The sequence below is a fragment of the Nelumbo lutea genome, chromosome 1 (assembly GCF_056320005.1).
Source record: "Nelumbo lutea isolate HS-2025 chromosome 1, American lotus-T2T, whole genome shotgun sequence".
Classification (NCBI taxonomy): Eukaryota; Viridiplantae; Streptophyta; class Magnoliopsida; order Proteales; family Nelumbonaceae; genus Nelumbo; species Nelumbo lutea.
Genome location: NC_142684.1, coordinates 113,286,054 through 113,358,142, shown reverse-complemented (window position 1 = coordinate 113,358,142; position 72,089 = coordinate 113,286,054). Strand labels below are relative to the sequence as shown.

The window sequence follows — 72,089 nt, the reverse complement described above, 5'->3', positions numbered from 1 at the left end:
TGAGAGATACAGAGAAACAATATCTCTCAATGGAGGTGTTCATGCCCAAGGTAGGATCCAAAATCTGCTCCCACTGAAGATGGCGCAGTGCAAGGTGGAGCAGAATCAGTAGTGTTCTTCCAAAAGAACTTGATCCTTCTCAAGAATCACCTGGACGGCTTGTGAATACAACTCCCACCAATCTATTCTCCAAAAGTCTGGAATCAAGATCCAATCTTGATTTCTCCCAAGCAATGGAGATCGAACTGTTGCAGGCGGCGGCTACAGGAAGGAGGCGGCTAGAGAGTATTTGCAGGGTGCAGAATTCTCTCTTCTGTGATCTCAGCTCTGAAGACAAGACTGTTGGTTGTCTGTTATGTCTAAAAGTTGCCGCCTCCTCTTCCTTGTATAGACTTAAAGGGATTAGCCCAAATCATATATAGATTAGAAGTCTCTTTAAGATAAGGGATAAGGGATAACCCTTATCTTATCTGCAGATTAGATCAGCCATCTCCTAAACTAATTAGGAAATTTCCAGATCTAAATCTCCTTTAGATCTTAGACTCTCTGAGTGGATAGGGTGTAGACCCAATCCTATCAGCTGATCTTATCTCAGAATTCGCCCCTTAATGACTAATCAAATTAGCCCAGTTTGAAATGGGCTTGAGGCCCATTTAGGTTTATGTATTCATTTAGCCTTCCAAACTGCTGCCCAGTTGGGCTTCCTTTTTATGGCGTGGGACCCAAACATTGATCTACACATCAGCCACATGGGTTCAGCCCAGCCTTTGTTACAAGGCCTGGCCGAATACACTGTTATGGACAGAGCACCCCCTGAAACCCATCAGATGGGCTCTATGGGCCCAACACTTACCCTAAGTGGTACCTGGGCCAAGCCACCTTGTAACACCCAGGGACTATGGGCAAATGCAAGATTAGCCCATCAGGTATTATCCTCAATGGTCTTACACTTAACCTCTCAACCCATAATGATCATACACTGCCCGAAAAGAGAGGACCTCTCCCTCGGCTGCAAGGAACAGTGTTGCACTCTCTCAAGTATGGATCCCGGGAATTAAAATCTTTTGCAAATCATTTCAAAACCATAATTTATATACTTTTATATCTCATATAAAATATATTTTGCAAAACAAATCTCAACGGTTGAAATCGGCTGCCGGCAGTCTTGGTTTCCATTAGTAAGAGTGCATCCCCGATCATTACCTTTGTCCGACAAAGGGGTTGATCCTGTCACTATGATCACCCACTCAGATGAATTCTCAAACTGTCCCAACATACCCATGTTTTGACCCCCGCGAAGGATCTCACTGATTGGTACATCGAAAACAGCCCAATCCGACACCTAGTGCAGTATCATAATCGAGTCTAGGGGTCGGGTATAACTTTTCAGTTTTGCCCATCAATCTCCAAGGTCCAGGGCAATACTAGAAATCTGGTCCAGTTCAAAGATTCAATTAATCCCACACTATATGTGCCTAGGGTCTCACCCCGGTAGCTGAGAAAGCCACCCCAACCGACTTGGTGGCACCACAGTGTCAGCCTTGTCAGGATAGGTCGCCCCAGACCGACCCACTGGCTGTGAACATTCTAAACTAACACAAGTCTCATTAAATGTCTAGTTTAAAGGTATTACATAGAAACATACCAAGGGAACATGAATCAAATATGCACTTTTATTCATTTACAATAAACTCATAAAGTACATCATTTTGATTGAAGCTAAGGTCATACAAAACTATCTAACACGAGGACGGGCAAGGTTTAAGTGTGGGGAAATTTGATGAGAGTAGAATTTATCACATTTTTATCCCCAAATATTTTGTCTTTCATACCTAACACGAGGACGGGCAAGGTTCAGGGCATGAAATAAGGCATCCAGAGCAAAGAAAGGCAAATCGGATGATTTTTCACAGTTTCAGCAACGTTCAGTAATTTGGGCCTAACTCGCGTATCCAAATTCTGATTGGGCTGATTCAAGACCCACTAGAAAGATAAGAGAATAAGTCATAACTTTAATGTTTTGGCCTTTTGCAGATTCGGCTTGAATCGAAGACAAATCTGGGCCCGAATTCGGGGCAAATTCGTAGGAAGGCCCAATCCGTAGCTGAAGCCCAACTTGCAGAAAAGCCTGGCTGAAGCCCAATTCGCAGAGGAGGTTTAATACGAATCCAAGAACACGAAACTGAGAGGAGATCTTCCAGATCTAAATTCTTGATGTAATCTTAGAAAGATAAAGGGATTGAGTTCATTAGATAAAGAGAGAAGAGTATGATTAGAATAGGACTTTCTATTCTTGTAAGATAAAATTCAAGAGGAAGTAGGAAACCACCCCCTCCCCTTTAAGCTATATAAAGGAGGGGGCAGACTAGCTTTAGGATCATTCAAGCATATAATATTAAATTGAATTTATCAAATCCACTAGTTTAAATGTATATAAAAAATGATTTGTTATTTCAGAAAATTTATAGAAATAAAAATGTTAATAATGGAATCTGATGTTGTTCAATCCAAGGTGGTGCACAAACTGAGGAGAGCAATCAAATAGTCCTTGCGCATGCGGTAACAGTTGCATCGATTGGTCTTCCCGAGCTTTGCCAGGGCGGCGCTTGATCCTCACCTTAGATCTAGCATTGATTCGTGTTCTTGTAGGTTATAAGAAGGGGTGGAGGGGCATTTCCCCTTTGCCATTTGCGAGAAAAGTTTATTTGATCGCTCGGCGGGGTGTTGTCAGCGTTGCTTAGCATTTTGCTTTTATTCTTCGGCTTCAAACTCGGTAAGATGTCTTCCTCATCTTCCCATTCTTCTTCCACTTCTAGCTCTTCTAGTTCTAGTGAGTCCGATTATGAGTCCGAGGTTGGGGCTTTCGAGGATGCTAAGGTTGAGGAGGCTGAGGTTGGTCCCTCTAGGATAAAAGATAGAGGCAAAATCGGGCTAGCACGGCAACGCTGATTCATCCCGAGGTCTTGCGAGAGAGCGCATCGTTAGCAAAAAAGAGCTCGACAGCAGGGGAACGACGACGAGGACGTCATTGTCGTGGAACCTGAGGAAGCTAGCCAGGCCGCCTTCCCTCTATAGGTTGAGGTGGGGAGCAGTAGCTTGAACATCCATATGTCGCGCTGGACAGTCCACAGTTGGGACGGGCTAGAGACCCCCGGAGTTCCCGAGCAACTGCTCTATGGGATGATGATGGCCTACATCACCGAAGAGGTTGGGAGTACTGGGAGCAGCACATTAGAGTGCTCACTTATTCGGGTTGTGGCTCAGGTAAGCTCATACTTGTCTTCATTTTTTATGCACGCTTATTCGTACTAATTATGCTTCTTGTGTCCATAGAGCGTATGCTCGACCATTGCCATGGTTGATTATCTTCGTCAGTTGCGGCGATTGTATGAGAAGGAGCATACTAAGTACATGTAGGTGAAGGCCCAATTGGTTGAGCTTCAGGCAGTCGGGGAGCAGTCCGCCGTGCTGGAGAAAGAGGTGGCTGAGCTGAAGGCTTGGTTGGCAGAGCAAGTGGACTTGGTCCGTGGCCTAAAGCACAAGATTGTCGAGCTGAAGGCAGAGAGGGAATAGCTAAAGCAAGAGGCCACCGAGGAGGCAGTGGTGCAGTACAAGAGCTCGATGGAGCTTCAGCAAGACATGGATCAGTATGTTTTAGCTTCCTATGAAGTTGGTTTCAACGTCTTCTAGTGGAAAGCATTGCGCCACTGTCCCGAGCTAGCCGGTGTTGCACAGAATTGGGAGGCCTACGACGACAAAATACCCCTGGCCTCGGATGAACTTGTTGATGAGGAAGGCGAAGGTGGCAATCATGATGAAGATGGAGGTGATGAGGCCACCAATCTCCCTTCTGTGGATTAAACTACTATGGGTTCCTTTCTCTCTTTTTTTTTTGTTGCTCCTGTAATGGCTCGGTATGCTGAGCTTTCATCTACTGTACTAGCTATTTAACTTAATGAAATTTTTTGGTTCTAAACTTTTGTGGAACCATCTTTTTTTTCTTTTTTTCTTTTTTTCTTTTTTTGTTTTCTTTTGGGTTCCTCGTCCTTGCCTTGGCCGAGGTTTGAGTTAGCTGAGATCTTTAGCCTTCGACTGGCAAAGCATGAGTGCATTCTGAGCTCTCATCTTTGGGATGCTCAGTTTCCGATCTTGAGAGCCTTTGAGGCCCTTTGAGGGCTAGCCATTGCTCGGCCAGCTCTGATCAACATAGTCGTAGGTGAGCGATGTTTGATTGACCATCCTCAGGCCTCGATGGGCGGGGGCATTCTTCTCCGCTTTAGTTTTAGACCATGGGCAGCCGAGTCAAGTTGGTCTGCAATACGCTACCGAGTTATGTGTTGTGGGCTCGGGCCGTTCAGAGGTCAGCCAAGTCAGGTTGGTCGACAATATGCTGTCGAGCTATGCATTGTGGGCTCATATCATTCGGAGGTCAGCCAAGTCAGGTTGGTTGGTAATACGCTACCGAGCTATGCATTGTGGGATCGAGTCGTTCAGAGGTCAATCGAGTCAGTGAGTTGTACTGAGCTACACATGTGTTGCGTGGTCGCGCAACGTAGTTGTGTAGCTCAGTCATGCAGCACAATGCTCGTGTAGTGGTGTGTGTGTGTGCCTAATTGGACTCACTATTTTTATACTTCAATTTAGGGCATGAAAGGAGGCTTTAGGTGAAAAACAAGGCTAATTGGTTAATTTTGCATAATTCCGGCGCTGCATGGTAATTTGGGCATAACTCTCCCATCCAGATTTCTATTGAGATGATTAGAGATGCATTGGAAAGATAAGAAAACTATCTACAACTTTTATGTTTTGAGTTTTGATATATTCGGACTGCATCAAGGTCAAAATCTGGCTTGAAGTCTCTACAAATTTGTAGAAAAGCCCCAATTCGCTGGAGAAAACCAGCCCAATTCAGCATGCAATAGTAGGGCCCACTCACCATTCCTAATAGAATTAGGCTAAGAGTCTTAATAAGATCTAATTTTTATTATAATCTTAAAGAAAGAAAAGAGTTAAAGTCCAACTTAGTTAAGAGTTTCTATTTAAAGATAAGGATAAGATTAGATCTGAATTAGGAAATAGGACTTTCTATTTTTTGAGAAAGAGAACTCCTAAGAGGAGCTGAAAACTGCTCCCTCCTAAGGCTATATAAAGGGGGGCAGACTAGCACCCAAGGATCATCAAATCTGGGAAACAAGAATTCAGCAAGGGAGAAAAGAAGCAGAATACGCCCCCCATCATCTGGAAGTTGTGATTTCCCCATGAAGTGTGTGTAAGCTTTTATTTTCTGGTTGAAGGTTAGGGAAGCTTGATTCTATAAAGAATGTGAGATCTAATTGATTTTTTTCAATTCATTGTTTATGGGTATTCATATGTTTTCTGTGATTTCCTATGATGATTATTTTTATTGATTAAGCAAGAAGAATCCCTTGCACATTCAATGAGAATAATCTATGGCCGATTGAACCTCCAATTTCATATATGATTAGTAGGTTTAATCATGGAGGCAACTAACATAAATTGATTATGGATAAGTTTTTTATTTATGTTAAGAGGATATATGATCTGGTTTAAACGGTCCGAGCTTGTGAGATCGCTGACTAGAATTGAGAAAGAATTCAGGTAGCTTTAATTCAGTCTAGCCAAATTGTTCCTCTTTCTTGGAATTCCTAGAGTGCTTGAGAAAGACTCTAAGATTTCAGATCTGCCAATCAAGAGCCGAATTGAGTGCAAGGTTAGAGATAACTTGCACAATTCAGTTGGTGTTCATTCAGCTAAGTTGATGATCATCCAGCTGAAATGAAGCCCTCGAATTGCTAGGTCTGAATGCATGCATGGTAATTAGATCCTTGATAGAGATATAAGAACCATCACTCATGCATAGATTGAACATGCATTCGAGAGAGGCTGTTCATTGCTTTGGGATTTCACCAAACCAAGGCTGAATCCTATTCTACTCGAATTGCCTACAAAACTAGTTGCTGAATTTATTTTTCTATGCATCTTTAACTTGTCTCCTCACTTGCATACAAGGTGTTTGGTCTAATGTGTTAGAAATAGCTTTGTAGTTAGAATTTTAGATTTTCATTAGTTTTACATTTCGGCTGATCAAATAACAGTAGACTAGTTTATACTAATAATTGCTACATAAGTCCTCATGGGAACGATACTCTACTCACTACTCTATTACTTGAGCGGCTAGTGCACTTGCTAGTGTCACAATGAGCAACACATCACATATGAATTTATCCTTGCATCGATGATCAATGATAAGAATCAAGGCTGAATTTGTCCCTTCAACCAGAAGCTATCTCCCATCGATTTAATCCTTGCTTTATTTTATTTTATTTCCCTTGCTTTTATAACAATCCCTCTATTTTCTTTTCTCTTGGAAATAAGTCCACCCAATCCCTGTGGAGACGATCTTACTCATCGCTATCTACAAAAATATTTAACTTGAGCAGGACATTTATCTTTGGTTGGATTCGACACCCACCATCGGGTCAACACTTTGCTTGAACAAGGTGCCTTTTATTATCATTGAATCATTGATAGTACATCAGAAGGTTTCCTGTGTTCCAACTCCTCGATATTGGTCGGTTATCAAGATCTCCGAGCCTATAGGTGCCCAAACCAAGAACTTTGGTGACTCTGTATGGCCCTTCCTAGTTTGGTCCGAGCTTACCTTCCCTAGGCGCGGGCACTATGACTTTGCGGAGGAAGAGGTCACATGTCTTGAACTTGTGTCTTCTGACCTTGGTGTCATAGTATTTCACCATCGTTTGCTACTGTGCTACCATCTTAACACGTTCTCAGTCCCCAGCTTCCTCGATCAGGTCTAACTCTGCGCGGAGGTCCTCGTCGTTTTGGTCCTCATCGAAGAGCTCAGTTCGGAGGGTTGGAAAGCCAATCTCTACAAGCACCATAGCATCGGCTCCAGAGGTCTGGCTAAAGGGAGTTTCTCTAGTTGTTGTCCGTGGAGTAGTCTTGTATGCCTAGAGTATGCTCGGCAGTTCCTTGGCCCACCTCCCCTTGGCATGGTTTAACCGAGTCTTCAGGCCATGCAATAAGGTTCGGTTGGTTACCTAGGTCTGCCCATTGCTCTAGGGTCAGTGTACAGCAGTGGTCCGATGATCGATCTTCAGGTCGGAGCAGAGGGCCTCGAACTTTTGGTCGGTGAACAGTATCCCATTGTTTGTGATGAGGACGTGTGAAATACCGAATCGGCAAACAATACTTTGCCAAAAAAAGTTTCGGGCATTGTGCATAGTAATGTGTGCAAGAGCTTCAACTTCCACCCATTTGGTGAAGTAATCCACCGCCACCAAGAGGAACTTTTTCTGAGCAACTGTAGTGGGGAAGGAGCTGAGGATGTCCATCCCCCACTATGCGAACGGCCATGGGCTGGTGATCAGTTTCAGGAGGACTACAAGCTGGTGATGGAGATTGGAATGTTGTTGACAACTGTCACATTTCCGAACTAACTGGGCTACGTCTTGCTTCATCGTCGGCCAAAAATAACCTTGCCAGATGTGTCATGTACCAGGGTACGTGCGCCAAGATGATCTCCACATATACCTTTGTGGATCTCCCTGAGGACGTAGTCTACCTCAGATTGGGAGAGGCATTTCAAGTAGGGAAGAGCGTGTGAGCGGTGGTAGAGCTGACCTTGGATAAGGCAGTACTGAGCTAATCTATGCTGGAGTTTCTTCGCTTATGCTCGATCTTTTGGAAGTGTACCTTCTCAGAGGTACTGTATGATGGAGTCCATCCAGGACGAGCCGTGTTGTACCGGGAAGATGAGGAGAGATATTGGTGTGATGCTCGACTGGGCCAGTGTGCTCAACTGTGTAGTCTTGCCAAGGTCGGTTTTCAAAGAGCTAGCTAACTTGGATAGTGCGTCATCATGTATGTTCTCGGCTCGAGGAATCTGCTGGATGTTGAAGTGTTCAAGTTGGTGGATAAGCTCTTGCACCTTCTATAGATAACTTGCCATTGTGGGCGTTCGTGTCTCAAACTGTCCGTGGATCTAGTTGACTACCAGCTGAGAATCACTGAAGGTTTCTATTCTCAGAGCTCCCAGGTCTACGGTGAGGCATAGTCCGGAGATCAAGGCCTCATACTCAGCCTCATTGTTGGATGCTTTAAACTCGAACCTGAGAGCATGCTTTAACACCATGTCATTTGGGCCGAGGAGGATGAGGTTGGCCCCGCTATCTTGCTGATTTGATGAGCCGTCCACGTGCAGGGTCCATACTTGCGGTGGCGGGGCAGGATCCTCGGCGATGAAAGTGCATTCGACAATGAAGTCAGCTAGGATCTGAGCTTTGATCGCTGGTCGGGGTGCGTATTCGATGTCAAACTCACTTAGCTCTATGCTCCATTTGATTAAGCGGCCAGATGCTTCTGGCCTTTAGAGAACTTGTTTGAGTGGTTGGTCATGAGCACTCAAGTATTGTAGGCTTGAAAGTATGGCCTGAGCTTTCTGGCCATGGTTACCAGAGCTAGAGCCATTTTCTCCAACTTGGAGTACTAGGTTTTTGTGCCATTGAGGACTTTGCTGGTGTAGTAGATCGGCCTTTGTACCCGGTCTTCCTCCTTGACCGGTACTGAGTTGACGACCTCATCCCCTGCCGAGAGGTAGAAAAATAGCTCATCCCCTAGGCTCGACTTGGCGAGGAGAGGCAGCGAACTTAGGTACCACTTTAGTTCTTGAAAGGATCATTCGCATTCTTCGATCCATTGGAAGTCATTCGGTCGCTTAAGGGCTTTGAAGAAGGGTAGACACCGGTCTGCAGATTTGGACATGAACCTGCTAAGAGCGGCTACTCTGCTAGTGAGTCATGGCACATCTTTGTGAGTTTGAGGCAATTGCATGTCAAGGATGGCCTGTATTTTCTTTGGATTCGCCTTAATCCCCTTTTGTGTCACCATGAACCCTAGGAATTTACCCAAGCCAACCCTAAAAGTGCATTTGGTTGGGTTTAGCTTCATCTTAGACTTCCTAATGGTACCGAAGACTTCTTTTAGGTCGGCAAGGTGGTGCTCGGCCGTTTTGCTTTTTACTAGCATGTCATTGCATGTCGTTGACGTATGCTTCCATGTTTCGGCCGAGCTGATCCTTGAACACCTCATTCACCAGTAATTGGTAAGTGGCCCCAGCATTCTTGAGGCCGAAGGGCATTACCTTGTAGCAATATAAGACATGGTCAATGATGAAAGTTTTTTTCTCCTAATCATCAGGGTGCATTCAGATCTGATTGTACCTTGAGAAGGCATCCATAAATCTAAGGAGTTCATGGTATGTTGTTGCATCACTGAGTTGGTAGATCCTTGGTAAAGGAAAGCTATCTTTGGGGCAGGATTTGTTTAGGTCAGTAAAGTTGATGCATATCCTCCATTTCTCATTGGTTTTCTTCACCATTACCAGATTGGCCAGCTAGTCAGGGTATTTGACTTCCCGAATGAAGCCGACGTCAAGCAACTTTTGCACTTCGTCTGCGATCACTTGCCACCATTCTGTCGCAAAGCTCCTCTTCTTTTGCTTGATAGATCGATAGCGGGGGTCGACGTTCAAACAATGCGTGATGACTTTGGGGTCAATCCCCAACATATCTGTCGTCGACTAGGTGAATATGTTGGCGTAGTCCCTCAATAGCTATACAATCTCTTCTCAGAGGTGGTCATCTAGGAGTGAACCAACCTGGATTGTCCTCTTGGGGTCTTCTTCGTTGAGCGGCACCTGGATGAGGTCTTCGATAGGTTGGTCATGCTGTGCTTTCACCTCGTCCCTTAGATCATATGCTTTTGCCATTAATGTTTTCGTGGTTGGGCATGGTCCTTAGCAGGAGAGCAAGTAGCACTGTCACGTAGTTCTTTGGTCCCCATGTGCTACCCCTATGCCATATTGGGTGGGGAACTTCATGGTGAGGTGGAATGTGGAGACCATAGCCTGCAGAGCATTAAGGGTTGGCCTACCAAGGATGGCGTTGTACAAAGAGGGGCAACAAACCACAATGAAATCCACCATGGTCGTCGTAGTGGTGTCACCGTCTCCAATCAGCAGGGGAAGGGTTATTCTCCTAGTGGGCAAGAGGGATTCCCTAGAGAAGCCCATCAAGGGAGTGGTGATGGAGGTGAGACACTCTTTGTTGATGTTGAGCTTTTCAAATGCATCCTTAAAGAGTACATCGGCGGAGCTGCCTGTATCCACCAGAATCCGTTGTATCTCGAAGTTGGCAACCTCGGCTGTGATTACCAAGGCATCATCATGTGGGGTCTGAACCCCCCTAGAGGTCATCGTCGGTGAATGTGATAGATTTGTTATGCTTCTTCTTATGCCCCTGGCTGTCGATCTTGCATAGTCGTGCATACTTCTTGCGCCCCGAACTACTCTCCCCTCCTACGGTGACTCCACCTAATATGACGTGGATCACACCAGTAGGGGGCTCATGGCGGTGGTCAAGTATCCTCTGTGCGATGTTCCTCCTGTGTCGGCTTCTCTCTCTTGTCGACGAACTCGTCGAGGTATCCGTGCCTGATTAGGTCTTCAATGTGGTTGCACATGTCGAAGTAGTTCTCCATGTCGTGCCATGATCTCTATGGAACTTGCAATACTTGTTGCGGTTCCTTTTGTTGCTTTGCATTTTCATCTTCTTAGGCCAACAAACGTAGTTGCAGTCACGGATTTGCATCAGGACTTCAGACCGCACATATTAAGTAGTGTGAAGTTCCAATAGGTCGGCGGGGGTGTCCGTGGTCAATGGTCGGGTCGGCGGTCTTGCCTCTTATGGTCCCGGTCTGATCTTTCTAACTTCCTCTCCTCTCTTCCTCATCCCGCAACTATGTTTGTGCATCTCCTACGTTGATATACTTCTGTGCATGGCTCATCAGTGCACCCAGGGTTTGTGGAGGGTTCTTGGAGATGGAGAAGTTGAATGGCGATGGGCGGAGGCTGTGTTGAATAGCGATGACAGCCACAGACTAGTTCAGGTTTCTGACCTGTAGTGCTTCTTTGTTGAATCTTGTTAGGTACCCTCCGAGAGATTCGTTTTTCCTCTGTTGTACCTGCATGAGGTTGGTTGAGGTCTTCCAATGCTTTTGACTTGCTGTGAACTATGCACGGAACTGAGCTTTCAACTGCTCCCACGACGCTATTGAGTGTGTAGGCAGAGAGGAATACCGGGTTAGGGTTGGACCCGTGAGAGTGGCCACTAGGGCTTTGTACATCAGGGCCTTGGAAGATCCGTGCAACATTAACTAAGCCTTCAGTGCCTTGATGTGGTTGGCGGGATTAGTGTTTCCATCGTACTTGTCAAGCTGAGGTGCCCACCATCCTATGGGAGGTACCTCGTCCACAATCTCTTGGGTGAAAGGTGGTTCCTTGGCAGTGGATGCGGCAAGTTGCGTAGGCTGATTCACAACCGACGCCGTGCTTCTCTGGCCTTGGCTGCACTCTAGCTCTTTCAAGCACTGTCAGAATTCCCAAATATTGTTATCCCTGTGGTCTGGAACCACAGTGTGCGTTGCCCTTTTCTTCTTGGGGCATGTGGTGCGGTCTTTCATGGACTCCGCAATGGAGACCACATGGGGTGGCGTTCGTCTACCGAGCCTTTCTTTGGCTGGGATTTGTGTGATCTGGTGCGTCTTGTTGTGAGAGCGGGTGGAGGGGGCCGACCTTCTTGTGGTGTCTTTCTTTTCTTGGTTGGACCGTGCTACACCCTTGTCCGCTCGGTGCGCTTTGGGGTCCTTAAGGTGAGGATCATCCTTCATACGCGTCGGGGCATAAGGAGGAACGGTCTTAATGGGCGGTGCCGCGGATCCTAGGTTCTACATCATTTCGAAGATCTCGTTGACCTTCTCTTGCATTGCTCGGAACTTCATAGGATCGACCGCGGCTGGGGGCTGTGGAATTTTTTGATGTGGAGGGCTGCGATGCCAAGACTCCCGAGATGGGGGTCGCCTATTGGTCATTCAGGCTGATTCTTGTGCGTCTTGATCGCTTTCTTGATTGCGTTGTGAGGAAGGAAGGATTTTAAGGGAAGGCTTTTTGTGCGTTTCCCATAGACGGTGCCAATCTGATGTTGCTCAACCCGAGGTGGTGCACAAACTAAGGAGAGCAACCAAATAGTCCTTGTTGGTAGGGCGGGGCTGAGCTACAAGGATGAGGCTTCACTTGAAGACCTGTGATCAAGAAAAGAGAAGTCAAAGGTCCGGGGAGTTATCCCCAATTAAGTACTCCGACGCTAAAGTCAGTAGACGGTGGTAGATGGTCAGGCCGAGCTATAAGAATCCTGGTCCAAGCTAAGTAGGGTCTTAACCATACCCACTCAGAGAGTCCAGATCTGAATGTGATTCAGATCTAGAAACCTCCTAATGGGATTAGGATAAAGCTAATCTAATCTGTAGATAAGATAAGGGTTTATCCTTATCACTAGAAAAGAAGGTTGATCCAAATATGATTTGGATAAGCACCTCCTAATGGGAGTAGGAGCTGATCTTTCAAGTATACAAAAAAGAAGGAGGGGGCGGCAGCCTTGAGAGAGACCAACAAGAAACACATCAGATCCTCTTTAGTGCTGAAATCAAGAAGAGAGAATTCTGCAGCCTACGAATACTCTCTTGCTGCCTCACTGCTCTTGTCGCCATGTTTGCCAGTTCGATCTCCAGTTGTGGGAGAAGTCAAGATTGGATCTTGACATCAGTTCTTTGAGAAATGATTGAAAAGGAATTGTGCTCACGTACCATTCTACTGATTCTTGCGAAGGACAGAGTTCTTAGGGGGGGGAAGAACACTGTTGATTCTGCTCCATCCTGTACTGCGCCATCTTCAGTGGGAGCAGTCTTTGGATCCTTCCTTGGGCGTGAACACCTTCGTTGGGAGATATTACTTCTTTGTATCAAGTATTATTCTCTCACATTCCTTTTGGTTTAGATGTGGTTCATTTTAAGGTTCAAGATTTATCCTTGAAATATGATTTTCTAAATAGGGAATGTGATTCCTAATTGAAGGGAAAGGAAAAATTTTTGAAATTCGCCCCTTATCCCACAATCTTTGGGCGTCCATGTGATGGATGAGTTCATCCTTTCAGTGGTATCAGAGCCAGAATCAAATCTTGAAACATTCTGTTTTAGATCTGAACCAGCGCAATTAGGGAGAAGGCGTTCTACCCAATTTGCGCAAATTTGGTTTTTGGGAAATTTGTTCCCAAAACAAATGGGCAAATAATCTGAAATTAATTTTAAATAAATCTCATTTCTATTTAGAATTGTTCTTTATAATTTTCTTGATTTATGGGTTGTTCGTACAAGAGGAGATCGAATTATTGGTTTGCGTAGGGAACCTGTGATTTTGCAGTTCTTGATTTATTTTGGGTTTATAAATATTTTTTTTTTATTTTCTAGACTCAATGTATAGGTATTCGATCTGATGTAATTATTAATAGAAATAGGAATTCTATTTATTTTTATTTTGGATCGAAGTTGGTGGCGCAGAAAAGGAGATTTCGTAGAGGAGGAGATTTCGCAGATAAGAGAAATGCTATCTGCGATTTGTAGTTTGTGAAACTGCATTTTGTGATCTAACCTCTGTTTTGCAGGAAGGATTGTGCGAACAGCCCTGTTTGACTAATTCTTGTTTTTCCTTTTATCAGTATTTAATTTCAGATTATTTTCTTGAATTAAGGATTTAATTAAAAATCAAACCCTAAACCCATTTGAACCAAGATTGGTTCAAAACTGTTTGGACCAATTCTAGGGTTTAATCAAGGCTGAAAGTCAGCCCTAATTTCCCACTAATGGGCCTAATGATTGATATTTAATTAAATGGTTAATTCGGCCCAGCCTGTAAAGGCCCAGTTTTAAATAGTTAAAACTACAAAAGCCCATTTTAAAGGATAAAGCTATATGGGCCAAACTGGGTAACCCTAATTCAGCCCATATACCTAGATAATATTAATAGTTAATATTATGGAATTTTAACGGGCTTCCAATGGGCCTTACCGATAATTAATTGATTGGATCAATTTATCCCTGCATGTGATGTATGGATGTGTGATGTGCTGCGTACATGGGCCATAAGTACTTGGTCCATGCTCATTCGACAGTGGCTCTTGCGCACACCATGGCTGAATGCACATCATTGCCATGGTGTCCCTTTTGGTCATTGGATGACTTTCCTCAGTGGTGGGCCCCACACCTCATCAAGAGGTTGCGTGCGGAACCCTAGCCGATTCAAGGCCCACCGAAATCTGGCTTTATGAAAGTCAGTGGGAGCCACTTTGGTTTGACCTAAATCAAACTAGGGCGTAATTAATTGTTCCCTCCCGCTAATATGAGTGCATGTGATAGGGAGATTCATATGATGAACTCTCTAAAGGCCTTCCGTCATTAGCACAATGATGGATCCATCAGTAATGAGGAAACGCACCATCAAATTGGGCTATCCATTTGCTGTTGGATCCATTAGAGTGTTTCATAAAATGATAGGGGCGTCATAGACCGATGTGGGAGGGGCTTCACCAGAAAATGGGAACTCTCTCACGGTACCTTGGCGTTCACGAATATGATGGGTAAGCCCTCATTGGACAGAAAGGTTTACCTGAAAACGACTCTAAACCTTGTCTGACAGAGGCCAAAGGGAAAACTCATATGATGAGTGGATGTGATCCTTCACAGAAAGGTGGTGGGGTTATGCAGCTGAAACAGTTGACTCCATGCAACCTATGTGATTTCACACATTTCCAGAGACAACTCGTAGTCTCCGTCACTGAGAGAGGAGGGAAATCTAAGAGACGAATAAATGGAAATGGATCGTAGATTAAAATCCATATCTATGAAATGAACATGAATCAAATTAGGTTGTTGACTGATGTTTGCTCTTTTATCAGAAAATGGCAAACGGATCTTTTGCAAAACTGCTTGATGACAACAAGTTGAAGGGCCCAAACTATGTTGACTGGTACAGGAACCTTATGCTGGTCCTACCTTCTGAAAAGGTAGACAAAGTGGCAAAGAATCCTGCCCCGGAGCGTCCGGATGATAGGGCTTCTGAGGCCCGAAGGAGAGACTATCAAGAATGGGAGGAGAAAAACTCCCTTGCCCGGTGTTACATCATTGCCTCCTTAGACAACCCGATACAGAGGCAGTTCGATCAGATCGAACTTGCCAAAGACATATTGGATAGTCTTAGGACAATGTATGAAGAGCAGAATCGTTCTACTCGACAAAAGGTCATGAAACAGTTCATGACCACACAAATGTCCAAAGGGTCAACAAGTTCACGACCATTGTCTTCAGATGATGGAATACATCAACGAACTGGAGGCTCTTGGATCCGGGCTGGACCTTGCAACTCAGATAGATGCTATCCTTAACTCTTTGCCTCCTTCCTTTAATCCGTTCATCATGAACTATAACATGAACAAGCTGAATGTCAGCTTACAAGAGCTCAGCAATATGTTGCAAAGAGCTGAAGAACTGATTAGAAAGGATGAGCCTGTAGCCATGCTTGTTGAAGCTGGCAAGTCAGGCAAGAGAAAGAGGAAGGCAAAGAAGCCTCAGAAGAAAGCCGTTAAGAGCAAGAAGCAGAAGAAAGACAAAGCATCGGATGCCTGTCACTTCTGCAAAAAGACCGACCACTGGAAAGGGAACTGTCCTGCCTACCTGGAATCCAAGAAAGGTAATTTCGAAACTTGTGTTATAGAAACCAATTTGTTGGTAGCTTCTGCATCTTGGTGTATTGACTCCGGGGCTTCAACTCTTGCTTGTAACTCACTGCAAGGGTTCAAGGTAAGCAGAAGGCTGAGTGAAGGAGAAGTCACACTCTTCTTGGGGACTACTGCAACTGTTGCAGCCGCGGCCATAGGAACCGTGGAATTAATTTTTAGAGAAGGAACAATTGTACTGAAAGACTGTCTTTATGTGCAAAATTTAAGGAGAAATTTGATTTTTATCTCAAAATCGTGTGCAGATGGTTATTGTGTCTTCTTTAATAACACAATTACTATTAAAAGAAACAACAGATTCATCGCATACGGGGAACTGGAGAACGGTCTCTATGTTCTACATCCTTCTCTAGAAACTAACATAACCGAAACTACGTCGGCTGAAATCCCTAAGAAGAGAGCTTGTGATACAGTTAATCCCACGTGTCTGCGGCATTATCGACTTGACCACATCGGTGTTGACCGAATCACAAGGTTGGTAAAGGATGGTCCTTTGGATTTTCTAACTATAGAAGATCCTCCCACTCGTGAGCTTTGCCTACAAGGCAAGATGATGAAACGGCCATTTAACAGTAAGCCTGAAAGATGTACGGGCACACTTGACCTAATACATACTCATGTATGTGGTCCCCTGAGTGTTAGGACACGAAATCAACACGTGTATTTCATCACCTTCATAGATGATTTTTCACGATACCGTTACGTGTACCTAATGAGACACAAGTCTGAATCCTTTGAAAAGTTCAAAGAGTTTAGACAAGAGGTTGAGAAACAGTTAGGGAGAGAAATTAAGGCCCCTCGATCAGATCGAGGTTGCGAGTATCGCTCTGACGAATTCAGGGACTACTTAAAGGACAATGGGATAGTATCACAATTATCTCCTCCTGTTACACCACAACTTAACGGTGTTTTGGAGAGGAGGAATAGGACCTTATTGGATATGGTCCGGTCGCTTCTCATACACTCAGAGTTACCCACATCCTTTTGGGGTTACGCATTAGAGACTACGATTTATGTGCTGAATCGGGTTCCAACCAAATCGGTTCCGAATACTCCATATGAACTTTGGACCGGAAAAAAACCAAGTGTCAGACACTTGAAGATTTGGGGTTGTGCAGCACACGTTAAAAGAACGAGTGCAGACAAGTTGGAATCCAAGACCAGTCGTTGCCTATTTGTAGGCTACCCAAGAGGCTCTGTAGGTTACCTATTCTATGACCCAAGTGAGCAGAAAGTGTTTTGCAGTTGTAACGCGCAATTCTTGGAAACCGACTATATCCTAGACACCCATCATCAGGAAGTTGTTCTTGATGAGGAGAGCTCAGGAGCAGTGGGAGATGTCCCACAAGTTCTAGGTAGTGACCAACCTAGAAAATCTACTCGGGTATCCAGGCCACCAGTCCGTTACGGTTATGACCAGGATAGTTACCTGGTGGAAACCTTGACTAGTGAAGAGGATCCCGTGACTTACACGGAAGCTATGTTGGACATAGATTCCTAGAAGTGGGTGGAGGCCATGAGAGCAGAGATGGACTCAATGGAGACCAATGGAGTCTGGACTCTAGTAGATCCGCCCTCCGAGGTAAAAGCAATCGGTTGCAAATGGATTTACAAGAGGAAGAGGGCCCCGATGGTAAGGTTGAGACATTCAAGGCTCGTCTGGTGGCAAAAGGGTACACTCAGAAAGAGGGCATCGATTATGAGGAAACTTTTTCGCCTGTGGCCATGCTTAAATCCATTAGGATCCTGTTAGCTGTAGCAGCATACCATGATTAGGAGTTTGGCAAATGGATGTCAAAACTACATTCCTGAATGGAGATCTTACTGAAGATATCTATATGCAGCAGCCGCAAAGCTTCATTTCTGCAGGTCAGGAAAACATGGTATGTAAACTTAATAGATCCATTTATGGACTTAAACAAGCTTCTAGAAGTTGGAACATCCGTTTTGACTCTACCGTCAAATCGTTTGACTTCGAGCAGAATCCGGATGAACCCTGTGTCTACAGGAAGTACAGTGGAGATAAGGTTACCTTCTTGGTTTTGTATGTAGATGACATTCTACTCATTGGGAATGATGTAGGTATGTTAACTACGGTGAAAGTATGGTTATCACGGCAATTCCCCATGAAAGATCTTGGAGAAGCCTCCTATATACTGGGTCTTCGACTCTATAGAGATAGATCAAAGCGGATAATAGGATTATCCCAATCTGCTTATATTGACAAAATAGTCAAAAGATACAGCATGGAAAACTCCAAGAAAGGAAATGTTCCTTTCAGGCACGGAGTCACTCTCTCCAATAAGATGTCTCCCAAGACTTCTGAGGAGATTGATGGCATGAAAGACGTTCCCTATGCCTCTGCCGTGGGGAGTATCATGTATGCCATGTTGTGCACTCGTCCTGACATAGCTCACGCAGTGAGTGTAGTAAGCAGATTTCAGGCCAACCCAGGGCAGGAGCATTGGACTACTGTGGAAAACATACTTAAATACCTTCGAAGGACAAAAGAGTTTTGTCTAGTATTCGACGGTAGCTCACTACAGATCCAAGGGTATACAGATGCCGATTTCCAGTCAGACCCAGATGATAGAAAGTCTACATCTGGATATTTTTTCACGATAGGATCGTGTGCTGTTTGCTGGAAAAGCAGCAAACAGGGGTCCACTGCAGACTCCATGACCGAGGCCGAGTACATTGCCGCAAGTGAGGCTGCCAAAGAAGCCGTATGGATGAAGAAGTTCATTCATGAGTTGGGAATGGTTCCGTCCGACACATCACCCATCCCATTGTTGTGTGACAACAATGGAGCCATTGCTCAGGCTAAGGAGCCACGAGCCCACTCGAAGTCGAAGCACATCGAGAGGAAGTACCACATACTGCGGGAGATTGTTGGTAGAGAGGACGTCCTGATTCAGAAGGTAGCGTTAGCGGAAAATGTAGCAGACCCATTGACAAAGCCATTATCACAGAAAGTGTTTGAGAAACACGTGGAAAGCATGGGACTCCGGCTAGTACCTGATTGGACTTAAGTGCAAGTGGGAGCTGTTAGACAGTTTTGTATGCCCTTAGCTTCAATCAAAATTGATGTACTTTATGAGTTTATTGTAAATGAATAAAAGTGCATATTTGATTCATGTTCCCTTGGTATGTTTCTGTGTAATACCCTTAAACTGGACACTTATTGAGACTCGTGTTAGTTTAGAAAATTCACAGCCAGTGGGTCGGTATGAGGAGACCTATCCTGACAATGCTGACACTGTGGTGCCATCAAGTCGGTTGAGGTGGCTTGTCTCAGCTACCGGGGTGAGACCCTGGGCACATACAGTATGGGATTAATTGAATCTTTGAACTGGACCAGATTTCCAGTATTGCCCTGGACCTTGGAGATTGATGGGCAAAACTGGAAAGTTACACCCGACCCTAGACTCGATTATGATACTGCATTAGGTGTCGGATCAAGGTGTCCTTGATGTACCAATCAGTGAGATCCTTAGCGGGGGTCAAAACCTGGGTATGTTGGGACAATCCGAGAATTCATCTAAGTGGGTGATCATAGTGACAGGATCAGCCCCTTTGTCGGATAAAGGTAATGATCGGGGATGCACTCTCACTGTTGGAAACCAAGACTGCCGGCAGCCGATTTCAACCGTTGAAATTTGTTTTGCAAAGTATATTTTATATGAGATATAAAAATATACATATTATGGTTTCTCAAATGTTTGCAAAAGGTTTTAATTCCCGGGATCCATATAAGTGGAGAGTGCAACACTATTCCTTGCAATCGAGGGAGAGGTCCTCTTTTGTCGGGCAATGTATGATCATTAAGGGCTGAGAGGTTAAGTGTAAGACCATTTAGGATAATACCTGATGGGCTAATCTTGCATCTGCCCACAGCCCCTGGGTGTTACAAGGTGGTTTGGCCCAGGGACCACTTAGGGTAAGTGTTGGGCCCATAGAGCCCATTCGATGGGTTTTAGGGGGTTCACTGTCTTTAACAGTGTATTCGACCAGGCCTTGTAACAAAGGTTGGGCCGAACCCATGTGGCTGATGTGTAGATCAATGCTTGGTTCCCACGCCATACAAGGAAGCCCAACTGGGCAGCAGATAGGAAGGTTAAGTGAGCACATAAGCTTGATGGGCCTAAAGCCCATTTCGAACTGGGCTATTTATTTAGTTAATTAAAGGGGCGAATTCTGAGATGGATTAGCAGATAAGATAGGGTCTTAATCCTATCCACTCAGAGAGTTCAGATCTGAATGTGATTCAGATCTAGAAACCTCCTAATGGGATTAGGATAAAGTTAATCTAATCTGCAGATAAGATAAGGGTTTATCCTTATCATTAGAAGAGAAGGCTGGTCCAAATATGATTTGGATAAGCACCTCCTAATGGGATTAGGAACTGATTTTTTCAAGTTAACAAAAAAGGAGGGGGCGATAGCCTTGAGAGAGATCAACAAGAAATACATCAGATCCTCTTTAGTGCTGAAATCAAGAAAAGAGAATTCTGCAGCCTGCGAATACTCTCTTGCTGCCTCCCTGCTCTTCCCGCCCTGTTTGGCAGTTCGATCTCCAGTTGTGAGAGAAGTAAAAATTGGATTTTGACATCAGTTCTTTGAGAAATGATTGAAAAGGAAGTTGTGCTCACGTTCAATCCTGTTGTTTTTTGCGAAGGACAGAGTTCTTGGGGAAGAACACTGCTGATTCTGTTCCATCCTGCACTGTGCCATCTTCAGTGGGAGTAGTCTTTGGATCCTTCCTTGGGCGTGAACACCTTCGTTGGGAGATATTACTTCTCCGTATCAGGTATTATTCTCTCCCATTCCTTTTGGTTCATATCTGCTTCAGTTTAAGGTTCAAGATTTATCATTGAATATATGATTTTCTAAATAGGGAATGTGATTCCCAGTTGAAGGGAGAGGAAAAATTTTTGAAATTCGCCCCTTATTTCGCAATCTTTGGGCGTCCATGTGATGGATCTCTCATCCTTTCATGGCTGAAATCTTTGAAGCTATTCACATATTACATTGTGGATGACACGTTGAGGAAGTGGGGTGAAATTGCAAATTGCACGCAGACCAAGTCAGTAATGAGTGTGGCTTGGACCCCTCCACCTGGTGGATTCTTGAAATTAAACTTTGATGGGTGTAGTAGGGGAAATCCGGGACAATCGAGGATTGGGGGTATTTTAGGGATGAGAAGGGGTCATTTCTGCCATGTTCTCAGGCCCAAATTCACATATTACATTGTGGATGACACGTTGAGGAAGTGGGGTGAAATTGCAAATTGCACGCAGACCAAGTCAGTAATGAGTGTGGCTTGGACCCCTCCACCTGGTGGATTCTTGAAATTAAACTTTGATGGGTGTAGTAGGGGAAATCCGGGACAATCGAGGATTGGGGGTATTTTAGGGATGAGAAGGGGTCATTTCTGCCATGTTCTCAGGCCCAATTGGAGTGGGTGACTCCCTTAAAGCTAAGATCTTTGCAGTTATGGAAGGAGTCCATAAAACTAAGGAGTTGAACATCAGGAAACTCATAATTGAAGGGGATTCAGAGGTGGTGATAGGGTGGCTGATTAAAGATAACAATGGTTTAATGGAAGTACAACAATGAGACGAGGAAATTCAAGTGGTTGGTGCGAGAGATAAAAGTTAAGATATGTTGGGTTAAAAGATCAACTAATTCCCTAGCTGACGATTTAGCTAAACAAGGGGCAGAAAACGGATTCATTGTTTTGGAGTAAGCTCTAACTTTAATGTTTTTTCCATTTTTTTTTCTTTTCTTGAGGTTCTTTATTGCTCTTGGAAGATAAGTGTGTTTGTCTTTTATTGATAAAAAAAAATGATAAACCGTAAAACCTAAGTAAATCAAAAGAAGTTTGTTTTCCTTTTTTTTTTTTTGTTAAATTTCATATAAATATATCATCATTTATTTCCTTTTAACATTTTAACGAAAAAATCATAAAATATCATTCAAATGTTGTTCAAAGTCTGTTTTTTTTGTTAATTAGCATATACAGGTCTTTGTCCCCAGCCCTCTTGCTCGTTTGGAGAAAAAGGGTAAAACCGTAAATAAACTTTGCCATTTGGGAGAAATTATAGGGGTAATTAAGGTAATTCGAATCTATATGGACTAATAGAAAATCTTTCCCCCTTCCTAAATGGTCTTTCCGCGCTCTCCTGTTCGTCATGGGCTCAGCAGAAGCACCGACGACGGCAGAGAACGGTTCAACAACAAACTGCAACGGCAACCAACAACAGCTCGAAGATGGCAAGGGCCCACCACCGCAGGACGAAGTTCCGTCTGGAAACCCGCCAGAAAATGATGCACCAAGGAAGAGAATGGCCGGAGTGCTCCCTCTAGCGGTCGGTACGCGAGTCATGTGCTGTTGGAGGGACGGAAAATTCCATCCTGTCAAGGTCATCGAACGGCGCAAGATGCCCTGCGGTGACCCCAGCGAGTATGAGTACTACGTCCATTATACCGAATGTGAGTCTCCTTCCAATTTGTCCTTGCCAAGACCTGCAAATTAGGGCAAACTTATTGAAGATTATGAAAATTCGGTTCCTTAATAAATACAGATTTAATACCTATACACGGCATTTTCTTGAAAAAAGAACCAACTCATAAGATTAGATATGAAAGGAGGATCAGCAATTTGCATTAGAATGGTGATTGGCGGGGAAGGTGGAAATGAGGCCATCCGTACAAAAAGAAGGAAACACCAACTAACGGGGTTTAAATCGTTAAGAATACTTAAGTTGACAACTCTGCATTTTTAAACAAAAAGAAGAACGAAGTAAGGGGATACGAGTTTATTATAGGCAAATGCAGCCTCATAAGGCTCTCACGGAGCAGAACATTGGTTATCTTCATATTCGATCACTCTTAAAATTTTCTATATAGCAAGTGATTTTTTTTTATGAGTTTCTATATACCAAATGATTGAATATCATACCAGCTTACTACGATAGCAATTTCTTACATGGGGTTTACCCAAGTTCCCCTACCGGCATTGTAGATTTGTCAGAAGCAGTGTTATGAAGAGCCCTTCTGCAAAAGAAGTAACTTGCGCAAGAGCACTCTGACCATCTGTTCTCTTAACCTCCCAGTTCGGTTTTAAGTGGGTTCAAATGGCAATACATGGGGTGGATATGAGTGGAATTGGGGTTCAAAAACCTTCCCCCCCCTTGTCAAGTTTTAGACAGAAAGAAATTGGCATGACTAGAAGAACGAAAGGCTAATTGACTATATTCAGGTCCAATTGAACAAGGAGACTCGGTAAGGGCAGAACTTTTGGCTGCAGCTTTTGGGGGTACAAAAAGCTAAAGAAGGTCAGCTAATGGCCTGGCAGATGGTTTAGCTAAGGAAGAGGTTCAAAAACATCAAATGTATTGGGCTCAATTGTAATAGAATGGGGTTTGCTATTGTAAAGGGTTTCTGCCTACACAACTTGTTGTACCCTTTTTTTCTTCTATAATCTATTAATAAGATCATTTCTATGTTACTGGTAAAAAAAGAGTGACTAATTGACTATGAGAGATTTTTATTTTACTTTTGTTTTTGTCAAAAAGGTCTTTAATGTCTTAATAGGTATTGGTTGAGCTTTCTTTGATCTGTGTTGGGTAACCAGTTCCAATAAAGCATTTGACAATATCAGTGCTTTAGAAAAGTGATCTGATGAACAACTTTGTTTCTTCCTTGGGACATGAGCATTAAGTGTTATTCTTTCACATGGTACCTTTTTTTGTCTCACATGTCAAAAACAACATGAACTAAAATGCTTGCCATAACCATTCACCAATTTATTCCTTTGTGTTGATTGTTGAAATATCTGCTTGTTATTTTTTTATCCTCTTCTTCTGCAATCCCAAAACTTGGTCTTGGGCATTTATTATCTGTTTGCTTGTTATTTTTTACAGACAACAGGAGGCTTGATGAATGGGTTAAACTTGAACAACTTGATCTTGATTCGGTAGAGACTGATATTGATGAAAAGGTGGAGGACAAGGTATTGTTTTCTGTTTATTGAGAAAGGTAGAAAAGTGATTTTATTAATAATTATAATGTAGTTACAGATATGACTCCTGACAACAAAATACCAGGAACTAAGTCAGCTACTTATTGTTATGAATAATAGTTTAGTAGCAACATATAAGAACTTAAAACTAGAAGCACTCCAAGGCATTCTAGGAATGGCTCCAAGTTCTTGGTCTCTCACTGGACTTGGGGGTTTTACAGCAAGCAAAACTCAAAAGTTTGTTGACTAAAAATTAAAGACTTCAAAATTTCAGATCTGAAATTAGCTATATGGGTTAGGAAGGGCTACTATAATAATTCTATGGTTTTGAGAATCACTCACCATGCAAAGATAAAGAAAACAATTGAAATACTGAAGAATTCATCACTGGTTGAACTTTGAAGCAGAACTACATATGTGTAGACTCTAGAGTTTGCTACAGGTCTAATAAAACTAAGAAATAAGAAAACTATGATTCTATCCCTCTTAAACTTCAGTTTAGAGAAACTAATATAACCCCTAATCTACTTATGTCTAGAAAAATCAAATGACTAGGCCAGGCCCTATACACAATGTAGAAAAGGACAAAAAGGATCCTATTATCCTAAAAACAAATATACATAAATCAGGAAATCTCGCATCTGCCTTCCTGTTGGCTCCTGCATCAAGAACAAATGAATCAAACAGGATGTTGGTAATCCGTTCCCTTAAGATCTTTTTGAAGAACACAATTGAGAATTTGAGATGGATTTCATTAATGGGAAAAAAACTCGGCAGATGTGAGGATGTACAGTGACATTTGAAGTGTGTAGATACAACACCGATCTTTTACAAGGAAACCTTAGTTAAACTTGGAAATGACACCATAAAAGGGAGCCATTTCAACACTGATCTTGATAAACCATCAACTATTGAGTTTAGCTCTCTACTCTTCCATCTAAATTAGATTGATCATGAGCAAGGCCCATAAAAGAAGGAAGAAATACTCCTACTGCCTCATTAATAAAGCCATTTCAGTTAATAATCCCTTAAAACACCTTCTGCTGCTAAAAGGTATAGGGAAAAAAGAAACCTTTACTGAACCATTCCTGTTCTTGAATGATTCCATGTTTTTTGTCTTGCGGCCTTACCTAGTAAGATTCGTGGGAAGTTGCCATAAGGGAAGAAAATTCCAAAAAATAAGGAATCGGATTCATTAGTAAGTGACTTTCATCCAGTGGGAGATTTAGTAAGAAAGTTCCACAAGTTTCTTCTTCTTCTTCTTCTTCTTTTATTATTATTCTTATTCTTATTCTTATTCTTATTCTTATTATTATTATTACTGTTATTATTTTTTAAGACTTAACCTATACCAGATGGGCCTGGATTACCATGGTTATGCCCATCAAAGTTAAGATTTTATTCTTCCCCCTGGAGCAGTCCAGACTGCATTCAGTTGCAACCTTCTAGGGACAAGCTTATATTATTTTCTATTGGTGGGCCTTTTCTTCCTAATTCTTCCTCTTGGATAGATAACCTCCTGTTATGCATTGCTTGCTTTGTACCTCGATATCCTACGCATTTTTTTTATTTGAACGGCTCATAGAAAAGAATTCTATTTTACAGCTTGGACGATGTTTCTTATGCATGGTATTTTCAGGCAACAAGCTTGAAAATGACACGTCACCAAAAACGAAAGATCGATGAGACCCACGTGGAGGTATGTATACATTTTTTATTGGTAAGATATATAGAAATTTTATTGTTATACTTGTTTATTTTTTTTTTCTTTTCAAAGTTCTAATATTGTCAATTTTTTTTTATTACCATGACTTCAAAATAAACCATAGAACTAGGAAAAACATTTCATAATTGTCAAATTCATTGGATGTACAACTTGTTAATTTGACTTTACCTTTCATATCTCATTGGACTTTCCCATGAATTAATTTGAATTCCTTCATATACAGGGCCATGAGGAGCTTGATGCTGCCAGCTTACGTGAACATGAAGAATTCACAAAAGTAAAGAACATAACAACTATAGAACTTGGAAAACATGAGATTGAGACATGGTATTTTTCCCCTTTTCCACCAGAATACAATGACTGTTCGAAGCTGTTTTTTTGTGAGTTTTGCCTCAATTTCATGAAACGCAAAGAACAACTTCAGAGGCATATGGTGAGCTTTACCTTAATCTGCACTACTTGAATTGGGCTACAATGTTCTAATTGTAGTATGCCATATTTATTGAAAATGATAAGTTTTGGTATGGAGTTAGTGAGCCTATATGTCAATGGTTTTCAAGATTTTATTGTATTAAATTCTGTAAATATGCTATCTTGAATGCTAGAATTTTGTCTTGGGTAGTGTTCATAGATTGTTTTATGAGAGATCATATGATACATTTCTTGTTAAAAGGAATCCTTTTGTAAATTTTGGGATATAAGATGTATATTCCCTCTGCACAGTTCCTCGATGTACATGAGGTGAGGTATTTTTGGCATAGGAGATATTCTTATCTAAGGAATCTGAGAATACATTTGCATGTGTTATGGTTAATTACAACTCTCTTTTTTTGTTGTTTGACTAAATTTCTATTTAAAGAGTTAGAAAGAGGAAATAAGAACATTTTGTGTTACTTGGTGATGAAGGGAGATTTGGCCCGACCTCATAATCACTCAACACGTGGCAAAAGCAACAGCTCGACATAACGGCTCGCCAAGGCGCCAGCTCCGAAGGGAGGAACCAGTAGTTCGAACTCTCCGCAAGGAGCCCGAACTCCCAGTACGGAGTACGAGCTCTCTTAGGCCCCGAGCTTTATGAGCACAAAGGGCAACAACTTGAACTGGCCTGCCCCATGGCAATTCGGGCCACACCTCTCTTCGAACTCAAGACTTCGCCTCGCACACCACTCCAGCACCTCGCCCAGGACACCGAACTGAACAAACTGTACCTGACACCGAAGGAGTCCGTATCCAGGGGCGTCGCACCTGACTGACTTGGGATCTGACACTTGACAGCCGCATTCCGACGGCCACCTGCCACCGCCACTTGACCCCGCCATCTCCAGTTACAGAGACGACTCCAACAAGGAGCAGTGGTGGTTCTGTCCCAGCAGAGGGGATGACACCCGAACTGGCAGAAGCACAGAAGTAATCATACTCGACCTGATAGAAGCCTCGGAGTGAGTGCGCGAGGTGGCTATAAAAGGTTCCCTGCCCCCTAAGAACAAGGTATATGAACTTTGTGCCATTTGGTTTTTATTTTGCCTTCAAGAGAATATTGACTTGAGTTTCGGAGCAATCTTACCGGGTTCCTCCCTGGAGATTCCTCATCTTCTCCGTTTCAGGCTCCCCATTGCTCCAGTCGGAGGCAAGGTCGTTGACAGCTAAGACCGACCGGATTGCGCACCATCGATTGGCGTTGTCTGTGGGAAATACGCTTCTAAAAGCCTCCCTCTAAAACTCTCATAACCTCCTCTTCATTCAAAAACTCCAACACTCATGGCTTCTTCCAGCAATGCCGGACGTGGCACAGAGACGAACACCACCGGGAAACAACTCCAAGTTCCCGTGGTGTGCATCGGATAGTTCACCATCCCCCTTCCGGTGGATGGGATCCCCAGCTTGAATGCGCCACAAACAGTGACGCCCGTAAACCTTCCTGCCATGAACATCCCTCTTCCACTCCCTATCGAAACAACTTTTATTGAACCAACTGCTATCCCCCTGGGGACCCGCCAAAACCAGTTTGACGATCTGATACAATGCATGTGGGGCAATGCAAGCCCAAATGCAACAATTCCAGCAACACCAAGTACTACACCACCTCTCTCAACATCACTATCAGCAGCAGTTCCCCCAACTACCCCTAAACCAATCACTGCTTCCACCTTGGCACCCTGCTCCGAAGCCGGTTAAGGCCTCCCCTCAGGGTGGATGCCCTCACCAAGGAGAAGCCTCCCAACTCTAGAACCCCCTAACAGCCAGGCCTCATCCCTAGGCCGAAGGGAAAGGAAAATCACCTCCGCCCCGTAGCTCGTAGGCGGGTCGGGAACCTCGCCCGCAAAGTCGGCACCTCGGTGCTCCAAGCCTGAGTTCTCGCTCACAAAGAACCGATTCAGTGCCCTAGCAGTAGACTACCAACATTCTGGGCCCATCGAGCTCGGCAACACAGAGGCCAGCAGCGCTAGTACCAGGCCCACTCAACAACGAAGGCGCCGGCGAAGTCGTCGAACTGCCACCCATGTCCTGCCCGAGCTCAGAGGTAAGGAAGAGACGAGCTCGAACGAGGTAAAAGCTACCCCAATTCTCTCAGTTCCTTCCCCCCTCGCATCAGAACTCCTGGCAGTCCCCATGCCCAGAGGCTTCAAGCTCCCACCTTTGGACAAATATGATGGGTCCTTTGACCCCAACGACCACGTCGATGCTTTCCAGTCCCAAATGCACCTTGCTAGGGCTAGTGAATCATGCATGTGCGTGGCCTTCACCACCACCTTCAGGGGGGTGGCCCGCACCTGGTACAGGAACCTAGCCCCCGGGTCAATAAGAAGCTGAACCCAGTTCGTGCAGGTCTTTACCGCACACTTCGTTACTAGCAAGCGGTGCCCCAAAACCGAGGAAAGCATCTTCGGAGTAGTCTAGAGAGAAGGAGAACTCATCCGGGGTTACATCAAGCGGTTCAATGAAGCGTGCTTGCAGATACCGCAATTAGACCCCGCGGTACAGCTCGCGGCGGCCAAGAGAGGAGTAACGCACAAGGAGTTCAAATGGCACATGGTAGCTAGTCAGCCCGCGACCGTGGCCGAATTCCTTAAGCTCGCGGACAAGTTCATGAGAACCGAGGAAGAAATCAACCAAAAGACCGAAGGCGGGGTCGAGAAAGGAAAAAGAGAAGGTGAACCCTCCAACCCAAGCGACAGAAGAAACCTGGCCCGGGAGGTGAAGCCAAGCGAGTCGTCTCGAGCTCCCTTAGCAGTTCGGACGGATTACACGCCGTTAAACACGAGGCGGACCAAGATCTTGATGACGGTCAAAGACGCCCCATACGTAAAGTGGCCACCTCGCCTAAAGGGGAATCCAAACGAGAAATAAAAATTTGTACTGTAGTTTTCACAGAGATCACGGTCATAGTACCGAACAGCGTAATAATCTCCGGGACGAGATAGAGGGACTCATCCGTCGCAGATACCTGAGAAATTTTGTACAGCATAATGATAATAATAATAAGGCAGGTCGGCAAGGGGAGCATAGAAAGGATGCCCCCGAATCCAGCAGTAGACCGGTCGAAGCGTTGCAGTGACAGCCTCCGGAAGAGAGGCCAGTTCGGGGAACCATCCATGTGATAGTGGGAGGTTCAGTGGTAGTAGGGTGTACTTCGGCAGCATCCTATCAGTTCGCGAGGCAGCCTGAGAACAGAACTCTCCAAAGAGGTCGAAGATAGAAGAACCGATTTTCACGGAAGACGATGTGCGAGGTGTCCACTACCCCCACAATGACACGCTTGTCATAAAACTAAGGATCAACGACTTTGAAGTCAGGCGTGTACTTGTGGATTCAAGTAGTTCGGCGGACATCCTCTTCAAGTCGGCATTTGACCAGCTACAGTTGCAGAGAAGCGAGCTGAGGCCCGCAAACACTCCTCTGGTGGGCTTCAACAGAGAGGAAGTCAGGCCCCTTGGGAAGATGACAGTACCTATGGAAGTTGGCACATGGCCTTGCGCAGTTAGACTTAACCACGATTTTCTGGTGGTTGCGACCCCCTCTCCATACAATGCCATAATAGGGCGGCCAATTACGCATATTCTGCAAGTAGTGGTCTCCACCTACTATGTGGCAATGAAGTTCCCCACAGACTTCGATGTGGGGGTAGCGCAGGGCGACCAACTTGAGTCCCGCAAGTGTTATGTTGCCGCCCTGAAGGGAAAAACCAAGGCAGCCAACGACCTCGAGGTGGAGCGGCCTACGGAGCAGGGCGAGGAACGAGCTTCGCCCACAGAGGAAACGGTCGTGATCCTGACCTCGACAACGGATCCGGCTCGAACGCTACAGATCGATGCTTCGGTCAAGGAGCCTCTACAAACCGAATTGGTGAGTTTCTTCAAAATTTAGATATTTTTGCATGGTCCGCGGCCGATATGCTCGGTATTGACCCTGACCTTATAACTCACAAACTTAACACTGACCTTGTAGTCAGACCCATTAGACAGAAGAAACGCAACTTAGCCCCGGAGCGCTGGAGGGCGGTCGACGAGGATGTAAAGCCCCCGCAGCGGACTTCATAAGAGAAGTTCATTACCTGAGCTGGGTAGCCAACCCAGTACTGGTGAAAAAGGCAAACGGCAAGTGGTGCATGCGCGTTAACTACACCGACCTGAACCGAGCTTGCCCAAAAGACTGCTTCCCCCTCTCTAGAATTGACTGCCTAGTGGACGCGACCTCAGGACACGAGTTGCTAAGCTTCTTGGACGCCTACTCAGGCTACAACCAAATCAGGATGGACCAGTCCGATGAGGAAAAAACCAGCTTCATAACCGAGTTTGGCTTGTACTGCTACAAGGTCATGCTCTTCGGACTGAAGAATGCTGGGGCGACCTTCCAAAGACTTGTAAATAAGCTGTTTCGGCCTTTAATTGGCACGAAAATAGAATGTTATGTAGACATGGTCGTCAAGACGCAGTTCTCACAGGAATTAATACAAGACTTAGATTCTGTCTTCCAAATTCTGCGTCAATTAGCATAAAACTGAACCCCAACAAGTGTCTTTGGTGTCACATCGAGTAAGTTCCTAGGGTATATTGTCAACCGGCGCGGTATCGAGGCCAACCCGGACAAAATAAAGGCCATCCTAGATATGAGACCACCCCGAAAAGTAAAAGAAGTCCAGAGGCTAAACGGCCGCATAGCTGCTCTGAGCCGCTTCATGTCCAAATCGGCAGATCACTGTCTGCCTTTTTTTAAGGCAATCAAAGGCAGAGGGTTCGAATGGACTCGAGACTGCCAGCTCGCGTTCGACGAGCTAAAGAGCTACCTCGCTACTGTGCCAACCTTAGCCAGGCCCGAGGAGGGCGAGGTCTTAGAATTGTACTTCTCGGCAAGCGACGAGGTGGTCAGTTTGGTACTAATAAAAAAAGTAGATTGGGTCTAGCGACTCGTCTATTATGTTAGTAAAATTCTGCAGAGAGCAGAGACGAGATACCCGTAGATAGAAAAGCTAGCATACGCACTAGTAATTGCAGCTCGAAAACTCTGCCCATATTTCCAGGCTCACACCGTCATCGTCTTGACTGACAAGCCTCTGAGGCAAGTCTTACTCAAGCCCGAGATTTTCGGTCGACCGACGAAGTGGGCCATCAAGCTCAGTGAGTACGACCTTCAGTATAAGCCACGAACTGCTATTAAGGCCCAAGCCTTAGCAGATTTTATCGCCGAGTGCACATTCAGCCTCGAAGCCCCTGGGCCAGTTGAGCCCAAGATCCCCAGTTCGGGTGAGCCCGGAGCTCCCAAGCCAATAGCGTCTGAACCTCGTGAAGCAGTAGCCAGTGTGGCATCTCTCCTGGTTAGGCCAAACACGAACTGGGATGAGGAGTCTTGGATCCTTCACGTAGATGGCTCCTCGAACCAACAGGGCAGCGGGGCTGGAATAGTCCTACGCGGCCCGGGTGGCATGAAATTGGAATACGCACTACGCTTTGAGTTCGCGGCATCCAACAACGAGGTGGAGTACGAGGCACTAATAGTCGGGCTGAACCTAGCGCAAAAGGTAAGAGCAAAGCACAGTTATCTGCAGTGATTCCCAGCTCGTGGTCAACCAGGTTACGGGCGAATACGAAGCACGCGAGCTCTCTATGATCGCATACTTGGCGAAAGTAAAGGAGGCTCTGCTCAACTTCCAGTCACACTTCATCAGGCAAATCCCGAGGTCAGAGAATACTAAGGCCGACTCCTTGCCTTGGTTAGCCAGCATGAGTCACAACACCATGAGAACCGTGTACATAGAGGACTTACCTCGGCCTAGCATTCTCTTTGGGGCAGAGGTCGCTACCGTCCTTGAAGCAGAGCCGAGCTGGATCGACCCACTCGCGAGCTTCTTGCTAGATGGAACCCTCATTGTGGATCACAATGCAGCTAAGAGGGTGCAGTGCCAGGCAGCCAAATATGTCATAATAGACGAACGGTTGTACCGACGGTCCTACACGCTCCCCTACCTGCGTTGCTTGCGACCTGCGGAAGCTGAGCTCGTACTCCGCGACACTCATGAAGGTTTGTGTGGCGGACACCTAGGGGGCAGAGCCCTCGCCCAAAAGGCACTTCGACAAGGATACTACTGGCCAACGATGAAGGCAAAAGCTATCGAGTTCGTCAGAAAATGCGACAAGTGTCAGAAGCACGCCAATATCCACCATCAGTCTGCTTCCGACCTCAAGTACCTCACCAGTCCATGGCCCTTTGCGCAATGGGGCATCGACCTCCTGGGGCCATTCCCGCCAGCAACAGGTGGGAGAAAGTTCCTAGTGGTGGCAGTAGATTACTTCACAAAATGGATAGAGGCTGAACCTCTGGCAACAGTTACAACCCGAAACATATAGAACTTCTTTTGGAAGAACATAGTATGTCGCTTCGGGCTACCTTGGGTATTGATCTCCGACAATGGCAAGCAGTTCGAGGATATCACCATCAGCAGTTCGGGCTACCTCAAGCAGTTCGGGCTACCCCGGGTATTGATCTACTTTTCAGATCAACAGGAGGATATCACCATCAGCAGTTCCGACCTCAAGCAGTTCGGGCTACCTCGGGTATTGATCTCACCATCAGCAGCGTTGGCCATCTCCTGAGTTATGCGCGAAGTGGATATGGCACTGATATCGAGCTCGGGGTACGTGTTCCGGATCATCCATCAGCTCAGTTTAAAACCCCTTCTGTACGAGTCCACCATCAGGTCATCAAAGCGCGGCGAGGCAATGTACTCATTGACGACCTTCTTCTTGGCATCTTCGATGCCTTGAGAAAAGATCTGCGTCCTCTCCCTAATGTTCGCTTGAAGGTATTCAACCTGATGTTGCAAATCCAGCCTCAGGTCCACCATGTGCTTCACCACTACTCCCATGGCCTCGGCGTCTCTCTGAGACCTCGCCTGCCTGGTCTGTGCAACGCGAGCAGCTGCCTCAGCAGCTCGGGATGTCGTCTCGACAGCACGAAGAACCTCTTCGACAGCTCGTGCCTGCCTCGAGCTCCTTTCCACCTGGGCCGCCAAGGCATGGATAGAAGAGTTCACCTACCAAAAGGAAAGAACAAGTGATCAGAAGAACGACAACAGGAGGGATAAAAGCAAAAGAGCTCGACAAGAAATCTGACTCACCACCATGGCATGAGTGGCAGCACGACAGGCCACCTGGTTCAAAGGAAGATCGGTCCACGCCGCGACCTCCTCAGGGAAGGTGGCCTCCCTACTCTTCTGAAGAGCGTAGTTCGTCGACAACACGCTCCTGAATTCCCCCTGGGCTCCCGAGCCTGAGGGCCCAGCTCGCGTATAAGCGGACCTAGAGTAGGCGGGAGCCCCCGTGTAAGTAGTCTCGGCATAAGGGGCCCCTGCCGCTTCTTGCATTGGAGGAGCCACCTCGGACTCCCTGGGCGGATCCTTTGACGGGTAGTCTGGTACCTCGGGCTCCATGTCTTGGGGCAGCTCGACACGAGTTAGCTTGGCGACTCGCTTCCTCCTCTTCATGCCTTGAAACAGGTGCCCACCACGAGTCCTTTCTAAGTCCATCACACCTGCAAAAAAGAGTTCGTCATAAAAAAAAAAAGGGAACAAAGCAAAACAAGAAACATTTGAGCAAGGAACCTACCCAAACTCAGGCCAGCCGCAATGAGCTTGGCCTCCGTCAGATACTGATGGCATTTTAGCCCAAGCCATGCCCATTGCCGGAGGCCCTTCACCGTCTCTTTATCAAACATAACACCGGAGTCAGGGGCGGCCATCCCCCACTCGGTCTGAAACGGCCACCCCGATACACTTTGCACCCCGAAGTAGTCTCGCTTCCACGTCGGGACCTTGTTGGGAAGTTCGTGTAAGACCTTGAAACCCGGGCGAGGAGACAGGTAATACACAACCTGCCTACGCCCAGGAAGGGGACCCGCTTGCTTCTTAAGCATTAAAATAGAAGAGAATATCTCCAAGTCTAAAGGAAAGCCCTATTCGCAAAATAGGGAGATTGTCCCCACCAAGTTACGAATGGAGTTCGGGTGAAGCTGGTCGACAGTAACGCCGAAGTGGTTCATGGCCTCGACAAGAAGGGGGTGGAAAGGTAGTCGCAGCGAGCTGCTCCCGGAATATCACGATCTCTTCAGGACCGTATTCCCAAGGAAATCTACCCGAAGGTATGAAGTAGGTGTACTCCCCAGGCTAGTTGTAATAGGTAATAAGGGATTGAAGCCCCTCAGGCGTCATGGTCGAGGGACCAAATTTGTCTAACGTCCGACCTCGACGAGAGGTGGACGCCAAACTACCCGAGGCAACTCGGCCTACGGGTTCGAACTCTTCCTCAAGCTCTACCTCCGGTTCGCTAGGACCACTAGGGGATGCAACTCGGTTCGTAGAACCTACATCTAACTCACTTGAGGAACCGTCTAAGCTATCCGAGCTAGACATCGAGGAGAAAAGATGGATTCCAGGAAAGTACTCACCCAGAAAAAGGCTTGAACAGACTACGGGAACTGGAACACGAGCAAAAAACCTTGAATGCCAACTAAAAGCTTGGACGCGAGTTGAAACTCGGACGCGAGCACTGGGGTCCCCCACTATTTATACCTGCAGTAACCAAGAATCAACGGCTCTGATCAAAGCCAATTCGACGGCCCGCAGTCGCACTGACTGCACGTCTCCTGAGACCAAGACGTGACTGGCCACACGTCTCTCGAAACTGACCGCACGTCTCCTCACATTAAAGGCGGCGGCGGCACGTTTTCAAATTTGAAAGGACGCCTGTTGTCACGTCAATCAGCATTTGCAGGAAGATCAACACGTCTCCCGTCTTTTGGGCGCTCGAGAAACCCAAAAGAATCTTGGCAACGCACCTCGCGTTATCACTCAACCAATTCGAAGTACGAGACAAATCCACCCGCCACCTTGCGAACACTCCGCGCCAGGGCAAGACCCTTAGCATGAGGAGTGGGGGGCAATTGATGAAGGGAGATTTGGCCCGATCTCATAATCACTCAACACGTGGCAAAAGCAACAGCTCGGCATAACAGCTCGCCAAGGTGCCAGCTCCGAAGGGAGGAACTAGCAGTTCGAACTCTCCGCAAGGAGCCCGAACTCCCAGTACGGAGCACGAGCTCTCCCTTAGGCCCCGAGCTTTATGAGCACAAAGGGCAACGACTTGAACTGGCTTGCCCCATGGTAGTTTGGGCCACACCTCTCTCCGAACTCAAGACTTCGCCTCGCACACCACTCTAGCACCTTGCCCAGGACACCGAACTGAACAAACTGTACCTGACACCGAAGGAGTCCGTATCCAGGGGCGTCGCACCTGACTGAATTGGGATCTGACGCTTGACAGCCGCATTCCGATGGCCACCTGCCACCGCCACTTGACCCCGCCATCTCCAGTTACAGAGACGGATCCAACAAGGAGCAGTGGTGGTTCTGTCCCAGCAGAGGGGATGACACCCGAACTGGCAGAAGCACAGAAGTAATCATACTCGACCTGATAGAAGCCTCGGAGTGAGTGCGCGAGGTGGCTATAAAAGGCTCCCTGCCCCCTAAGAACAAGGTATGTGAACTTTGTGCCATCTGGTTTTTATCTTGCCTTCAAGAGAATACTAACTTGAGCCTCGAAGCAATCTCACCGGGTTCCTCCCCGGAGATTCCTCATCTTCTCCGTTTCAGGCTCCCCGTTGCTCCAGTCAGAGGCAAGGTCGTTGACAGCTAAGACCGGCCGGTGCGCACCATCACTTGGTACACTTGGAATAGTTGAAATAGGAACATGCTTATTCTGATAGAAGCTTCTGAAAATGACTGTACAATTGAAATAATTGTTTCACTTCTCATATCATTCTTTGGGGACTGAAAACAAAAATAAAACTGTTTTGGGCTTAGTCAGTGAACTGAGGTGTTTCCATATGGTGTTCTATTTCTATAGTAATTCTTCCAAATCTGCACCTCTGTATTTGGAATTCACATTTTGTTTTCCCCATTATCATTGAATAAGTGATCGGTAGCTCAAATACTTGGTACACTTGTACAAATTATTTTTCTTATATTGGTATTTAGAGGAAAAATGCTGTTCAGTTGTAAGGCCACTTCTGAGTTGAAGCTGAAAGGAACTTATTGTTTTGAGCATTTTGTGCTTGGGTGTTATACTGTCATGACCTAATTTCTTTATCTGCTTTTTGCCTGTTTACTCATAATTGTATTATTGTTGAGATTATGACCTATTTATCATCTCGTTTGAAGAAAAAGACCATAACCATCTGTTGTTATTGTGGTTTTTTAATGGTACTCGTATTATCCTTTGTTCCTTTCACAATTTTTTTTTCAATCCTTTTTAGTCATATTAACTGAAATTTCTGTTCTTGTCTTGTGCAGAGGAAGTGTGATCTCAAGCATCCCCCAGGCGATGAGATATACCGCAATGGCACACTGTCAATGTTTGAAGTAAGTTCTCATGTGTTTCTTAAGCTCAAGGTGCAAATAATATTTTGCTAGCAGGTTTGAGTTCTTGTCAAATAATAGGTTAGGAATATTTCCACCAACTTTTTTTTTTCAAAAAAGGTAAGGTAGATTTAAAAAGAACAAAATATATATATAAAGCTGGCTCAGTGAGGACCAAAACAATATTCCAGAAAAAAGAACCAACTGAATCCCCAAAACCAAGCAACAAAAAGCGAAACTAGGGTACCCCAAAACAAAAACTGAGAACAACCAAACTAGACCGGCCTAGCAAAAGACTAGATCCCAAAACAAATCCTTAAACCACTACCTTTATGGTCCTCCCTCCTAGACCCTTGCTACATGTACAATATGACACCCTGCCCCAAGGAGTCATAGCGACATCATTATAAAATTCGGAGAGCATTTTGACTTCCCTGCAACCTGGTAAGCATTCAAGGCCATCAGTAGACCACTTCAACTTCAAGCCCTTGCCACCGGTTGAGGTAAGATCCTCCAGAGGCCCTGCTGGCTCTCCTTCAAGATTGTTTGGGCCTCTTTCTCCCACAAGTATGAAGTATCTAGCTTTAACCACCTCCCTCATTCTGCCTTCCCCTCTGGAAATTTCCACCAATTTCTTTAGCCATGTAACTGAAACATTTACTTTATTACCATGTTCAGGTTTGCACGGTATCCTGTTTGTTGGGGAAAAATGTCAATAATGTGTTAAATTTGCATCTTTGAATTTAATACTTTCTCTCTCTCTCTCTGAGAATTTTGCAGAGGCTTCTGCTTAGTTTTACATGTGTTCGTAATCTTTGTCAAACATTAGTTTGTCCATTTTTCTTGAAATGCACCTCATGTGGCCATTGTATTGCATTTCTATAAAATGGGATTCTAGCAGCCCCTTCATCTTCTTTGAGAGTTGAACAAATTGAAACAGGTTGATGGAAAGAAGAACAAAGTGTACGGGCAGAATCTTTGTTATTTGGCAAAGTTGTTCCTTGATCACAAGACACTCTATTACGATGTTGATCTATTTCTATTTTATGTTCTATGTGAATGTGATGATCGAGGATGCCACATGGTTGGATATTTTTCTAAGGTAATTGCTTTAGTTTGTTTGCTTTTTTAACTCGGTTATACACTGGTTATCATCATTCCCTTTTTTTTTTTTTCAATTTCCCCCTGATTTTATAGATATACTTCCCTGAAGAACTTTGACCAATCACCCCCACCCCAGTGAATTTTGATGAGTACCAACTGACTGGTTACCGGCCGACCCATATAGTTAGGATAAGGCATGGATGATGATGACAAGCCGACCCCATATAGTTGGGATAAGGCATGGATGATGATGACCAGCCGACTGGTCACCACTATTATAATACTGGTTGGTTGGTTATCAGTTTTTCAGGTATGATGTATTCATGTTATCAGATTGGATGAATGATGGACCAGACTATCCATCAGATCAGATGGGGGTCCACTGGATAGGCCATTTGTTCAATCATGTCTACGTCAGCTCCAAACTCAACCATGTATTAGGGTTTTCCCAACTGATATAGCTGTCCAATTTTTATATTCTTTAATTTAAAATTTATCCAAAAAAGGTTTATTTTGAAACATGAAAAAGTCTTTTGGGATGAAAATTCCATCATTAGAGGATGGAAAGAGGAATGTGGATGCTCCTTTTTGAGATCCAAACTAATTTGCCACATGGAAGATTATCAGGTCATCTAGTGAAGCTCACTGAATGACCTGACTAGCAAACTTAGTATACATAATCTAATATATCAATTGCCATGTATGTGTGTGTACATTAGGCCCGGTTATAATTAAAGGAAAGGTCGCACCTCGTGCCTTTCCATGGGTTGCTTGTAACTCTTATTTCATAGATTAATTAAATCATACTCATTTATAAAAAAAAAAATATGCCCGATTATAATTAACATTTCAAAAATGAATAACTTCTATAATGTAATAAATTTTTGGGGAGTAACTTGGTTTCAACTGGAGATCAGACCCGAGATACCTATTTTTGGTGGGTTAGATTATCTTAGTTTATATTTTAAAGATGGAAGCCACTTGGAAGCAATACATATCTGATAAAATATGGTAAGGATACAGGTCCTGCCATGTATGCATGTTTCTGTTTCTGTAAGATCCGATCCATAATCAGACCTAGATGTGCAAATGGGACTGAATCTGGATTCACACTTAAATATCACCCAAATCCAGACCTGAAGCATAATTCGGATGCGAGCCTGGATTTCTCTGGATCCACTCCAGATTTTCCATGCCCTAGTCCATGGATTATAACTAATATTCTCTGATATCTGCTAAGTAATATTTGTTTAAAAGACCTTGTTTGATTTTTTTTTGAAAGATTAATTTTATTAATAAGAGAAGAGAAATAAAGGAGGGAAAGATTCCCATCCTGCAAGGGATACAACGAGGGAAAAAAAAAACAGTTTCAAGGAAAAGTTATCATCCCACACATCCAAGCAGAGACCAAGCTATTGCCATCTGGGGGTTCCACCCAATTGATACCCAACAACTGCAGCATATGGTACCAGATTGAACGTGTAAAACTGCATTGCACCAGAAGATGTTGAGTATTCTTCTCCGTTGCACCACATAGGCAGCAATGATTGACAATTACCATTCCCTTTAGATCTCAAGACATTAACTGATGGGATCTTCTCTTTAATTTCCGTCCAAAGGTAAAAACAAATTTTTGAAGGAACTTTTTGTTTCCAAATCCATCCCCATGGAACTTCCTCCCCACCTGGTGTCCAACCTTAGAGAACATTGGTTTTACTGAAAAATGGCCTGACTTGCCTCCCAACCACCATGTCTGATCAACACCATTGGCTGGGGCATACCCGTTCCATAAGCTGCACCATAACAACAAACGACTCTAAGTCTCAGTCATTTACATGCCTCCTCATTTGAGGGTTCCAGTTAGCAATCATCTCATAGCAGTTACTTATCTTTGCAAGCTTATCCTGGGCTAGAGCATAGATGCTTGGAAGAGTTTGCCACAGTGACATGTTCCCACACTTCTAAAATATAAATATTCTCCCTACTTTCTATTTTGGGAGAAATAAAATTGAAAAAATAAAACCCTCTGTGATGTATTGTGCCCTTCCACAAGCTCATGACATAAGAACCATTCACTGGTTTTGTCTTCCACCTGAGGCTTGCTTCACCATAGTTGCAAGTTGCAACTTATCAGATTCCTCACAGATCATTCTTCTCAGTTCCAAACTGCCACAACCGTTTTGAGAGAAGGCCTTTGTTGATTGATTTGCTTCAGAGGCTGAATAGCAGCACTTCAGGGGATCCAGTTGGCAGGACCTGTTGAAACTGACTTTCATTGTATATCTTCTCGTTCTGCATATGTATGGTTTACTGAACTACACTTGGATATATAAATGCCAATAAATCTGGAAACTGAAGAAGCTTTGATACGGAGTGTAGATGTGTCTGATGCAGAACCCTTTTTGCACTCTATAATTCTATGTGTTAAGCTACCCCTTGGATGTGCCATAGGCCAAAAGTTATGACTGCCTCTTGATTCCAAATAATCTTTTCAAGAGCATTTTCTTTTGGAAAGTTGGGAATAGTTTGCACTATAATATTGAAAATGGTCCATTCTCATCTTCTGAGCATTAGATGCTTTAAGTAAATTGTTAGGATCACATATGTCTTGATTTGAAGTTGTAGCCAAACTGGGGCAGATAACAGCTTGGTGGTCAGGAAGCATCATATTTTAGGTCATTAAATTTCACTCCATGTAATGAATAATGAAAAAGAAGAAATAGAGAATAAAGTTTGTTAAATATAGCCTTCATTGAGGTTTGTACATTAAATATGAGACTTGTCCTTAATATGTTTCACATATCATTCGGGACATAAATTTATGGTCTGCTTTGAAATCTTAAAGGTGGGGTTTTCCTGGTTGGGCAATAAATTTTGGGGTCTGTTGATGTCTTTTGGTCCTCTAGGTAATGGTTTCTTTATTAAATTCTTTATGCCAATTTTGTGTGACTTATTATTGATATTGCAAATAACAGGAAAAGCATTCGGAGGAATCTTATAATTTGGCCTGCATTCTTACCCTGCCCCCTTATCAAAGAAAAGGCTATGGAAAATTTCTAATTGCTTTCTGTAAGTTTCTGTTATATATTTCCTTTGGTTTTCATTTTTCCTCTTTGTTGGAACCCTCCTGGTGGGTTTAGTTAGTTTTTACTTTTCAAGAATTTATTAATTTACTTTGAATGATTGGTTATATGGTTGACTGTCTAGTTTGGATCTCCCAGAGCAGCTAAAATACCCAGATACGGATACCTATGAACACTGATGCAGAAAACAGGATATGACACTTGATTTCTTAAAATTGAAGATATACAAGTATCCTGTAGACCTGTATGAAATGCTGCTTGTGTCTAAAGCCTTATAAAGTTCTTCATATAATAAATTTTGTTAAAGAAAATTGTTTATATTTATGCTTCTTAGCAAACAAATACTTATTCAAATAGGACCACGGGCCATTGCCCATTGTTGGTCCTGGCTATCTAGTGTTTTGGGAGGGGTGGACTGAATATGGACTTGGTCTTCAGCATTTTCTTGCAGAAAGTGGCTGCTGTCAGACTCTAACCTGCATTTTAATGCTTATGATTCAAGATTTTACCATAGGAGTTGTATGAATAACATGTAAGAATTAGTGTTTCAAGTTTTAACATGTCATTGACCCTGGCAATTGATCCAGGATCCTGACAGTTGACTGGGTCCTGGGTTTTTGACATTTTCTTATTATTGCTCTGGGCAAATTGCTATTTAACTGTTTAACCTGTGAACCTTCCAGCTTTCTGGTTCAGTACCAGGCCGGTTTTTAAAACATTGATAAAAATGATAAGCTTTTGATTCTAACTTATCATTTAAAAGTGCTTTTGATTATAGAGGCATTCATATTTTTATCTGGAAAATGTTAATTATCCGTTTTTATCACTTAACAGCATATGAACTTTCTAAGAAAGAAGGTAAAGTAGGCACACCAGAAAGGCCACTTTCTGACCTTGGACTAGTGAGCTACAGAGGGTATTGGACCAGGGTCCTTTTGGACATCTTGAAAAAACACAAGAGCAATATCTCCATCAAGGTATGCATGGCTCTAGTCAAAGATGATCTTCTAACATCCATTTTTTTCCTCGTCTCTTTGTTACCGAATTGCTTTTTGGTCTTCTTTTTGTCCTTGAATCTTCTTTCTATTGTTTGAATGCCAAATTTTCTTGTCATCATCAAATGGAGTGGGTTTGGAGGACATGGTCTATTTTTTAGTTGACTTCTCCAACCATGATTGTTATCGTTTATTTTAAACTGGTATTCTCATCTTCATGTGCACAGAAAGATTAAATTAAAAGAAAGTGAAACAAGAGACAATGGAGGAATGCATAGAAATGTGAAAGCTGATATGGCGATCCTACGAGCATTATGGATCGTTCAGTTGGAATATTCATATTTTCTAACAACTTGCTCTCTACTATGCTTTGAAATATTGTTGTAAAATAGTTTCTGCGTTTTGAGTCGGCAAGAGCTGATATGGATTATAAAAGTTATTTATCCTGTCAGTTATACACGGGATAAGCTTGGAATTAGATAGGCATTGAAGTGAGTTATAGCTAAGTTTGCACTTTGGGTCAAGCTCAGCCCAAACATAATTTAGCCTACCTGATGTAAGGATGGACGAAGTTGGGCTTTCCATGCATCAGTTGGTGTTAGGGTTGAAAAACATCAAGGCATGTGCAGAAACATTGAGCAGATCAACCCAACTTTGAATATTTCGCATATAAATTGTAGTATATGAATAGAAGGTACACACAAATTTCAAAATATCGATACTTATGGTACACAATTGCGTATTGTGGGTTTTCAACAAGTGATACTCCTTTTTTTTTTTGATGTTAGGATGGGTATTAACAACTGAAATTATTAAAATGTCCTAACTCTTGGTATTTATTCCCTTTGTTGACCCTTGGTACCGATATAATACGACACTGTACGTATCTATACTTTGAACCTTGGGTACGCATGAAGGGATACTTGGTGCTAAATATATTGCTTTATTGCAAGTTCAAGTAGTTTTTGGGTGGTGTTGCAAATTCAAGTATCACCATCACCTCTACTATATATAAATATATAATACTATAATACCTAAAGCGAGTAACCCAAACCCAACCCAACCTGATTTGATTGATCTGGATTATCTGGGTTGGGTTCGGTAGGCTGCTCGATTTAGATTTGGGTGTTATGCTCATCTTCTTGGGCTGGACCGGAGACTATCTTAAATGTCCTGCAACGTAGTTATAGAAGCCCTAGCTGCTTGTCATATGCAGGGGAGCCACTTTTTGGTAGTTTATTTCCACTAGATAGCCTGCCTTGTGGGGTTGTAGCAAAAATTAGTCTTGTCTGAATACAGGCATATTCTTTTTATAATCACCGAGTACGCTTTGATTGGGTACTGCTTAATCTGTCTGATAAATGTCTAAATTTCTTTTTCCGTGTTTCTATCAGGAGCTCAGTGACATGACAGCTATAAAGGCAGAAGACATCTTGACCACCCTTCAGGGCCTTGATCTGATCCAGTACAGAAAAGGACAGCATGTCATCTGTGCGGACCCCAAGGTCCTAGATCGCCATCTCAAGGCTGCTGGTCGCGGGGGACTCGAAGTCGATGTAAGCAAGTTAATTTGGACTCCTTACAAGGAACAGGGTTGATGTTAGCAAGTTCTTCATGGTTTCTTGACAAACATACGATCTCTTTGACATGCTTTGTAAAAATGTAATTTTTAAGTTTAAATCAGTAGAAGTGTAGAAGTAGAAAAATTGATTTCCAAGTCCTCTCACTCCGAAAACAGTAATTTATAAACCATTTCCGGCAATGGATGCCTGCTACTAACAGATATGATTGATCAAGTTTCACTATATATATATATATATATATATATATATATATATATATGTATATATATATATATATATGTATGTATTATTTAGTTTTTGAAAACCCATCTGAGTAGCTTTCTCACGTGGAGAAATCAAAATCCATCTTCGTGGTTTTGGGAAATCAAACCCAATTTAGCTCTGGTCTTTGTTAACACTCGGGATTTCCTACTCACTTTTCCTACCCACTGGTCCCTCTCTCCACCCGCCATCTCATGTGTGGCTGCAATTCACGGCGGGTAGAGAGTGGATAGGAAATAGAAATGTGTGGTTCCAATTCATGGCGGGTAAAGAGTGGGTAGGAAAAGTGAGTTAGGAATCTGGACTCCTTTGTTAAGACTGCAACCTGGGTGGGTTTTACCCTTACCTAACCCAAGATTTTACATGGGTTTGGATTGGATTTTTCAGGTTTGTAGTTAGGTATGGGCCTAAAAGCTCAAATTTGACGTAAACTTGGTGTTGATTTTCAGCTTTCGGTGTAGCTCTGGTGGTAAAAATTTAGGGTCTGTTTGGTTTGTGGGAATAGAGGTCTAAAATTGGAATCAGAATTGGTTGGATGGAATTCGAAATCCCACTCTCATACCTGGTGGAATAATATTCCCCAATTTGATCCATTCCGGCCAATTCCCGTTCTGATTCTGATTCCCATTTGAATCAAACAGGTGGGAGGAATAGAGCATTCCAATTCCAATTCATTGACCCTTAATTTAGACCTAAGCTTGGGGTTGGGATTGAGTTGTGGGTACTTAAACAGTTAAACCCAGACCATTCCAACCCAAGCCCGAATTAACTTGGGCCTACTTGAATTGCGCTTCCAACGACAATCTCGCTCTTTGCTATGTCCTTGGGCTGGGCTAGACTCGAGTCCGAGCCTCCGAGGCCTAGGTCTTAGGTTCGGGAACTTGAGGTTGGGTTTGCCTTAAACTTGGCCCAACCCATTCAAGTTGCTCCCTCTACTTAATCCATGCTCAGTCATTGTTGCCTTTGACCACCTCCACCGCTCCACCCCACTTTAGTACTCAGGCTTTAATTAATCATAATCTATTTTGACGGACCAACCCTTCGGTCCAGTCCAAGCCTGACAACGCTGATTTCTATGTTAAACAAATCAACTAATCTAAGCCATCGATGCAAGTTTCGAAACTTTTTCCCTTTGCTTTAGCTTTTGCTTTTTTTCCCTTTCTTTGGTGAGTTCACGTCTGCTGCGATGTCTCAGCACTTCCTTGTTCGGTAGTTCCTTGCGAGTTGCGACCAGACATGAAGAACAAGTTTCAGAGCAGGAAAAAGAAAAAAAGTACAGGGAGTGAGAGATCATTACCCCGGTTCTACTTTGGTTCTGGTTTTCATCTTTTGACGTGGATCTATGCTGATAAGGATGGTGTATGATTGCTTTTGACACCCTTTTTTTTCTGGATATCTCTGAACTATCGATATGATGATATGGACCTTGCATCCAATTACTTTTATGATTGCAACACATTACAATGACTGACATTGGAATTTGGAACCCAAACAACTGTCAATTTACCTCTTTTTTTTTTATTTATGTTGGTGAGCTAAATTAGAAGGGCCTGAGAATTGGATGCATTCAGTCTCGTGGTTGCTTGTATGTTCCCTACTCAAATTTCACACAAAACCCATAATTTCTTGGCTACAAGAAATTTGGTGTTTGGTACCGAAGGTGTTTTTTTAGAATGTTTAAAGTGAGATTGGATTATGTGTACATTTTTTATAATTTATTCAATCCACTTGGGTGCTAGCACCATTAGGCACGATATAAACAAAAAGGTAAAAAATGGGGTACCATTGCAAGAGACACCAAAATAATGTTTTTTTCGCAATGCTATCTTCCTCCTAAACAAGGTGTTTATTTTTATAAATGTCCCAACCAAACAGGAAAAAAAAAAGTAGGTGATACTTGGTGCTGATGTGGAGTGTTTATAAAAATAAATGCCCACCAGTTAAGAATTAGATTCTCCAAGTAGTAGTGAGATGGGACCAAGATAGTGTTAGAGTTTTAGTTAAGTGGAATGGTATTGAGTAAGTTCTTAGAGAGCAAAGATATGATTGCATCCTTTTGGCAAGGAATTCTGAGCAAGGATATGATTCTGTCCTTGGAATACTGCATTGAAACTTTCTAAAGCTGTGCAAATATCCTCCTACTTCCCTTCTCGTATTGAAAATGCTGATTCTCATTCAATAGTCTATGATTTGATCTTACTTAATGACTTTATTTTATTGATTTTCCAACCAGGAACTTATGCTTATTGCTTGCCTCTGCAACAGGCGATTCCTTGTATGGCCCGGGGAAAAAAACTTAATGGTCCAATTAATGTGCTACAGAGTTGGGAATTGGGATCCCACACTCATCAAGTAATTGACTAAAGCATTAGGACCGCAATTCAACCATCCACAGAACTCCCAAACAGTTACTTGGACAGTCAAGAGAACCTGCAACTTCCACTTTCAGAGGGCATCTGAAATTGGTGGCTCCTGTCTTGGCAATAATCCAAGGAATTCAGGAATAAAAGGCATCATCATACCACCAGAGCAGAGTTATCGTTATGTACTGAGGCTTAGGGCAGAACTACTCAGTACTCCAAGGTCTTAAGATCTTCTCATCACTAAACAAATATAAAGGTTGGAAATGGAGGTAGATTTTATGGTGGGCGAATGGAGATGCAAAGGAACCTTGATTTTGAATGTTTTGACATGAGGGTGGACTAGGAGGTGGACTAAAGCATGAAGACTGCAATTCCTAGCCAGTAACCTGAATATCTCATCATGTGGGCTAGGAGGTCAGAAAATGTATGATACATGTGTAAAGGATGGAGTAACTAAGGGTGAACTGTGGGAAAGCTTTGCCAATCAAGGGTAGGCAGTATCATGGTATTTTCAGTTACTTGTGCTTGTCACAGTATTGCATGGACTCTCATGAAGTGGATAAAGTGTCTGTGTCAGACATGTGTAGGAATCCGACACTCCATGGATTCTAGAGGGACACTTGCACATAGTATTTTCCTTTCTTTCCTTGCTTATTTGAGATAAATGAACAGCTAATGCATACAATCAATATAATTTTTCCTAGAAAATGGTATTAACAGGGAAAAAACTTTTACATCTTTTTCTATTGGCATTTAATGTTAGAATTCAAATATAATAATGATTTTAATAAACTCAATGCATTAGCATTTAACATTTTTTCACTCCCATCTCCAAGGCATTATATGAAATCATCAATATGTTCTGCACTGTTCTTCCTCTAATACCCAAAGGAACTGACCTCCATCTTCTCATTACTTCCACCAATGAGTTTGGCATTGATGAGTTCATGCCAAAGAAAACCTTCAATGAAGATGGTATTCTTCCTCCTCTTCACAAAGGGATCAGATCTACTCTGGTTCTATTCGGAATCTGATTTGGATATCCTTTTAACCATAATCGGATTGGATCAGATTTCAAAATGTGATCCACTTATTAATCAAATAAAATTTGGATTTTTCTTGATCTGATCAACTAGTACCATAATCTATCAACTATTAGACCCTTTTTAAAATTCTTTAGGCTCAAGTAAGATTTGGAAAATTTTAAATCAGAAATCCAGATACATAACTGAATCAAATTCAAATATATGTTTCACATATCTATTGGCTACCAAATCAGACTAGACATACTAGATTCTTACTGGATCGGATAAGGATATACTCCTATTCAAATTCAACCAATCCATTTGCACCCCTACAAATAAAAGACTTCTTTTGTTGAGAAAAATGCCTTCCAGTTGTCATCTAAAATCTTTTTATTGCTTCCAAAGAAAACACCTCGCATATCCCATCTTCAAATCCTACTTAAGGGGACCATGTTGACAATCTAATAATGCATCCAGTATAAACAAGGTCTTTACTAGTAAATGACTAGTCAATTGAGGGTCATGCCAAATGCATCATTAAATAGTTGGCCAATACCCATGATGCAGTTGCCTGGAATGGCTAAGCATCAACAAGGTCAACTAACAATAGTTATTCAAGAAGTTTTCTTTTGGTAGTTAACCATAAAGTCATTTTAATGTTTATTTTTCTAGCTGATCTTAAACTTTTAAACATAGTATTATGTATGTTTCTATGTTGTCATGCAAGGGAATTGCTTTAAGAACTTGTAATAGCACATGGGTCTGGTGAGAGTATATAAAATAGAAATAAGGCCTAAAAATAGAAGAGAAATAGTGGAGCTCTTTAAGGTCTTCTTTCAATTGGTGGTATGCTACCAATGCAGAGTTTTCATAAACAAGGAGACCACATCAAATAGTCAAGCACACTCTCTTAAGTACAAATACCATTGCCTCCTACCTCAGTCAATCCAAGCTTCTCATTTAGTCATATCTTTGAATTTTGTTCCATAATTTACATTATGGCTTTTCTTATTCATCATAGGTAGGACCTTAGGATAGGAAGATTTAAGTTAAATATTGCTCAATTCATTGGGAGATGGTCTCATCGGGGGGAGGGGGAGTGACAGTGAATATGGCATCTCTCCCAGGTAGTTTTTGTTATTCACCATATTGGTCATGATCACTCATGACAATTATCTTTTTCCATTGGATAGCTTCAATTTCAGGTTCTTGCATTGGTCAATCCCATGTCTTGAAGGTTGATAGTTGTATATTTCCTTTGTCACCTTGCTGTATTAATGAATTCATTTTGATTGTCAATCAGATAAAAACTATCTTGCTTATTTAAATCTTCTTTTTGGTATTCAAATAGTGAACACTAACAACTAAAAGGGTGGGATAAGTTGTTACAAAATGATTGAACAGATCACCATACAGTGCATCTTTATAGGATGATTAATTCCTATGGCATTCTTTATAGGATGATTACCCATATTGAAGCTTGAAAATGGATGTATTTTTCACCACTACAATTTCATTATAGTTTGATTGTTAAGAATATGGTAGATCAGATGTGATCATAAGTTCACAATAGTTTGATTGGTCTAATTTGTGGATTGGTTGATTTTTGTATATCGCCATCATCATCATTATCCAAGCCTTACCCCAACTATATGGGGTTGACTACATGAATCCTTTCCACCAGCTCATTCCATTTAATGTGATACCTGAAATATTTTATTGTTAGTGCAATACATCCAAATGGCGGTAAATTATACTAACAATGGAGGTTGTTACATAATCTGTATTGGTCACACAGTTCAATTGGGTCAACAATCAACATGGAAATTTTCTAAGTGGACCAAAATTTTTGTTAGGTAAATTTGAACATGGAAGTTCTTTAAGTAGACCAAGTTTATTGCTAAGTCATTCTTATTTTCCACTCATTCTGTAAATATTACCATAGTGTAGGGCCTTGATCCTGACTCAGTACAGGAAAGAACAGCATGCCATTATTTTATGCCAGATTAATGGTTTGGAAAAGATTGTGTTTGGCCTATCTGTGCCTGAAAGAAGTTAATTGAGTTTTCACCCGTGCAGTTCCCTGTAATCCAGGCAATGTGTAGCACTAATCCATGAAAGTGAAACAAATTTTGCAACATTGCAATGGATTTTGGGAATGATAGTTCCTTTCTGTCGCCAGATGCTTAAAGACAAAATATGTTTTTTAGAATAAATTATGACTGCAAAAGCTAATTCAATATCAGTAAATCTTTGATTTTTTTTTCTGGTTGGGAGGGGAGAGGTCTTTTGATTTACTTGTTCATTATTTGGTTCCTTAGGTTTCCCCATGCATCATTGATGATTATTATTTGTTCATCCTAGAAGTTGTAGGGCATTATCCTCTTCTTGGATGCTGAAAATTGTTTTTGGATGCTGGAGCCGTGGAGCTTCATTATAAACCAAACCACAGATGGTTGATAAAAGGTCATTAGAAACACAGGAAAGGCCATTTCCTGAACTTGGACTTTTGAACTACATAGAGTGCTCAGAAGGGTCCCTCTTGATATCTTCTAAGTAGCACAAGAGCAATATCTTTCATCCAGGTATGGATGGCACTAATGAAGTATGGTTTTGTGATTTTGTCCTGTGTTTTCTCTTGTTTGCTTGTGACAAAATTGTATTTTGGACTTCAAATATATTGATCTACTTATCCTTAGTCTTCTTCTTGCTGCTAGAATACCACTATTTTCTTTTGTCTTCATTGAATATTGATTAGTCCACAAGAAAATGGCCCATATTCAAGTCAATTTCCAACAGTACCTATCTAGTCATTGTATGCAGAAAAATAAATGAAAATAAGCATGAAACAAGAATGGAGGGCATGCAGACAAAAAAAGTTGATACAAGGATCTTGAGCAGTAAGATTTTTCAATTGGAATAATATTTTCTTCTTTCTAATTGCAGCATGCTCAGGCTCTGAAATGTGTGTAAGAGTGCAACTTGGGAGATTAATCCAATATGAAGCTAACCTGATTTACCAGTAATTTTAACTATACAAGGTAATCACTATTGTTCCCATATATTTAATATTTTATATATTGCAATGGCCAACTGGATTCAGCCATATACAGTGCAAACTGATGGTTGATTTCAGTTGGTTCACTCAGGTTAAACTTCATTTTAAGGTGCATGGTTTCCTCTTCAGCCTTTCAAGGTTGGGTATTCAGCTCTTCCATGTTAGGCTCAAGTTGACCTGCTTCCAGTTGCAAGCTGAGCAGACACTATGTGGGAGTTGTTGATTCCCAGTTGATGCGTCCTATCAAAGGGTTGAAAAATGTCATTTTATTACTTTGTATTTGTTGAATGCAGGGATACTTTTATGTTTATAGTCATTTTGGCTGTTCTGTTTGCCTAGTTACTGTTTAGTCTGATAAATTAGTGGCTCTTATTCCCTTTACTTTTTTTTAACAGGAGGTCAGTGGCATGATGGCCATAAAGCAGAAGATATACTAACCATTCTGGAGTTCCTTGATCTGAATACAAGGAAGGTGGCATGTCATTAGAATGATCCAAGGTATTGCCATCTGAAAGTCTCAAATCAAGGGGAACTTAAGGTCAAAACGAGTTAATTTGGAATCCTTACAAAGAAAAGGGTTTATGTCAGAAAAATTTTGGAGATTTCACATGGTAATTAGTTTATTTTTGAGTATGGATTTGGAGAAGAAATGTTTTTTTTTCCCAATGTTGTGACTCTGATTTCAATGGTTTATTTAGTCATGAATGTATAGTGCTACCATGTATTGGATTATGTAGTTAGTTGGATTCTAACAGATAACAAAAACATGTTGAGCTTGAGCACTAGGCATTACTTTCTGATTCTGAGTCTGGTTAGCTGGTTTTTAGTGGATGAACAAGCTTCTATGCTGGATAAAATGGGATGGGGGCCTCATTGGGTTGCCCATGAATTTTTGGTGATTACTACTTTGTCATTGTCCTACAAATTGCAGGATAATATCCTCCTCCAATGCTGGAAAGGATTTGGGATGCCCCCAAAAAATGAAATGAATTCTGCAGTTAGAGTTATCACATCCTGTTGATGTAACTGTCCACCTAAAGGAGGGGCCAGCCAGTAAGTCATAATTCCATGGTTTCTGGACCTTGGTGTGCCATGGAGCAGTGGCCAGCCAAGATTGTCTGTACTTGGACGCTTCTTGCAACAGTCAAGAGTAGTGGCCCCACCCCACTACACCAAACCTGGATTCCACCAAGTAAATGCATTATTGAATTAGAGATTCGATAATCTCAAAGCAGATTTGTTATTCAACGTAAGCATGGTTAAGGGTTGTCAAGTACTGATTCAACCAAGACAGAAGTATAGATTAGAATACTTTTGTTCTTCATCAGCCATCACATAACAGGTCAACAGGTATACATCCTTTTCGTTTCTTATATTACAAAATTAAACTTCTGATTTAAACTACTAAATAGTATTTTACCCAAATCGAAGTCATCATACGCACTGATTGAGTCTTTTGATGGTATTCTAATCTAAAGCAGAAAAGTCTACATTTAGAGAATTGTTGAATGCATGACTGGAATTTTAGAAGTGACCAAGCCATCAATATTGCTTCTCTCTCTCTCTCTCTCTCTCTCTCTCTCTCTCTCTCTCTCTCTCTCTCTCTCACTTTTCTGTCTTTTTTTAAGATTTTTGAACAACCACACGTGAAAGCTTAAAACATAATTTCCACTTGCAATTTTGTACAAGTTTTTAGAAAAAAGGGATGGCTGTAGTGTCTAGACTCCAGAGAATACTTACCACCTTCTATCTTAAAAATCAAAATTTGTTTTTTACTCTCTCTCTCTCTCTCTCTCTCTCTCTCATCTTTGTCCATTTGGGATAAATAAAATTTGGTGTCCCCACACTTGAGATATGTAGTTCACTATATGCTAATTGGTTCATCTGTCCAGTCCATTCAATTGAGTGGTCCATTTCTTGCAAACCCCGAATCACAAATAAGCCAAAAGAAGTCGCCATTGAACGTTCTTGGCCATTTTGCTTTTTGAAGAATGCTACCAACTAAGCCAGGAATACCATCTGTAGCTCATCAATCCGGATTTCCTGCCACAACTCTCTACCCACACTCTACCTGCCTTGAATTGCAGCCACACATCCCCATCTTGTATTGTGAGATGTGCAGCAGCAGTATACCGTGGGTAGGGTGTGGGTAGAGAAAGTGAGTTGGAAATCTGATCAAGTAGCTCATTACGGCCAGCAAATCTGAAGTAGACCTGTGAAGGCCCACTGGCTGAACAGTTTGATGGGCCCCAGATAAGACCTTTGAAGCCTCACTGGTTAAATAGGTGGAAATCGGGTTGGCTGGATGTGTTTAATTGAGCCAAATTTTAGGATTCATTTGGTTCATAACCGGAATCAAAATTGGAATTGGAATCAAAATCTGTCAGAATCAGGAATTGGAATGATTTATTACCATAATCTGTTTGGTTCAGACAAAACTAGAATGGGAATTGAAATCAATTGGAATGAGATTTCATTCCCAAGGTCTGCCCAACCAAACAGTTAGAATCGGATTCATCCAAAGAGGCCCTTAATTTTTGTCCTCTTAATGTTGTATCCATTGTAACGAAGGGTGTTTATTTATTTGCTATGCAAAAAGTACGTATGCTGATGTGAATGCAAATTCGGTCAAGGTCAAGGAGTATGGGTGCAAATTCATTTCAGTTTTGTTTGGTTGTGATAGATGTAAACATGAATCTCAAGGCCGGGGTCAAAGTATTTTGCATTAATTGACCAATTTTTAATGCAAAATTTGCTCTACTTTTTGGAAGCAAAGTGTCCAATTTGGATGCAATAACGGTGGAAAAAGCAAATTTATTTTCATTTTTAGCACAAAAATATATTCTTTCCAAGCAACTATAAAATTAAAGTATAAGTACAAATTCATTTTGGTTCTGCATTTATACTCTCACCAAATACAGCCTAAAATAAACCATATTTGTTTTTCAATCCTTTGTGTGAAAGGAGACATTGCAGCATCCCCTTAAAACAAAATAAAATATAATGGCAATGATTTCTTCAACACCCCAAGCAGGAAATTCTAGACGTTGTATTGTATTGCGGTTTACAAAACAGGCATTAGCAAAGTAGGCGTTTGGCATTGGTGCTGGGAACATCTCACCATTTTATCATAAAAATGGTGTTGGATATGTGGAGTTGTAAGAGAAAACAGTGCTTATTTTTTGTTTGGAATCAATGATACCTGCCACATAGGCTTTTCTGGAGAAAACGTCATTGGTTTTGTTTGGTACCAGTGCTCACAGCAATGTTTTCAACATGGTTTATATTATCAGCGTCCAAGATGATGCCACATCATTGCACCACCGGCAGCAATGCACCGTTTTCTCAGAAAACATTGAATTTGATGTTACTCCAGACCACACTTTTCTGATTTTCAAGACGTGGTTTGGAACAACGTTTTTTTCTAGAAAAACGGCTCCAAACAAGAGGGTATTGTTTGAAGCACCGTTTTCTCTGGTGTGACACCTACATGGTATAATTTTCTCAAAAAACGACATTGATGCCAAACATCACTAAAGTTATTGACTTATTTTATTTCAACATACTACTGTTGTAATCTCATGCAATACAACAGAAATCGAATTTGGTCCTCCTAAGGCCATGTTTATACTGTTGGCACAGTCCCTTACAACCTTGGATTGGGAATATTTCCCCATAAAAAAATATACAATTATAGAAATATTCCCAATGCATAGAGCAATCAAGCTGATTTCAAAGCAACGATATAAAATGCAGTCACACCAAACAGCATCTAAATTCTACTAAGTGTGGGATCAAATCCCACCTTTAATAAACAAAACTTTGGCTGTCCACCGTTAGACAGCCTGGGCTGTCACAGGGCTCTCTAATTGGCACATTTGTAAATACAAAATACATACAGTCCCGATATAGGGGCTAGGGATGAGTACCGCTTGTATCTCAGATTTTTTTTTGGGTAATCAGAGGCGTTGGGATTCAAATCATTCAGTGCTGGTCTTTGGCCTAACAGGTAGCAGTGTAGCATCAATGTTTTCAATCCGTCGTTGACCTAGTCGGTCGAAACATTCGAACCGCCATTCGGCTAAGATTTTAGGTCAGGTTCAGTTAAAATCCATTAGACAGTCAAAATTGTTGATTTCGTCAAGAACCATTCAACTCAACTGGTTCGATCGTTGACCCATTTGATCTAATGATCGGGTTGCAATTACACACTTAGTGCATGTAAAACTTTCGGAGGCCATAACTTTGCATTCCAATGTCCAATTGGGATGATTTTTTTTTTTTTATTTTGGATAAGTTTTCAAGATTTATGTGTCCCAATGGGCCATAGGTGTTTGCTATTTTTGCAAAAAAAGAAAAACCTTTTTTGGCCTCAAATTGTAATTTTTAATATCTTTTATAAATAAAAAATTAAAATTGAACTAAAAACACATAAATTAAATAGAAAATAATACATATAACATATCTCAAACATATTTATACATTATTTATTGCTAAAATATATATTTATACACACACACACACATATATGTAAATAAATATATACGTAATACATATATGTGCTGACGTGACACAGTCTGAACTGTTCGACCTAGCCGATCAAATTGGTGACCTGCGACCTGGAGTCAAAAACGGTTTAGCCTTTAGGTTGGTTTTTAAAACATTGGATAGCACCAAGGTTTCTAAATTCGGACCAGACAAAGAACCATTCTGGGTCAGGTTCTTTGGTCGAAAGATTTGATCATTCGGACTGAATGGATGACCCACTCTGACAAAAAAATTAAAAAACAAAAAATAGCCAAAAACCGTTGTTTGGGTTAACAATTCAATAGTTCGACCACCCAGGTCAGTAGTTCACTGACCAAATCAACGGTTTTTGGCCAACAAGTGGTTTTGAGGTTTAATGGAACTAGTCTAGTCCAGTTTTAAAAACACTGGGTAGCAGGACTCCTCCCTTGTTTGTTGGCACCTCTGTTTGACCAAAAAAGTAGCGATAAAAATTTACTATGGAAGAAGAGAAAGGAGATTAGGGGGAAAAGTGTGGGCATTTTTTTTTCAGTTTTTACTAAAAATTAGTTTTAAGTAAAAAAACAAACAAAAACATAAAATCTATATATATATATATATATTTGCATGTCGTTTTTGAAACAACTAATGAGAAACTTTCTCAATAACCTAAATAATCTCTTCTCCTAAAATTTCTCCTAAACTACCTCTCCCACTTTCTCCAAAATTATCTCTAATTCCTATTTATCTTCTAAATTATCTCTAATCCTATTTATCTCCAAAATTGTCTCTAATTTAGTAGGGAGTTTCTCTCCTAAATTATCTCTAATTCCGGTTTATCCTCTCCCCTACTTTTCATCTTTATCTATATAAAGAAAGTTTGGATTAAAAAATTTAAGAATTAGTTAAATATTCTAATAAAATTATATAATAACATAAAAATATTTATTAAAAATAATTTTATATTTTTACAAAACATATCACGAAATTATGTACTAACAATTTAAATTATGTTTTTTACCGGATTATCAATTTAAATGTTTTTCAAATATTTAATAATATGTAATATATTTAAATAAATAAAATTAAAATAACAAAAAAATTTAAATATTTTATAGATTATTTAAATATTTAAATAACTAAATATTTATCATAACTAGAATTTAAATAGTTTAAATAGCGAAATTATGTAATAAATTTAAAAAAATTCTTCAAAGTAGAAAATTAATTATAACATGATATCAAAATTAATAATAATTTAATATATTATAAAATTAATAATGAAGTTATGTATAATAGTATAAATTGTGATTTTATGGATAATTAAATTCAATAAATAATTAATATTTTTAAATTTAAGTATTTTACATATTACTTAAGTATTTAAATAACTAATTATTTTAAATAACAATATATTTAACATTACTAGATTTTAAATAGTTAAAATAAAGAAATTATGTAATAAATTTAAAAATCTGAAAAGTAGAAAATAATTATAACATAATATTGAAATTAATAATAATTTAATATTTTTACATAATATTGTAAATAAGTAATTTCACTTATATCAAGTAAAAATTCGAGAAAATAACTTTTAAAAAATTTATTATTTATTAATAATAATTTTAAACTCTTAATCTGTATTTATTATATAATTATATACTAAAATTAATATCTATTGTATTTTAGTAATTATTTATTATTTTTTGTGATAAATGTATTTTCAATGATTATGTATAAATTTATTTTGTTTTGTTATTTAACATAAAATTTTCAATAATTATTGGAGATTAAACTACTATTATTGAAATTTTTAAATTTAATTTAGTGTACTTATTGTATTTTTGTTATAACTTGATGATTATTTTTTATAAGAGATTAAACTATTATTTGAGATTATACTATTTATTGATTAATCTAATATACTTTTAGTACTTATTGTATTTTTTTAATTATTATTTTTTTCGTTATCAATATATTTTCAATAATTGTGTATTTTTGTTATAAATTTTCAATAATTATTGGAGATTAAACTATTGTTATTTTTAGAAATGAGACTACTAATTTAGCTGAAATTATGAGTGTTCATGAGTTGGTTTGATTCGGTCATAGGCTATTTGGCCAACCAAATTGACCTAGTCAAGTTGGAGAGTTGGTTAGCTGAAACTGATTGACCTTTTGTGAAAACTGACCCACTCAAATTGTATCAGTTTGGATTGATTTTTTGGTTTGGTCAATCAATTCAAAAGATTTAAACTTAAAAAATTAATTTAATTTATAGTGCAATTATTAAAAAATAAATTTAAAATTTAGATTTATGATATAAAACATTTTAGACTAAGAAATATGGGAAAATTTTCACTTTTTCATATTAAAAATTATATTTAAAATATAAAATATTAATATATATACATGGTTAGGTCGTTCGATTTTGGTCGATTTACAAATGGTCAAAGTGAAACTGATCTAACTTGGTCGAATTGGGAAATTTTTGAACCAAAGCCGGCCTAAAATATTAAAAAACTGACCAACTCGAGTCGAGTTGATTGGGTTGGCCAGTTTCATTAGTTTGGTGAATAAACCTAACTAAAATAAATTATTGTTATTTTTGTATTATAAAAAATTTGTTAAAAGTAGTAAATAAAATATGAATAATTATTGATTATTTTAAAAGTTAAAAATATAAAACAATTGTATAATCTTATGAGTTCACATCTGTGCCCCACAACATCCCTCAACATATCCTCATCGTTTATTGGAAGCATCTCCCAATGATGACATAATCGGTTTTGGTACTATCATCGGGAGATGTTCCAATACATGGTGGAGATGTATTGTGGGATGTTGTGGGGCACCCCCTTGTGGGGCGTAAATGTGAACTCTACTCTTATGTGTTTCTATTAGGGTCATTTACTAGAATACACTTTATAGTTTTACATATTTACTTAAACCTACCTTATAGTTTTCATTTTACTTAAACATCACATATATTGTACAACTTATTTATTTAATCAATATTTCATTGAGGAGTGTTTGTTTTGCCATTAGGCCCATGATTTTTTTATTCCAAAAATACCCTTAACACTTTTTTTGTACATAAAACAAAATTGACCAAATATAGCCAATAGAGTGGTTGTTCGTGTCATATTAAAGGAAAAAATAGTATTTTAATTTTTATTTTCTTTTGATTAAATTTATTTAAATGAGCAATAGGGTCAACACTGTCATTTTCCACTATCATCTAATGGAAAATTGATTAAATCCATTGTAAATTATAAGTGGTGTTTTAGTAAAATGCTAACTATAGGGTAGATATTAATAAATCCACTAAACTATAAGGGTATTTTAGAAAATGATCATTTCTATTACTTAGTTTTCGCTTAATAAATCTCGTGCATCGCATGGGTCCCCACTAGTGAACGATTAAAACATGAATCCAAATTTGCTCTCCAGCATATCGCAATCATGTATTGAATATATCTCTCGAACTTGTAGGTTATCACTCACAAGAGATGTTCTCAATGTATGGCTAAAAATTTTGTTCTTAATATGATTACCTTTTGACTTAGGTTAATCTAGGCCCAGTTTGGTGTGTCTCTTTCCGCATGCTGTTGGATTTTTAGAAGTCTGCCAGTCTACACTTTTGTCTTTTCGTGTTTGCTTGAGAAAAGATCTAACTGCCAAAAGACATCATGCCAAAAAGATGTGTGAAGCTTGTTTTAGGTGATTTTCATGAAGCTCTAAATAGAGCTTTTCAGTTTTTTTCAACTCGTCTTGTACGAAAAGAGCTTTTCAGTTTTCAAGATCTTAATGCAAAAGCTCATTACATCTCTTAACTGTTAGAGCTTCCAGAAGATTTTAAAAAAAAAAGACTTATCAAATGGCCCCCTAATTGATCAGCATGATTTAACCAAAAAAAGTGTAACAGATCAAACCCCTCTTGACTAAATCAAACCCCTTTGTAGAGTTCAGATCTATAGACCACAAAACACTGGCCACAATATGAAGGACATGTGCATGACGTGCAGTTGTAGGTGAACAAAGAGTAGAAACCGATTGGAAATTACCTCAAACCAACCTCGGTAACAAGGTCTGAGCCATGGGTGGTTTGAAAATCCCCATAATACCTTATTTAAATCCCTCTTAGATTTTGGCCCCCTGTCTATATTTACTGCATTTTGGCCTCCCTCAATAAAAAGAATTCCTGGTTCCGCCGTTAGTTCATAAGTTATGTTTCAATTGGTCCTCAAGTGGGCTCTAATTCCAAATTCTTAAAACTGATCCCCACCCAAGCCAGCTCGAAGGTCTGGGGGTTTATCCTATTCAAATTGGTCCAAAGAACCGGCTTTAATTGACCTTTGAAACCAGCCTTGGTGGAATGTGTGCAAAGTTGTATTCTATTTGCATTGAAATTGTATATGTGAAGTTTGATTATAAATTAGTGACAATTATATGATATTATTTAAGTTATTTATAAATTATGTTTTATTTTCTTTGAGCTTGAATGATTATATAGATTTGAAAGATGAAATGTAATAGATTATTATTTAAGGCTAGAGCTCTCGAAAGGTTAAAAACAATATATCATCATCATCCATGGGTAGACCTTGAAAACCGATCTTCATAGGGTAGGTTATGGTTTCAAAAATCTAGAATCAATCCCTACAAGATAGGTTCTAGATTTTGCCTTGGACTTCAATTAAATCAACCCATTGTCAGCGCGTCCAAACTTCTCTTTTCAACCTCTAAGGCTCCACTTAGGAAGAGTGCAAATGCTAATTCAGTATGCATTCTAGTTCAAGTTTGTTGGTGTTTGGTAACAATGCATTTATGTATTGAAAGTGACAATTTCACAATTTTCAATGCATGTTTGCATCTAAAATGAATGCAAACTTTGCATTCAAGATAGGTTCTAGATTTTCAATGCATGTTTGGAATTTATCAATGCAAAACTAAACCAACTTTGCACTTACATTAACCAAAATAAACTCTATATATTTGTATTTGCACTCTCCCCAAACAAAACTTAGGGGCAAAAATATTGTAATTTAGGTAGAATAAGCGAAGGAACCAAATTGGTAATCTTTCAAAGGGAAAAATGTTACATCCTAAGTAGGGGTGGATTTGAGTCGAGTTGAGACACATATCTGGCTATTCAAGCTTGGCTTGCAAGAAAGCCATGAGGTTCAAGCTCGAGCTTAATTATGAACCAAACTTACTATAAAATTTAAAACTATAAATATAAAAATTTATGTCTTATTTTATATATAAGAATTTAAGAATTATAAAACTAGTTATTATTATATATATAAAAAATAAAAATATTACATATAATGTTTTTATTTTTATTTATATATATATTATTTTTTATATTATAATAATAATAATAATATTATTATTATTATTATTATAGAGAGAGAGACTCTATTCGGCTCGCTAGTCTTACGAGTCAAGCTATATTAAACTTAAACTCGACTCAATTAGAAAATGAGCCTATATATTGGTTTTGAGTTTGGCTCAAAAATCGATTTAGACCGAATCAAATCAAGCTTTTCATGAGCCAATATCAAATAATTCATCAAAATCTCAAGTCATTTCCACCCCTAATCCGGAGAAAATTCCAATTCCTTTACATGATTGTATTTATCTTTTTGAATATCTCATTGTAGTCAACTTCTAAGGACAGTTTGAAAAGTATGATCCAACCCATATCTCAGTTATGTTTATGAAACCCGGGCAATCCGGTTGACCCGAACCCGAACCCGAACCCGAATCCGAATCCGAATCCGAATAGATTTGCACCGGTTAGACTAGACGGAGGCGGTCTGACTCCTTTTTTTCAAGTATCAACCTATTTGTTCGAGACCTAGGCTCCCAATTCCCGACACAGAATTCTGAATTCCCCGCTACGCTAACCCCAATGGAGCAACCCAGAAATTACAGATCTAGCTTGCTTACGGAACCTCCCTCCTGCCTCCTATGGAATTTGCGATGTGAAATCCAATAATATCGCTACAGTCTACAAATCCTGACAACGCCATTGCCGATGGGATGGGATTACGGAATTCATCTCATTCTCACGTGAGAAAGTGACCCGTATGGATATACGCAGCAAGATATCCGAATTGGGGCCTCAACCCATCAGTCCATCACCTCTACGAAAGATATGGTCATCAGGTGACGGTTCCATCGGAGAAACTACATCTACATCCAGTTGTAATCGTAGCTCCATAGAAAGACAGTTGAGACTTGAGATGTGCACCGATAGATTGAAAATTGATAGACTGATTCACACGCCCGTGCTCCCAGCAGGTCCCTGTTCCAATCCGGAGGATATATTCCCATCTGATGGATGGTGCAGATCCGCCACACCAGTGCTCAACATGGCAAAATAATGGATTGGAAAAAGAAATTCTTTCTTTCTCAATATTAGAGCCCGTTTGGGAGGGTTCTGTGTTGATTGAGCAGCATGGAAAGCAGTGTTCTTGATCTACCTTTGACCGTGCACCGTTTGACATGAGAGTCATCCAAGCAACTGATTCAATTTCACCCTCAATCTGATCTTTGGCCAAAAACTGTTGATTTGGTCAGTGGCCATGACCCCGAGTGGTTGTATCGTTGACCCATTTAATCCATTCAATGATTTTGACTGTTTTGTATTTTAATTTTTAAAAATTCTCAATTAGAACAGGCCATTCATTCGAATCAAATGGTTAAACTATTGAACTGTGAATAGAATGGTTCCAACATAATTCCCGATCGATCTTTAAAACCTTACTGAAAAGTTGATTCTGTGGATTATACAAACCTATTTTTTATTTCCATTTTTTTACCAAACATGGCTTAACAACGTTCCCAGGCTCCTCAGTTCATGTAACACCAAAAGTTGCGGCATGACACCCCAAGCTAAAAAATAATGCACTAACTCAATAGGAATTTTCCATTAATTAATTTTCTAGGGAGAAGTCAATCTTGGTAGGTAATATAAGGCTATGTTTGGTTTGTTTTATCTCTTATTTTCTATCAACCAAACATAGCATATGGGAATTAAGGACAAAGATGAAGTTATAAAGGATTATTTATTTTATTCCTATGTTTAAATTTGGCAATAGGGTGTTGTGTAACAGAACCAATGAATGCTATCCTATGTAAAGAAGTTACAAATAAAGAAATAAACGATATGAAGACCCCTGGTCCTTATGGGATTAATGTTTATTTTTTCAAAAAGTTTTGGAATATTGTTAGGGATTTTGTCTGTAAGACAATTAAAGCTTTTTTCTATTATGGGAAAATGAATATTGAGTTAAATAGAACATTTATTACTCTTATTCCAAAGTGTGATAACCCGAAGCAGATTAATGATTTTAGGCCCATTAACCAGTGTAATGTTATTTATAAGATCATCTCCAAAATGCTTGTAAACAGGATTAAACCATACTTGGATGACATTATTTCCCCATTTCAGAGTGCGTTCATTCCAAATAGACAAATTACTGATAACATTTTCATTTCTCATGAAATGATGCATATTATGAAAAAAAAAAAGAAAGAAAGGCAAGCAGGGGATGCTTGCATGTAAGGTTGATATGGAGAAGGCCTATGATAGGTTGAAATGGGACTTTATTAGGAAAGTGCTTGTTAAATTTGGATTCCATGTCAAATGGATTAATTGGGTGATGGAGTGCATCACTTCAGTTTCCTTTCAGATTCTCATAAATAGTTCTCCTACTCAAACCATTAGAGCTTATAGGGGTATTCGGTAGGGAGATCCCCTCTCCCCATAAACTTCATATAGAGGCTATTGGTGGCAAGAATGATGTAGGCTGTAAAGCCTCTAAGGGAGGTCCAACATTTCCAATTCTTCAGTTTATGGATGACTGTATTATTTTTTCTAAGGCCTCTATTAATGCTTGTCTTAAAATCAGGGAAGTCTTGGACAGTTTTGCAAAAGCTTTTGGCCAGCTTCCTAATTATCTTAAATTGACTATTACTTTTTTTTTCCAAAAACATCCCCAATAGACATAAAAAAATTATGGCCATAATTCTTAAAATCCCAATTGGAAGTAGGAATACGACCTATCTTGGAGCTTCCATTGTTGAGGGTAGAGTTTCAAAAGATACTTTCAAGCACTTGAAAGAAAAAATGACTAACAAATTGGCAGGTTGGAAAAAAATTCTCTCTCTCTAGTAGGGAGATTGACTTTAATTAACTATTCTACTTCAATGGTGCCTCAATTTGTTATGCAATCTTTTAAAATCCCAAGTAGTGTTGTTGAATTGTTGCTAATTTAGAAAAAGAACAAAGGGATTTTATTTGGTCGAATGCAAGGAGCCAAAATTCCATTCATCTTGTCAAGTGGAGTAGGGTTTGTTCACCCCAAAAATGGGGTGGGTCAGGAGTGAGGAATCTCAAATGGTTAAATAAAGCCCTTCTTGCTAAATTGGGGTGGAAAATTTTAAATTTCCATGACAATCTTTGGGTCAAGGTTGTGACTAATAAATATCTTAATAACAACAATTTATGGGATACAAAAAAAAGTAGTTTTTCTTGGCATGGAGAGGTATTTTGTCTTCAAGAGAGCTTATTAAAAGGGGTTCTATGTGGAGAATTGGCAATGGAAAAAATGTAAATTTCTGATTGGATTCATGAGATGGTAATGGTCCTCTGATTGAACTTAATAATAGGAGTGATTTGTTTGACATGGATTTGACTGTTAGTGGGGTAATTGACCTTGAAATGAGAGTGTGGAAGGAAGATCTTATTAAGTCTATTACCACTCATCAAGTTTGGCAGCTTATCAAACCTATATTAATCCCCTTGGAGACTATGAAGATAAAAGAGTTTGGAAATTCACCCCGGATGGTAACTTCTCGGTTAAAACATCTTATGAAGAGGAGTGATATTTTAATGGTGGTGAGTGTCTTGCTATCAACTATCAAATACATTTTTGCAAACTCGTGCTTCCCCCTAAAATTAAAAATTTTCTTTATCTCTTGTTAAATAAAAGACTTCCCACAAAAAATAATCTCACAGCCAAGGGTTTTGGGATTGATCCAACTTGTGTCTTTTGTGGGGAGGTAGAGGACATTGACCACCTATTTATTAAATGTGAAGTCTCTAAACAAGTTTGGTATAGATTAGATGAGAAATTTCCGATTCCTGGGAACTCATTTTCGTCAGTTAGTCAGTAGTGGTCTTTTCTAAGCAAGCTAAATGGTTATTCCAGGGATAATTTCCTGAGAGAAAAATTTGCTTGTGTTTCTTGGTTCATATGGAAGAATAGAAATAATAAATGTTTTAATGGAGGTTACGGTAATGCAAAGAATATTATTGGTAGAGCTTTTACTTATTTGGATGAAATTAAAAAAGTTTCTTCTTGCATGGGTAACACTAATAGTAAAATTTTAAATCTTGTTTAGTGGTATAGGCCCAAAACTGATTGCATCAAAATCAACTTTGATGCTTCTTGTTCGATTAATGGCAATTGTGCCATTGGGTATGTTGCTAGGAATCATCAAGGTAATGTCCTTGAGATCAAAGCATTTGGTATTGGTATTACGACGATCAACCTTGCGGAAGTGTGGGTTGCATGGGAGGCTATTAACTTCAGGGACCTGCAAATCACCATTGAAGAAGACTCTAAACTGGTTATAGCTTGTCTCAATGGGCGAGTCTCATCCCCGTGGATATTGGCTAGTATCATTAGGGAATGTTGGAACCTTGTTGAATTTTTTTAGCTTGAATATCAGATTCAAGCATACGTATCAGAAAGAAAATCAAGCGGTTGATTGGTCAGCTTGTAAAGCTCTTAATAATCGAGAGGCTAGTAATGAGTTTAGGTCTTGTGAGTTTAATTTTATTTGTGATGCAGATGTAAGGGGAAGAGCTACCCCTAGGCTTGTGTAGCTCACATTTTTATCATAAAAAAAATTGGCAAAGTTTAATTTTATTATGTGATGCGGATGTAAGGGGAAGAGCTACCCCCAGGCTTGCGTATCCCGGTATTGAGCTATTTTAGGGGGTGTTTCTGGAGCATTGTTGGTTTTGTTTTTGAAAAGAAAAAACAACCACCACATCAGCAAATACAAAACCAACCATGTTGTTCAATAGCCCCTTAGAGAGTCAGTTCAGTTTCTTTGTCTCCAATATCATGTGTATCAAAAACCTTAAGTTGGATAGGCATTATTCTATTTCTAAAGGCTTAATTTGGAAAGAACACAAATATAAGGCTCAATAAGGCTCAATTTGGGCCTGTTAAGAAAAAAGTAAGGCTTAATTTGAAAAGAGTGCAAATATAAATATGTATAATGCAAATATAAGATTTAGAAACACCAGACCTAATAAGTTTCAATAGCAATTTAGACAGGATAATTTGCACTTATACAAATGAAACGAATTGAGAATTAAAAGAGTACAAATTCTTGGGAGGGGTGACATTTTGAATATTTATACCTATGGAGAAAATAAAAAATCTGCATTGGGCTATCCGTACTCCTACGATTTTTTTTTCTATTTCATTTATACATAGGAATTGATGCCCTATACATTGTACATGTAAATTCAAGATTCAAATGTCACCATAAAATCTACATGGGTGGTGATTTGGCACATCTCCCTTTCTAAAGAGACATCCTACAAATCATCATTAGTCAAAAAGTATTTGTTTTAAAAGATAAAAACATCATCATGATTTGACATTTATTCTTACGAGGGTGGTTTCTTTGTTTTTTGGTTAAATAAGTACTTACGAGCCCAAATCAATCACCATGGAACAATAAATGGAAAATATGCGTAACAATGTTAGAAGTAGATGTGTTTTTATATTAAGGCTGTGTTTGGTTTGAAAGAAAAGGTATTAGAATTTGCTGTATAATTTGGTTACACATAAAAAAGGACCGATAGTTTCCTTCGAAGCTGATTTTCAATAAGGAAATAAATAATATTCCTAATCTCTTGACTAACTTGAAAAGCAAATCTGTATGTTGAAAATATTCAAGTGTTACAATATACAGAAGAAGGCCAATCGCTATTTGACAAATGACTTTTGAAAAGTCAGAAGGAATGTCATTTCTCTACAACTAGTACTCAGTTTTTGGGATGTGTTTGATCATATTCAAACCGTAGTTGATTCGGATGGATGGACTGTTCGGCTCGAAAACGATCCAGACAATCGATTTCATTTCACCTTTAATCAACTATAGGCTTTTCATGATAAGGTTAATAAACCTCATGCACCCTACTCCATCTTCACCCTTAATCTCTCTGTAATACTGAAAAACGCTGTACATAAATAAAAGAAAACATTACATCCATCCTCTTACCAACCAGAGTAGTTTCGGGTTTTCCTGAAACTCGTCCAGAATGCAATCAATGGTTGTGCATTCTACCTTCTAAACTGAGCCTAAGGCCGTAACCACTACTGCAAATTACTTTTTTATTTGAATATACGCCAAGAAAGTATATTAGAATGAAATGTAAGACAGTAAATATTTTGCTTATTATGATCAGTTTGCAAGATTGCTTGTGCTCTCTAACCCTGATGTTACAACTTAGAAAATTGATTTTCATTTAAATTTTAGCCAGCCTCTTCCTCTCACAATGTATTAGTTAATCTGTATTTGTTAAAAACTATTACTATAATATTTTCCATGAGAAGGCTTTGATAAGAAATTGCCAATAAAGTAATAACTCGGGTACCGTAAAACTTTCAAGGTTATGGGTTTGTTAGAAAGAGTAGAATAAAGCTTCTATTTCATTCGTGAATGCCCAAAATTGCCGCCATTTATTTTAAAATGCTTAAGACTTGAGGCGTGAGGCGTATACATTGAGTTTAGATGCATAAATTTTGCCTCAAGGCTTAAGCTTAACAGATTTTGACGTAAGACTTAAAATCATTAAATAATCATTGACACTTGAAACTTACACCTTTTTATGCTCCAAACTATGCCTCAGGCCTTGAGGCTTATGCCTCATTATGACAAAGGTTTAATTCTCACATCAAAATCTACGAGGCTTAAGCCTTGAGGCAAAAGGGTCAATCAAGTTCTTAGTTTCTCCTAGATAAATCAAATGAGATTTTTTATTATTCTAAATCTAACATCCCAATTTTGTTATTTTCTCATTTCCTTTTCTAATAGATTTATTTTCTTTTTATTGTTTTTTTTTTGCATAGACCAAATTAACTAAATTGTTTCATTTCTTCTAAATTATTAGATGACCATAAATCTAAAACCATTTATGTGGTTGATTCTTCATATGATTCCTTTATTATAAATTGGTCATTTGAATAATTTGAGAAATTGGCATTCTCTAACATGAAATGTAAAGTGCTTATAAGTGTTAGTTGATTAATTATTATTTTATTTAATGCTTAAATACTACAACTTATTGCTTATAAACTTCTATTCTATGGATATTTTTATCTTTTATCATTCTAACTTGTAGGGGTAGAGCCAAGTATATTGGCGGGGTTCCTTGGCCCCCAAACTTTTATGTTAAAATCATTATTTATTTGGTTACTAAGCGGAGGTGGGGTAAAAAACATAACAAAGTGGTTCTTTGGCCCCCCTCCCCCCCGAAACTTGAATTAAATTGTAAAGGATCACTCACTAAGGCTCTTCAAACTCTCAAAGTAAAAAAAAGAAAAGATTATTTTTCTGTAAAAAACATGTAATAGACCCAAAATTTCTCAAGCCATTTTTTCCTCCAAACCATACCTCTTTTACTCTCCCCCCCCCCCAAAAAAAAAAAAAAAGAAAAAAGAAAAGAAAAAAGAAAAATTCCCAACTCGGCCATTGCTAATTTGGTATTTTATAAATTAGTTTTACCAATGTATAAATTTTAATTAATTTTTACTCCCCCCCCAAAAAAAAAAAAGAAAAAAGAAAAATTCCCAACTCCGCCACTGCTAACTTGGTATTTTATAAATTAGTTTTACCAATGTATAAATTTTAATTAATTTTTACTCCCCCCCCCCCCCACCAAAAAAAAAAAGAAAAAAGAAAAATTCCCAACTCCGCCACTGCTAACTTGGTATTTTATAAATTAGTTTTACCAATTTATAAATTTTAATTAATTTTTACTCTCCCCCCCCCCCCCCAAAAAAAAAAAAAAGAAAAAAGAAAAATTCCCAACTCTGCCACTGCTAACTTGGTATTTTATAAATTAGTTTTACCAATTTATAAATTTTAATTAATTTTTTCTTAAGCTTTGAGGCTACCTTGTTGCCACATGTTAGTTAATTTTGTTTCATGAGCACCCAAGACCAGTGGGAGAGAGAGAGAGAGAGAGAGTAATGAATGAGATGACTGAAGATGTTACAAACATTGACTGAATGAGATGACTGAAGATGTTACAAACATTGACTGAATGAGATGACTGAAGATGTTACAAACATTGACTATTGGGAAAGAGGGAGGGAGAGAGAGTAATGATAGATTTTAATAAAGGAAATTAAGACACAAGAGAGCTTTTATGTGGAGACATGTTTCTAGGTTGAGATTTATGAAACTTTATGCAAGGTGCCGACCAACTAGTTGGTAAGGTCTCCTTAGTCCATTAGTTTGTTTTTGAACCCGGTCCAACCATTAGACTCACCGTTAAATGAAAAACTCCATTAGTTTGCCTCCTAAATGTCTTTAGGCGACGTGTTTAAACTGTATTGAAAGGTGCACGCTTCCCATGGATCAACAGGTCCACTGGATTCGAGCTCAAGCAAGATGGCTATTGCCATTGAGTAGATGGGAATGGACTGAAGTACTGTTTTTATTAGAGTGGTGCGACCAGCCTGTGATAGCAGCTTAGAACTACAAGAGTTCATTCTAGCTATTATACGTTTAAGGACCTCTTTGTGGGAGGATATGTAGCGGGAGTTTACCCCAATCTTCACACTCAAATATTTGGAACCATGAAGGGGTTTTTTGACCTTTAGGATATTCAAGAAGAATTTTTGATGATGTCTTGGAACATTTCTAGTGAAGCTGATACAATTGATTTTTCTAACCTGATAATGATTCAAAAGTGTGAAGGATGGAGGCAAGAGATCTGACTTGCTGTATGTCTACCTTGTAGAAGAGGATGCAATCATTTGCAAATAGGAGGTGAATAATTGAAGTTTTTGAGTTGCATATTTTAACTCCTTTAATTTAACCGTCGGCTTAAGCTTTTAAGGGGGTGTTCTTTTTTTGGATTTTGAGAGGGGGGAAATTTAGTCAATGGGATTTTGGTTCCCATTGACCAAGAATCCCATGTTCATTTTTCAGGTTTATGTGGGGACCAGGGAAAGTTTATTTTCCTGGGTATCACTTACCCAGGCCCAAGGGAGAAGTTGCTAACACTTAAATGGTACAAAAATGCCCTTTTTAATAATGGATTTTTAAGGCTAAAATGGTTTTTACCTTATTTACCTAGGAAATAAAAGAACATGGGTAAATGCACTTACCCGGGTAAGTGTTTCCCAAAAAAAACTTAACCAGGTAATTGCATTTACCCTGGTAAATAACTTATCGAAAAGCGAACGGGGCCTAAAAGTAATTGAGTGAGGACTTCCATGCCGAAGATAAATAAATAGGGAGATAGTGGGTCTCCCTATCTCAAACCTCACTTGAGGTTGAAGTGGCTATGAGTTTTGCCGGTGAACTTAAGTGAAGAGGTTGCTATGGTAATACACTGTTGGATTAGATTGCTCCATTTGTCAAGGAAGTTTATTTCCTTTAGAACATGGTATATGAAAGACCAATCCATCCTATCAAAGGCTTTTGACATATCTAGTTTGAGGGCTACGAAACCTTTCCCTTTTTTTTGGGTGCACATTGTGTGATTAATTTCTTTCATCAAGAGGTTGTGGTCTGTTTCTTGAAGAATTAGTTGCATTCTTGAGACCAACCATTTAGAGATAATTTTGTATTGTACATTGCATAAACTGATTGGTCTATATCTAGAAGTGGAGAATGAGATTATGAATGTTAGGGCACACTAGATTTCCATAGTATTGATAGAAGTATGCTGTGAAACCATCTGGGTCGAATGCTTTATGTGGATGCATTTGTTTGACCACATCGGCCCACCCACCATAGAATGCCTCGAAGTTGTGAACAATGAAGTGGTGGGTTGAGCCTTTAAGGGGAGTTGGGATCTTCTGCCAATAAAATACATTCCAGTCCTCTACCAATTTGATCTAGCACCACACATTTCACCATGAGATTGGAACCCACCATAAAAGTGGTACTTGTCATGTTTAGTGTAAGATCATGCGTTTGTTTGCATTGATGTCGTTGCTCCAGAAAATAGTGATACATCAGCGCCATGTAGGAAAAAATGATGCTCCAGGAAACGACTGTTTGTTTGGAACTATTTTTTCATAAAAAATAGTGCTCTAAATCATGTCTTGGAAATCGAGAAGGAATGGTTTGGAGCAACGCCAAATTTGATGCTTTCTCAAATTGGAGCTCGTTGCTGCCAACAAAGACATGATGTGGCAGTGACGTGGACTTCCTATAATGAGTACCATTGCTGAAAACATATATGGAGCACCGGTACCAAACATAAAATATTACTATCTCTAGGAAATGTCCTATCTAGTAACAATATTTCCAAACCAAAAAATATATATCATTTTTCTGAAAAAAATAAAAAAGGGAGAATAATGGTTCAACCCAGGGTTAGATTTATAGGCCCAAAATATATTTGGGGTAGATGCCAATTCTGAATTTATGTCAATTCACTGGCGAGCATTAGTCTATAGAGCGTGAGATTTTTGACATTTTGAATACTTATAAATTATAACTATGAAAATCAGAAATATGCTTCCAACCCACACATCAGGCTGTTTGCCAAACATATATGTTGATAGAGGGGACATTTTGAATACTTATAAATTATAACTATAAAAATCAGAAATATGCTTCCAACCCACACATCAGGCTGTTTGCCAAACATATATGTTGATAGAGGGCTGAAACGTATTTTGTTGGCACGAAATCCGGACTCATTTTGAGGGAGTCAGGAGCGTTGGATATTGGCTTCTGGTTGATCACATCAGGTTGCACCGGACGTCCCGCTAATTACTATCTTCTGACATCCCTAAATTTAGCCCAGACTTTATATGGCCGAGCATATGGAGGTTTCCCAAATTTAGCGGCTGCATCGTTATAGGGCACAGGGCGCCGGTAGTTGCCGATGCCGAAGGGCAGAGCCCTTGATGATGGCCCCACCAACCACCGCTCCTCGTGTCGTGTCCCTCCATCATTTTATCGGAGAAGAAACAGACGTCATCATCTTTATTCTTGATCCCCGTCCCGTGATAGTTTCACTTTTCGGCTTTTCCACGTTATCACGCGGCACCGTCTATTCCGTATATATATTTGGTGCAAGATTTCCGATTCCGATCCGATATTCATTTTGAAATTAACGATTTTATACATGGTTAATTAAAAGATCGGATCTGCTACTTACACCTGACGTTTCACAGGCGCCTAATACGCACATCTTACCATTCATTCAAAACATCTCTTGCATTTATTAATTATTATTTATGAAATATGTTTCCAATGCATGATTGATGTGCATGTGAAGCGCCCATTTATGAGGAGCAATTCCTATCTCGTTAATTACTATCTTAACCCAAAATAAATGCAAGTGAGGAGTGACTCACAGATATTGTAAAAGAGTTAGGGTCCACTTACACTCGGATCGGATTATTGAGTCAATGGTCAACCTTTTTTTATTTTGAATGCAAGGATTGTGCTTGTTTGTTTGATTTGTTGACTAATTATCGTTCTCATCACGTTTAATTTAAAGCTGACTTTACGATGGATTCGACCACCCTACTTTCCTTTTTTTCTAGGAGGAAAATTCGCTGATTCGGTCCCACCACTTGCTTCTTATCCAAGGGTTGTGATTGGTTTGAATTTTTGAGATGCAGGATATGTTTGGAATACTGCTACTACTAATGATTCTGACACGTGGCAACTGAGGAGTAGCCCGATCTCACTTGTAAGTCTAAGTTGTAAATGGCTATTCTAGATCACGTTGCGATGAGAATTTGGTATATATGATTGGTCAAGAAGTGACACAATAATCACGTGATGTCACGTGAACATATTTATATATATGACTAATCATATATTAACATATTAATACATATTTGTGGTGAATTGTTAATATATTAAATATATAATATAAATCAGATTTGCATTTGGGTCGGTTGCCTAACGTATCTTAAATATATAATTTGACAAAATTTCAACAGTATATAAATATATTATATATGTCTATCGTATGTGGTTTAATGGTCAAGTGATGTTCTAACCCCCCAAAAAAAGTCAAACCATGAATCTTTTACTATTTGAACTTTCATTTGGAGATGTAACGTTGCAGACTAAATTTCATTTGGAGATGTAACGTTACAAATATAAATATATACTGTGTAAATATATATATAAAATACAAGGCCTTGCAATTTACAACCTGCCGAAGCCCCAGTTTTTTTATTCCCCCTGGCATTCGTCACGGTAACAAAGGTATTATTGTGGATCGGTGGTAAATGGATAAAACCTTCTTTTTTTTTTTCGGAAAAAATAGCTGAAAGGAAAGATTTGCTTTGATCTAAGCCAAGAGCCCGTAACCCGCTAACCGAAACAGGAGGCGGTCGAAGACTGATAATTCTGTAAGTGAAGGTTCTTTCGGTCGTTTCCAAAACTCGTGATTTTAAACGTTAAATAAATGAGTAAAA

At 40.3% G+C, this 72,089-nt stretch overlaps 1 protein-coding gene and 1 long non-coding RNA gene across 4 annotated transcripts; both read left to right on the top strand.

Moving 5' to 3' along the window:
- Positions 1–21,859: 21,859 nt before the first annotated feature.
- LOC148876886 (histone acetyltransferase of the MYST family 1-like) lies at positions 21,860–43,323 on the top strand. 2 transcript variants are annotated; one of them, XM_088975773.1, is made up of 9 exons: positions 21,860–22,216; positions 23,650–23,738; positions 25,387–25,446; positions 25,697–25,906; positions 36,314–36,382; positions 37,320–37,481; positions 40,459–40,552; positions 41,401–41,543; positions 42,956–43,323. In XM_088975773.1, the coding sequence occupies exons 1-9, from the start codon at positions 21,916–21,918 to the stop codon at positions 43,157–43,159; spliced, it is 1,332 nt and encodes a 443-aa protein (XP_088831899.1). In that variant the 5' UTR covers positions 21,860–21,915; the 3' UTR covers positions 43,160–43,323. The 2 variants fall into 2 exon arrangements, with proteins under 2 accessions (XP_088831899.1, XP_088831910.1); XM_088975784.1 differs by lacking the exon at positions 37,320–37,481 and having other exon boundaries at positions 21,870–22,216.
- A 1,047-nt stretch (positions 43,324–44,370) lies between these two features.
- LOC148876885 (uncharacterized) lies at positions 44,371–50,636 on the top strand. 2 transcript variants are annotated; one of them, XR_016109419.1, is made up of 5 exons: positions 44,518–44,764; positions 45,671–46,258; positions 49,161–49,378; positions 49,740–49,834; positions 50,247–50,636. It is a non-coding gene; the product is annotated as an uncharacterized LOC148876885 (long non-coding RNA). The 2 variants fall into 2 exon arrangements; XR_016109418.1 differs by lacking the exons at positions 45,671–46,258; positions 49,161–49,378 and having other exon boundaries at positions 44,371–44,764.
- The last annotated feature ends 21,453 nt before the right edge of the window (positions 50,637–72,089 follow it).

Coding starts and splice junctions, on each gene's coding strand:
- LOC148876886 (XM_088975773.1), top strand. CDS start 21,916: ATGGGCTCAGCAGAAGCACCGACGACGGCAGAGAACGGTTCAACAACA. Junction 22,217..23,649: donor CTACGTCCATTATACCGAAT/GTGAGTCTCCTT, acceptor TATTTTTTACAG/ACAACAGGAGGCTTGATGAA. Junction 36,383..37,319: donor GCACACTGTCAATGTTTGAA/GTAAGTTCTCAT, acceptor AAATTGAAACAG/GTTGATGGAAAGAAGAACAA.